At 45.1% G+C, this 60,948-nt stretch overlaps 1 protein-coding gene, 1 long non-coding RNA gene and 1 pseudogene across 3 annotated transcripts, besides 1 other annotated feature; 1 reads left to right on the top strand and 2 right to left on the bottom strand.

The window, feature by feature from the left end:
* Positions 1 to 4,418: 4,418 nt before the first annotated feature.
* On the top strand, positions 4,419 to 24,348 carry LINC00342 (long intergenic non-protein coding RNA 342). The gene is made up of 3 exons (NR_103734.1): positions 4,419 to 7,199; positions 17,255 to 17,350; positions 24,098 to 24,348. It is a non-coding gene; the product is annotated as a long intergenic non-protein coding RNA 342 (long non-coding RNA).
* On the bottom strand, positions 31,209 to 39,188 carry GPAT2P1 (glycerol-3-phosphate acyltransferase 2 pseudogene 1; annotated as a pseudogene).
* On the bottom strand, positions 31,209 to 41,735 carry LOC128966744 (glycerol-3-phosphate acyltransferase 2, mitochondrial; the record flags this gene model as incomplete). 2 transcript variants are annotated; one of them, NM_001422178.1, is given in 16 exon segments in its annotated part: positions 31,209 to 31,284; positions 31,287 to 31,495; positions 31,586 to 31,656; positions 32,306 to 32,424; positions 32,751 to 32,833; positions 33,004 to 33,126; positions 33,518 to 33,730; positions 33,828 to 33,927; positions 34,240 to 34,373; positions 34,812 to 34,911; positions 37,227 to 37,355; positions 37,565 to 37,669; positions 38,082 to 38,155; positions 38,854 to 38,967; positions 39,118 to 39,240; positions 41,636 to 41,735. In NM_001422178.1, coding segments are annotated over 15 exon segments (1,713 nt in total), but the record flags the coding sequence as incomplete, so codon positions are not given.
* Positions 52,514 to 53,070: an enhancer, noted in NCBI's record as "H3K27ac-H3K4me1 hESC enhancer chr2:96444078-96444634 (GRCh37/hg19 assembly coordinates)". NCBI's record gives its function as "activates a minimal SCP1, AML or CMV promoter by ChIP-STARR-seq in primed H9 embryonic stem cells {active_cell/tissue: H9 hESC(primed)}" and the evidence as "EXISTENCE:reporter gene assay evidence [ECO:0000049][PMID:30033119]".

The raw sequence follows: 60,948 nt of genomic DNA, 5'->3' as shown, positions 1-60,948 counted from the left end.
GACCCACTTAAAGAGGCAGTCTGGCCACATTTTGGTAGAGCAGCTGTGCTGCGTGGGGGATCCCTTCTGCCCTCAGTTGGTTTGGGTTCTCAAAAGCCCAACAGGCTGGAATAGCTAAGTTACCCAAGCAACAAAGATGGTGGCCTGCCCTGTCCCCTAGGAAGTCAGTCTCAGGTAGGTAAAACACTGTTGCTGGTGGCTGGCTGGAGTTGTTTCCTTGATTATATGAGTAATGCGAGTACCTGGTTGTTTCAGTTGAAGGTACTGTATTGACTTGCTCCTTTCATTCCTCTCCATGAGAGCCGTGCACCCTACCTGCTTCTAGTCAGTCATCTTGGCCACACACCCCCATAATCACATTTTTTAAGTAAATCATTCTTTAAAACTCTAACAAAATATTTAAACATTTAAAAAGTGTGGAGCTTTAGAAATGCCTGATTACGTCTTAAGTTTGAGACACGTAGCAGTTATGTACATTGGCAATTCCAGATTTTGCAACTTATAAGGAAAGGACTTATATCTTATTCAGTCTTTGTGTGTCTAAACTATCTTCACCTGTAAAATGAGTATAATGAAGTACTTTATAGAGTTGTACATGTTATATGTAAAAATATAGCAGTGAGGGGGCAGTGGACTGGCCAAGATGGCCGAGTTGAAGCAGCTAGTGTGTTTGGCTCTCACAGAGAGGAACACAAGGGGAGAGTCAATACTGCACCTTCAACTGAAACATCCAGGTACTCACATTGGGACTAACCAAGGAAACAACTTGACCCAGGGAGAATGAAGAAAAGAAAGGCAAAATGACAGCCCACCTGGGAGTACCACAGAGCCAGTGGAACCTCCCTCACCCAGGGAAGCAGTGAGTGAATGTGTGACCCTGGAAACCCATGCTTTTTCCATGGATCTTTGCAATCCTTGGGTTGGGAGATCTTCTCATGAACCCACTTTACCAGGGCCTTCAGTCTGATGGAGCTATGTGGAATCTTGGCACAGCAGCCACTCAGGCACACATGGAGACCTGGGAGCCTTAGGTACCTGGGCTTTCCTGCAGAAGTAGCTGCAACTCTGGCAAAGTGGGAGGTTAGACCCTCATACATATTCCTAGGGAAGAGGCTGAATTCAGGGAGCTGAGCAGCAACAGCCTGCAGGCTCCACTTCCACAGAACCTCACAGGATAAGAGCCACTGGCTTGGAATTCTAGCCAGCCACCAGCAACACTGTTGAGACTCCCTGAGATGAAGCTCCTGAGAGAAGGAGCAGGCCACCATCTTTGCTGTTTGGGCAATTTAGCTGCTCCAGCCTTTGGGATTTGGAGAGTCTCAGCAGACCAGGGACAGAGGGATCCATTAGCACAGCACAGTGCTACTCTACCAAAATATGGCCGGACTACTGCTTTAAGAAGGTCCCCAATCCCATTCCTCCTCACTGGGCAGGACCTCCCAACCAGGGCCTGTAGCTACCCATTCTGGTATTCTCAGGCTGACAGAGATTTGAATTCTCCCTGAGATGGAGTGCCCCGAGGGAGGGGTGGGCTGCCATATTTGATGTTTTGGCAACTTAGCCATTCCAACCTTTGGGCTTTAAGGAGTCCCAGCTGACTTAGGGTGGATATAGCCCACCAGCACAGCACAGCTGCTGTACAAAAGCATAGCCAGACTGCTTCTTTAAGCAGGTCCCGGATTCATTCCTCCTCACTGTTTGGGACTTCCCAACTGGGGCCTCCAGCCACCCCCACTGGTGTTCTCCTGCTGACAGTGATTTCAGTTTTTTCTTGGCTGGAGCTCCCTGATGGAGGGGCAGGCCATCATGTTTGCTGTTTTTGCAACTTAACCACTTCAACCTTCAGTCTTTGGAGTGTCCAAGGAGACCAGGGGCTGATGTGGACCCTCAGCATAGCACAGATGCTCTATAAAAATGTGGTCAGACTGCTTTTTAAGCACTTTCCCAATGTCATTCCGCCTCACTGGGCAAAACCCCCTAACTGGGGTCTCCAGCTACCTCCTACAGGTGTGTTTGGGCCAGCAACAAGTTCATTCATACCTCCCTAGGGCAAAGCTTCCAAAGGGAGCAGTAGGCTGCCAACTTTTCTGTTTCACAGCCTTCACTGATGATAACTCCAGGTACTGGAAAATCTGAGGCTACTAGAGACTGAAGTGGGCCCTGGGCATACTGCAGCAGCCCTATGGAAAAGTGGCCAGACTGTTACCTGGGTTCCCATTCCTGTATCTTCTCACTAGGCAAGTCTTGCAGGCCTGGGCCTCTACCTAACCCCCCTGCCAGAGCTGTCGAGCCAGTAGCAACTCAGCCACTCCCTGGACAGAGCCTCCAGGGGCAACTGAAAGCCTCTCTGCCACTGCTTCTGCAGTGGAACTGTCCTTGCTACCCTCAGACTGATGAAGGAGCTAACACCCTTATCTACACCTTCAACAAGCTTTAATTGACCAAAGCCCATCTCCCACGGGTTTTACACACTCCCCACTGCTCATAACAGACAGGGAACCCCTGGATTGGCCCCCACAGCATGAATTCTCCATCCTGCTTGCTGATTGCAATAAACAGTTGCTGACCTGTATTCTCCGGGGGTAGAACCCTGAGGAGACAAACAAAAGACCCTTGGCTACAACCACTACTAATGTCCCTTCCTCTTCTTCCCCAAAGTTAGGGAAGAAATATAAACACTGAGATTGCCCCAGAGCTGCAGTGGGCAGCCTAGGAGTGCCAAGCCATGATCTACAGCCAGCACTCAAGGAGGAGAGAAGCACATTTTCAGATCATTGAGAGTGAACATGGCTGCAACTGTGAGGAAACATAGGGGAGCCACATGACCAAGCAAGACTCTACCAACTGACCAGTAAGCCCAAGTGCCACCTACTGGATCACATCCCAAAGCTTCAGCACCAAAAATACCTTACTAATATACTCCCCTCTGAAACCAGAAATGAGAAGTCAGCTTCAAATAAAGAACCTGCACAAAGCCTCAGCCTGGTGAAAACATCTGAAAATAAGTCTACGGACTGTACTCAATCTACACTGCAATTAAAGGAAAACCCATAGGTGGAAATGAGAAGAAACCAATGCAAGAACTCCAGTAACTCAAATGGCCTCTGTGTCATATGTCCTTCAAACAACCACACCAGTTCTCCAACAAGAGTTCTTAACCTGGATGAACTGTCTGGAATTACATAAATATAATTGAGAATATGGATAGGAAAAAAAATCATCAAGACTCAGGACAATGGCAGAACCCAATCCAAGGAAAATAAGAATAACAATAAAGTGTTATAGGAGCTGAAGGACAAAGTAGCTGGTATAATAAAAAAAGAAACTAACTGATCTGAAAGCGCCAAATAACACAATACAAGAATTTCACAATGCAATCACAAGTATTAACAGCAGAAAAAACCAATCTGAGGAATGAATCTCAGAACTTGAAGATTGGTTCTCTAAAATAAGATGGACAAAAATAAAAAAGAATGAACAAAACCTTCAAGGAGCATGGGATTATATAAAGAAGCCAATTCTACAAATCACTGGCATCTCTGAAAGGGAGGTGGAGAAATCAAATAACTTGGAAAACATTTCAGGATATCATCTATGAAAGCTTCCCTAACCTTGCTGGAAAGGCCAACAGTCAAATTCAGGAAATACAAAGAACTCCTACAAGATTCTACACAAGACCATCCTCAAGACACATAAACATCAGGTTTTCCAAGGTCAAAATGAGGGAAAGAATGTTAAAGGCAGCCAGAGAGAAAGGGGCAGGCCATCTACAAAGGGAACCCCATGAGGCTAACAGCAGATCTCTCAGCTGAAATCCTACAAGCCAGAAGGGATTGGGGGACTATATTTAACATTATTAAAGAAAATCTTCAACCAAGAATTTCATATCCAGCTAAACTAAGCTTCCTAAATGAAGGAGAAATGAGATCATTTACAGACAAGCAAATTCTGAGGTAATTCATTACCACCACATCTGCCTTACAAGAGATTTTAGAAAGGAGGACTAAATATAGAAAGGAAAGACCACTACACACTAATACAAAAACATACTTAAACACACAGACCAGTGACACTATAAAGCAACCACACAAACAAGCCAACATAATAACCAGCCAACAGCACAATGACAAGATCAAATCTACACAAATCAATACTAACCTTGAAAGTAAATGGACAAATGCCCCACTTAAAAGGCAGAGTGGCAAGCTAGATTAAAAAAAAAAAAAAGCGAGACCCAATGGTATGTCGTCTTCAAGAGACCCATCTCACACATAATGACACTCATCGTCTCAAACTAAAAGGATGGAGGAAAATCTACCAGACAAATAGAAAACAGAAAAAAAGCAGAGGTTGCAATCCTAATTTCAGACAAAACAGATTTCAAATGAACAATAATTTTTCAAAAAGACAAGGGGGCAGGGGCAAGATAGCCAACTAGAAGCAGCTGCAATTCGAGGCTCCCACTGAGAAGAACTAAAACAGTGTGCAAATCCTGCACCAGCAACTGACATATCCAGGTTCTATGATCAGGACTGACTAGGTAGTTGGCATGGCCCATAGAGAACAAGGAAAGATGGGCTGGTGGATTGGCCCACCTGGGAGCCACATGGGGCAAGGGGAGCCCTCACCCTCAGCCAGCCAAGGGAGGCAGTGAGTGAGCATGCTACCCAGCCTGGGAAACTGCTTTTTCCATGGATCTTTGCAATCCACAGATCAGAAGATCCCACTCATGAGACCACACCACCAGGGCCTTGGGTGCCAACTACAGAGCCATGCAGATTCTCAACAGCCACTCAGCTGGAGTCTGCCTAAAAAGTTGGGGAGGGTTGTCATCATCACTGTGGCTGCCTGCTGCCTAAACCCTCTGAGTTCCCTGGGGGAGGGGGAGCAGTCATCACTGTGGTTGCTGGCTGCCTAAGACAACTGAGCTTCCCAAGAGAGGGGCAGTCATCATCACTGCAGCTGCCTGCTGCCTGAGGAAACTGAGCTCCCCAAGAAGGGACAGCAGCCATCACTGTGGCTGCTAGCTGCCTAAGACACTGAACTCCTGGGGAGGAAGGGCGGCAGCCATTTCTACAGAGCCAGGCTGCTGTTTTTCCTTTGCTGATGCCAGGGAGACTGGACGGCTTGGTCCCAAGAGGTATTCCCCACAGCGCAGCATACTGGCTGTGGCAGATCATGGCCAGACTGCCTCTTTAGGCTGACCCTCACCCATCCCTCCTCACTGGGTGGGGCATCCCTGCAGGAACTCCAGCAACTCAAGCCAGGGAATTAGGGAGAGAACTCTGATCTCTCTAAGTCTGAGTCCCTAGCAGGAGGGGTGGCTGGCTGTTGTCTCCACAAACCAGAAGACTTATTCTTTCCCCCTGCTCACTCTGAGGAATCCAGGCATCCCAGACGAGTGGGATTTCCCCCAGCACAGCATACCCCCTTCACAAAGGGACAACTAAAGTGCTTCATTAAGCAAGTCCTGGATCCTGTGCCCCCCAACTGGGTGAGACACCCCAATGGGTCACCAGACACCTTATACAAGAGCATTTCTACTGGCATCAGGTGGGTGCCCCTCAAGGACAGAGATCCCAGAGGAAGGAGTGGGGTCTCATCTTTGCTGTTCTCCAGCACTCTCTGGTGACATCTTCAGGTGTGGGAGGGACCCAGATAAGTAGGGCTTGAAGTGAATCCCCAGCAAACTGCAGCAGCCCTACAGAAGAGGTGCCTGACTGTTCAAAGGAAAACAGAAAGCAACAACAACATCAACCAAAAAGTCCCCACGAAAACCTCATCTAAAGGTCAGCAGCCTCAAAGATCAAAATGAGACAAACTCATGAAGATGAGAAAGGAATGAAAAACCCCTCACAACTCAAAAGGCCAGAGTGGCTTGTTTACTCCAAATGATCACAACACCTCTACAGCAAGGGCACAGTGCTGGGAGGAGGTTGAGATGGATGAATTGACAGAAGTAGGCTTCAGAAGGTGGGTAGTAGCAAACTTCACTGAGCTAAAGGAGCACGTTCTAACCCAACACATTGGAACGAATCCCAGAACTTAAAGATTGGTTCTCTAAAATAAGACAGACAAAAATAAAAAAGAATAAAACGGAAGGAACAAAACCTCCAATAAGTATGGGGTTATGTATAGAGGCCAATTCTACAAATCACTGGCATCCCTGAAAGGGAGGTGGAGAAATCAATGCATTGGGTTAGAACATGCTCCTTTAGCTCTGTGAAATTTGTTATTACCCACCTTCTGAACCCTACTTCTGTCAGCAAAGAAGCTAAGAACCATGTTAAAAGGTTACAGAAGATGCTAACTAGAATAACCAGTTTAGAGAGGAACATAAATGACCGGAGCCAACTATAAAGCACATAAGGGGAACTTCGTGATGCAAACACAAGTATCAACAGCTGAATTGATCAAGCAGAAAAAAGAATATCAGAGCTTGAAGACTATCTTGCCAAAATAAGGCAGGCAGACAAGATTAGAGAAAAAAGAATGAAAAGGAATGAACAAAACCTCAAAGAACTGTGGAACTATGTAAAAGACCAAACCTATGACTGCTTGGACTACCTGAAAGAGACAAGGAGAATGGAGCCACGTTGGGAAAACACACTTCAAGATATCATCCAGGAGAACTTCCCCAACCTAGCAAGACAGGCCAACATTCAAATTCAGGAAATCCAGAGAACCCCAGTAAGATACTCCACAAGAAAATCAACCCTCAAGACACATAGTCATCAGATTCTCCAAGATCAAAATGAAGGAAAAAATGTTAAAGGCAGCCAGAGACAAGGGCAGGTCACCTACAAGGGGAAGCCCGTCAGACTAACCGTGGGCCTCTCAGCAGAAACCCTACAAGCCAGAAGACAGTTGGGTCCAATGGTCAACATTCTTAGAGAAAAGAATTTCTAACCTAGAATTTCATATCTGGCCAAACTAACCTTCATAAGTGAAGGAGAAATCCTTCTCAGACAAGCAAATGCTGAGGGAATTTATCACCACCAGGCCTGCCTTGCAAGACCTCCTGAAGGAAGCACTAAAGATGGAAAGGAATCAGAATGATGCTGGCCTCATAAAATGAGTTAGGGAGGATTTCCTCTTTTTCTATTGATTGGAATAGTTTCAGAAGGAATGGTACCAGTTCCTCCTTGTACCTCTGGTAGAATTCGGCTGTGAATCCATCTGGTCCTGGACTCTTTTTGGTTGGTAAACTATTGATTATTGCCACAATTTCAGCTCCTGTTATTGGTCTATTCAGAGATTCAACTTCTTCCTGGTTTAGTCTTGGGAGAGTGTATGTGTCGAGGAATTTATCCATTTCTTCTAGATTTTCTAGTTTAATTGTGTAGAGGTGTTTGTAGTATTCTCTGATGGTAGTTTGTATTTCTGTGGGATCGGTGGTGATATCCCCTTTATCATTTTTTACTGTGTCTATTTGATTCTTCTCTCTTTTTTTCTTTATTAGTCTTGCTAGTGGTCTATCAATTTTGTTGATCCTTTCAAAAAACCAGCTCCTGGATTCATTAATTTTTTGAAGGGTTTTTTGTGTCTCTATTTCCTTCAGTTCTGCTCTGATTTTAGTTATTTCTTGCCTTCTGCTAGCTTTTGAATGTGTTCGCTCTTGCTTTTCTAGTTCTTTTAATTGTGATGTTAGGGTGTCAATTTTGGATCTTTCCTGCTTTCTCTTGTGGGCATTTAGTGCTAAAAATTTCCCTCTACACACTGCTTTGAATGCATCCCAGAGATTCTGGTATGTTGTGTCTTTGTTCTCGTTGGTTTCAAAGAACATCTTTATTTCTGCCTTCATTTCGTTATGTATCCTGAATGACTATTCAGGAGCAGGTTGTTCAGTTTCCATGTAGCCAGCATCATTCTGATACCAAAGCTGGGCAGAGACACAACCAAAAAAGAGAATTTTAGACCAATATCCTTGATGAACATTGATGCAAAAATCCTCAATAAAATACTGGCAAAACGAATCCAGCAGCACATCAAAAAGCTTATCCACCATGATCAAGTGGGCTTCATCCTTGGGATGCAAGGCTGGTTCAATATACGCAAATCAATAAATGTAATCCAGCATATAAACAGAGCCAAAGACAAAAACCACATGATTATCTCAATAGATGCAGAAAAAGCCTTTGACAAAATTCAACAACCCTTCATGCTAAAAACTCTCAATAAATTAGGTATTGATGGGACGTATTTCAAAATAATAAGAGCTATCTATGACAAACCCACAGCCAATATCATACTGAATGGGAAAAAACTGGAAGCATTCCCTTTGAAAACTGGCACAAGACAGGGATGCCCTCTCTCACCACTCCTATTCAACAGTGTTGGAAGTTCTGGCCAGGGCAATTAGGCAGGAGAAGGAAATAAAGGGTATTCAATTAGGAAAAGAGGAAGTCAAATTGTCCCTGTTTGCAGATGACATGATTGTATATCTAGAAAACCCCATTGTCTCAGCCCAAAATCTCCTTAAGCTGATAAGCAACTTCAGCAAAGTCTCAGGATACAAAATCAATGTACAAAAATCACAAGCATTCTTATACACCAACAGACAAACAGAGAGCCAAATCATGAGTGAACTCCCATTCACAATTGCTTCAAATAGAATAAAATACCTAGGAATCCAACTTACCAGGGATGTGAAGGACCTCTTCAAGGAGAACTACAAACCACTGCTCAAGGAAATAAAAGAGGATACAAACAAATGGAAGAATATTCCATGCTCATGGGTAGGAAGAATCAATATCGTGAAAATGGCCATACTGCCCAAGGTAATTTACAGATTCAATGCCATCCCCATCAAGCTACCAATGACTTTCTTCACAGAATTGGAAAAAACTACTTTAAAGTTCATATGGAACCAAAAAAGAGCCCACATCGCCAAGGCAATCCTAAGCCAAAAGAACAAAGCTGGAGGCATCACACTACCTGACTTCAAACTATACTACAAGGCTACAGTAACCAAAACAGCATGGTACCGGTACCAAAACAGAGATATAGATCAATGGAACAGAACAGAGCCCCAGAAATAACGCTGCATATCTACAACTATCTGATCTTTGACAAACCTGAGAAAAAAAAGCAATGGGGAAAGGATTCCCTATTTAATAAATGGTGCTGGGAAAACTGGCTAGCCATATGTAGAAAGCTGAAACTGGATCCCTTCCTTACACCTTATACAAAAATCAATTCAAGATGGATTAAAGACTTAAACGTTAGACCTAAAACCATAAAAACCCTAGAAGAAAACCTAGGCATTACCATTCAGGACATAGGCATGGGCAATGACTTCATGTCCAAAACACCAAAAGCAATGGCAACAAAAGACAAAATTGACAAATGGGATCTAAGTAAACTAAAGAGCTTCTGCACAGCAAAAGAAACTACCATCAGAGTGAACAGGCAACTTACAAAATGGGAGAAAATTTTCGCAACCTACTCATCTGACAAAAGGCTAATATCCAGAATCTACAATGAACTCAAACAAATTTACAAGAAAAAAACAAACAACCCCATCAAAAAGTGGGCGAAGGACATGAACAGACACTTCTCAAAAGAAGACATTTATGCAGCCAAAAAACACATGAAAAAATGCTCATCATCACTGGCCATCAGAGAAATGCAAATCAAAACCACAATGAGATACCATCTCAAACCAGTTAGAATGGCAATCATTAAAAAGTCAGGAAACAACAGGTGCTGGAGAGGATGTGGAGAAATAGGAACACTTTTACACTGTTGGTGGGACTGTAAACTAGTTCAACCCTTGTGGAAGTCAGTGTGGTGATTCCTCAGGGATCTAGAACTAGAAATACCATTTGACCCAGCCATCCCATTACTGGGTATATACCCAAAGGACTATAAATCATGCTGCTATAAAGACACATGCACACGTATGTTTATTGCGGCATTATTCACAATAGCAAAGACTTGGAACCAACCCAAATGTCCAACAATGATAGACTGGATTAAGAAAATGTGGCACATATACACCATGGAATACTATGCAGCCATAAAAAATGATGAGTTCATGTCCTTTGTAGGGACATGGATGAAATTGGAAATCATCATTCTCAGTAAACTATCGTAAGAACAAAAAACCAAACACCACATATTCTCACTCATAGGTGGGAACTGAACAATGAGATCACATGGACACAGGAAGGGGAATATCACACTCTGGGGACTGTGGTGGGGTGGGGGTAGGGGGGAGGTATAGCATTGGGAGATATACCTAATGGTAGATGACGAGTTAGTGGGTGCAGCACACCAGCATGGCACATGTATACATATGTAACTAACCTGCACAATGTGCACATGTACCCTAAAACTTAAAGTATAATAAAAAAAAAAGATGGAAAGGAAAAACTGGTACCAGCCACTGCAAAAATGTACTGAAGTACAAAGACCAATGACACTATGAAGAAACTGCAGCAACTAGTGAGCAAAATAACCAGCTAGCATCATGGTGACAGGATCAAATCCACGCATAACAATATTAACCTTAAGTGTCAATGGGCTAAATGTACCAATTAAAAGACACAGACCAGCAATTTGGATATAAAGAGTCAAGATTCAGGTGTGCTGTATTCAGGGTTCCTATCTCATGTGGAAAGACACACGTAGGCTCAAAGGGATGGAGGAAAATTTACCAAGCAAATGGAAAGCAGAAATAAGCAGGGGTTGCAATCCTAGTTTCTGACAAAACAGACTTTGAATCAACAAAGATAAAAAAAAGACAAAGAATAGCATCACACAATGATAAAGGAATCAATTCAACAAGAAGAGCTAACTATCCTAAATATGTATGCACCCAATACAGGAGAACCCAGATTCATAAAACAAGTCTTTAGAGACCTACAAAGAGACTCAGGCTCCCATACAACAATAGTCGGAGACATTAACACCCCATTGTAAATATTGGATCATCTAGACAGAAAATTAACAAGAAAGGACTGGAACACAGCTCTGGATCAAGTGAATCTCATAGATATCTACAGAACTCTCCAACACAAAACAACAGACTATATATTATTCTCAGTGGCATATGACACTCTAAAGTTGATCACAAAATTAGAATTAAAACACTCCTCAGCAAATGCAAAATAACTGAAATCATAACAATCTCTCAGACCACAGTGCAATCAAATTAGAACTCAAGATTAAGAAACTCACTCAAAACCACACAACTACATGGAAATTGAACAACCTGCTCCTGAGTGACTTCTGGGTAAATAATAAAATTAAGGCAGAAATCAAGAAGTTCTTTGAAACCAATGAGAACAAAGAGACAATGTACCAGAATCTCTGGGAGGCAACTAAAGCAGTGTTAAGAGGTAAATTTATAGCACTAAATGCCCGCATCATAAAGCTAGAAATATCTCAAATCAATACCCTAACATCACAACTAAAAGAACTAGAGAAGCAAGAGCAAACAAATCCAAAAGCTAGCAGAAGAGAAAAAAAAAATGACTAAGATCAAAGTGGAACTGAAGGAGACAGAGACATGAAAAACCCTTCAAAAAAAAAAAAACAAGAAATAAAACGTGTTCAAATAGCAAGAGATAAAATCAAATTGTCTCTGTTTGCAGAAAACGTGATTCTATATCTAGAAAACCACATTGTCACAGCCCAAAAACTCCTTAAGCTGATAAGCAAGTTCAGCAAAGTCTGAGGATACAAAATCAATGTGCAAAAATCACAAGCATTCTTATACACCAGCAATAGACAATATTCTTCAATTCCTATACACCAATAATAGACAAGAGAGCCAAATCATGAATGAACTCCCATTCACAATTGTTACAAAGAGAATAAAATACCTAGGAATACAGCTAATGATGGGTGTGAAGAACCTCTTCAAGGAGAACTACAAGCCACTGCTCAAAGAAATAAGAGAGGACACAAACAAATGGAAAAATATTCCATGCTCATGGGTGGGAAGAATCAGTCTCATGAAAATGGCCATACTGCCCAAAGTAATTTATAGATTCAGTGCTATTCACATCAAACTACCATTGACATTCTTCACAGAATTAAAAAAAAAACTACTTTAAATTTCATATGCAACCAAAAAAGAGACTCAATAGTCAAGACAATCCTAAGCAAAAAGAACAAAGCTGGAGGCATCATGCTATATGACTTCAAACTATACTGCAAGGCCACACTAATCAAAACAGCATGGTACTGATACCAAAACAGACACACAGACCAATGGAACAGAATAGAGATCTCAGAAATAAGACCACACATCTACAACCATCTGATCTTTGACAAACCTGACAAAAACAAGCAATAGGGGAAGGAATACCTATTTATTCATTTATTTATTTTGAGACAAAGTCTCACTCTGTCACCAGGCTGGAGTGCAGTGGCATGATCTCAGTTCATTGCAACCTCTGCCTCCCGGATTCAAGTGATTCTCCTGCCTCAGTCTCCCGAGTAGCTGGGACTACAGGTTCGAGCCACCACGCCCAGCTAGTTTTTGTATTTTTAGTAGAGACGGGATTTCACCATGTTGGCCAGGATGGTCTTGATCTCTTGACCTCAAGATCCACCCATATCAGCCTCCCAAAGTGCTGAGATTATAGATGTGAGCCACCGCACTTGGCCAGGATTCCCTATTTAAATGGTGCTGGGAAAACTGACTAGCCATATGCAGAAAACTGAAACTGGACCTCATCCTTACACCTTATGCAAAAATTAACTCAAGATGGATTAAAAACTTAAATGTAAAACCCCAAACCGTAAAAAACCCTAGAAGAAAATCTAGGAAGTTCCATTCAGGACATAGGCATAGGCAAAGATTTTATGATGAAATCATCAATAGCAATTGCAACAAAAGCAAAAATTGACAAATGGGATCTAATTAAACGTAAGCACTTCTGCACAGGGAAAGAAACTATCATCAGAGTGAACAAGCAACCTATAGAATGGGAGAATATTTTTGCCATCTACCAATCTGACAAAGGTCTAATATCCAGAATCTACAAGGAACTTAAACAAATTTACAAGAAAATAATAACCCCATCAAAATGTGGGCAAAGGCCATGAACAGACATTCTGAAAAGAAGACATTTATGCGTCCAACAAACATATGAAAAAAAAAAAGCTCAACATCAGTGTTTATTAGAGAAATGCAAATCAAAACCACAATGAGATACCATCTCATGCCAGTCAGAATGGCAATTATTAAAAAGTCAAGAAACAACAGATGCTAGAGAGGCTATGGAGAAACAGGAACACTTTTATACTGTTGGGAACGTAAACTAGTTCAACCATTGTGGAAGACAGTGTGGCAATTCCTGAAGGATCTAGAAGCAGAAATACCATTTGACCCAGCAATCCCATTACTAGGTTTATATCCAAAGAAATCTAAATCATTCTATTTTAAAGATACATGCACACTTATGTTTATTGCAGCACTATTCACAATAGCAAAGACATGGCATCAACCCAAATTTCTATCAATGATAGATTGGATAAAGAAAATGTGATACATATGCACCATGGAATACTATGCAGCCATAAAAAGGAATGAGATCCTGTCTTTTGCAGGGACATGGATGAAGCTGGAAGCCATAAACTTCAGCCAATTAACACAGGAACAGGAAACCAAACACCACATGTTCTCATAAGTGGGAACTGAACAATGAGAACACATGGACACGGAGGGGCAGAACACACACCGGAGCCTGTTGGGAAGGTAGGGGGAAGGAGAGCATCAAGATAAATAGCTAATGCATGTGGGGCTTAATACCTAGGTGATAGGTTGATAGGTGCAGCAAACCACCATGGCACATGTTTAACTATGTAACAAACCTGCACATCCTGTACATGTATCCTGGAACTTAAAATAAAATAGAAAAGACAAAGAAGGATATTACATAATGGCAAAGGCTTCAATTCAACAAGAAGACCTAACTATCCTAAATATATATTCATCCAACACAGGAGCACCCAGATTCATAAGTAAAGTTCTTAGAGACCTACAAAGTATGTTTCACAGTAATAGTGGGAGACTTTCACACTCCAATGACAGTATTAGATCATTGAGGCAAAAAAATGAACAAAGATATTCAGGACCTGAACTCAACATTGGATCAAATGGATCTGATAGACCTTTACAGAACTCTGCACTCAAAAACAACAGAATATGCATTCCTCACATCATCATATGCCACATACTCTAAAATCAACCACATAATTGGACATAAAGCAATCCTCAGCAAATGCAAAACAACTGAACTCATACCAAATACACACTGAGATCACAGTGCAGTAAAAATAGAAGACTAAGAAAATTGCTGAAAATCATGCAATTACATGGAAATCAATCAACATGCTCCTGAATGACTTTTTAATAAATAATGAAATTAAGGCAGAAAACAAGAAGTTCTTTGAAAATAATGAGAACAAAGTTGCAACATACTAGAGCCTCTGGACATAGCTAAGGCAATGTTAGGAGGGAAATTTATAGCACTAAATCCCACATCAAAAAGTTAGGAAGAACTCAAATTAATAACCTAACATCACAACGGAAAGAACTAGAGAAGCAAGACAAAACCCCAAAGCTAGAGGAAGACAAGAAATAACTGAAAATCCGAGCTGAATTCAAAGAAACCGAGACATGAAGAAAAAAAAATTCAAAAGATCTACGAATTCAGGGTAGGTTTCTTGAAAATATTAATAAGAAAGTCTGCTAGCAGACTAATACAGAGGATGATTGAAATAAACACAATTAGAAATGACAAAGGGAATGTAATTACCACTGACCCCACAGAAATAGAAACAACCATCAGAAACTACTGCAAACACTTCTGTGCATACAAACTAGAAAACTTCAAAGAGATGGATAAATTCCTGGACAAATACACCCTCCCACAACTGAGCCAGGAAGAAATTGATTTGCTGAACAGACCAATAACAAGCTCCGAAATTGAATCAGTAATAAATAACCTACCAATCAAAAAAAGCCCAGAACATGATGGATTCCCAGCCATATTCTACTAGAAGTACAAAGAAGAGCTGGTACCATTTTTACAGGAACTATTTGAAAATATTGAGGAGGAGGAACTCCTCCCCAACTCATTCTATGAGGCCAACATCATCTTGATACCAAAATCTGGCACACACACACACACACACACACACACACACACACACACACAAACTTCAGGCCAATACCCTTGATGAACATCAATGCAAAAATCCTCAACAAAATACGGGCAAACCAAATCCAGCAGCACATCAAAAAGTTAATCCATCATGATCAAGTATGCTTCATCCCCAGGATGCAAGGTTGCCTCAACATACACGTCAATTAATCTGATTCATCCCATAAACAAAACTAAAGATAAAAACCATGTGATTATCTCAATATATGCAGAAAAGGCTTTCAATAAAATTCAAGGCCTCTCCATATTAAAAACTCTAAAAAATCTGGGTATTGAGGAAACATAGCTCAAAGTGATGAGCTGTTTTTGTACCAGTATCATGCTGTTTTGGTTACTGTAGCCCTGTAGTATAGTTTGAAGTTGGGTAACATGATGCCTCCAGCTTTGTTCTTTTTGCTGAGGATTGCTTGGCTATTAGGGCTCTTTTTTTTTTTGGTTCCATATGAATTTTGAAATAGTTTGCTCTAGTTCTGTGAGGAATGCCATTGGTAATTTAATAGGGATAACTTGCATCTGTAAATTACTTTGGGCAGTATAGCCATTTTAATGATGTTAATTCTTCCTATCCATGAGCATGAAATGTTTTTCCATTTGTTTGTGTCTTCTCTGATTTCTTTGAGCAGTGTTTTGTAATTCTCCTAGAGATCTCTTAGAGATCTTTCACCTCCCTGGTTAGCTGTATTCCTAGGTATTTTATTTTTTCTGTGTGTAGCAATTATGAATGGGATTATGTTCTTCATTTGACTCTCTGCTTTACTGCTAGGAATTTTTGCACATTGATTTTGTATGCTAAGACTTTGCTAAAGTTTATCAGCAGAAGGAGCTTTGGGGCTAAGACTATGGGGTTTTCTAGATATAGAATCATGTCATCTGTAAACAGAGACAGTTTGACTTCCTGTCTATTCCTCTCTTCCCTCCTCTATTTGGATGCCCTTCCAGTTTTGCACATTCAGTGTAATGTTGGCTGTGGGTTTGCCATGGCTAGCTCTCATCATTTTGGCACTTCCGACTAGAAGTGCGAGAGGGGCCAGTGTTGTTGTTACCTGAAAGGTAAGTGCAGCCCACAAAAATGCAGTGAAGAAGAAGATATATGCATATGTTTAAGTTAATACAATTGAGATACATTTAGCAGACAGAATCAATAGAGTTGATGAGTGACTGACTGGATGTGTGGGGAGTTTATATCACTCCCAGGTTTTTGACTTGGGCAACCGGGCACTCAAGAAGGAAAAAGAGGATCCAGGGAGAGGAACTTTTCTGAGGACTGGGGTAGGGCTGAACAGCTGCATTCGAGACTGGTGGAGGGTGGGCTGGGCATGGGATGCACAAATGGAAATTCCACTGGGTCTGCAGCTCACACATAGGCATGACCAGCATAGAGATAGAGAGGCCCCAGTGCTGCTGAGTAACTGTGATTCCCCAGGTGATGGCATCAGCTGAGAAGGGAAGGAAGCCCATGTGAGGACACTGAAGAAGGAGTGAGCAGACAATAAGAAGCCCACAGAAGACAGAGAAGGAACAACTAGAGGGAGAAGCCAAGGCAGGCATGTGTGATAACATATAGGAACTGAGGGAGAGGACATTTCAAGATGGAGGGGATGCCATACAACAGGACTATGTGATGGTTTTTGGCTGTGTCCATAGGAAGTCACAACAGGCAAGGGAAAGAAACCAGAACCCAGTCATGGAGTTAAGAAGTGAGTCAGAGAGGAGATGGGTAGGGACAGTGAGGTAAGGCCTCTTTCTAAGGAAGTTTGGCTGAAGGATAGACTAGCTGGACACATGCTGGCTGTGTGGGGTAGAGGGAGGAATGATGGAGGGTAGGAGAGCCTTGAGCCTGCGAGAAGAGTCTCCTAGAATAGAGAAGCTGAGGTTAAAGTTGTGGAAGACAGTGGGGATAACTGAGTGACAGATAATCAGGAGAAGAAAAGGAGATCCAGAATCATGACAGAGAGATGACCTTTGCCAAGAGCACAGCCATCTTTCACTGTCACAGAGAGGTAGGACAAAACGATTGGTGTTCAAGAATTGGTTTGTAGCACAATATTTTAACTATGTCCTTTAAAAAGTTTCTCCACAGACACTACCCAAAGCAGTCCTTCACTACAGTGGCAGACAGACCTGAAAATTTTCATCTGAAGCAGCAGAGTGAACTGCAGAGTCAGGTAATTTCTAGAAGGCTTGCTTTGTTCCATTGATACTGAAGATTATTCATGAGGCCAGTCTTCTGAGATTTCTGTCATTTCTCTCATGCCAGGTCACCAACCAGTGTGGAGGCTAAAAGCGGGCCTCTTTGGGGATTCCAGGTGGAAGTGTTGGACATCTGTAGTATTCCTGGTCTCAAATCATCCTGATATTCTTCATTTTGTTATTCACATTGGACTAGGGCAAGGAAATGAGTTCTGGTCAGAGTCAATGTTTCCCAACAATGTTGATTTATTTGGTCCTAAATATTTAAACACATTTTATAAATAGCTTTTCCACACCACATATATAGGGAAAAACAGGGAATTAACTTGGCCCAGCAGCACTGTTTGTGGGGCTAACACCCTGTGTATCTCACACCAACCCTAAGCTTTGTTTCCCTCCTGTCACTTTGCTCCTATTTCTTTCATATGAAAGAATGTTCATTTTCTTTGAAAATGAGCTCATTTCCTCATTTTCTTTCCATCTTTCAGCAGGAACAAAGATCACCACAACTGGCTCCCCTTCAACTATGTTAGATGGCAACTTGCCTTCAGTATGGTGAAACACATCAGTTAAGACTGGGGTTGTGCATGGCAGGACTTTCTACAAGGACACCCAGTCTCCTTAATAAACATGAGATGCTCTCTTTCCAGAAGTTCTCTTGCCTGACACAGCATAGGAAGATGCTGAACGGCCACACAGTGACCCATTGGTCAGTGGTGATGTAAGGAGGTCGGAGGGGAGGAGTGAGGAGAAGTAGGGAAGACTAGGTGGTTGTAGGCCTCCTTCATCTGTTCATTGGCTGTGGCATTAGGCCAGCTACTCTTTGCACTTCTGTAAAGTGAGACGGTCGATCTTGTCTGCCTCTCTAGAGGATGGCTGCAGGTGTCAAATGGGGTAGTTAGGTGGGAGGGCATTTCACAAAGTTAAAAAATATGACTTTGGAGGCTTGTTATATTGATGAGGATTATAATCCCTGAGAATTCCTGGTATGAAAAAGGGAAAAGAAGATAATTTGTGAAAGAAATAAGTGTCCAGTTACTAGTCTTTGAAAAGGGTCAGTCTGTAGCTCTTCTTAATGAGAATAGGCAGCTTTCAGTTGCTCAGGGTCAGATTTCCTTAGTGGTGTATCTAATCACAGGAAAGATTGTGGTTCCCTCCAGTCTCTTTCTGGGGGAATTGAGCCCACTTCTCATTTCATTTAATTAGATGAAATAGAACTCAAAGTACAATTTACTGTTGTTTAACAATGCCACAAAGACATGGTTGGGAGCTATTTTTTGATTTGTGTAAAATGCTGTTTTTGTGTGCTCATAATGGTTCCAAAAATTGGGTGCTGGCTAAAGAGAGATACTGTTACAGAAGCCAGCAAGAAGACCTCTGTTCATTCACACCCCCGGGGGTATCAGGAATTGACTCCAGTGTGTGCAAATCCAGTTTGCCTATCTTCTCAAGTTAGGGTTGATCGGATAATTATGGAGAAGTACACATTGAAAACTAGAACTAAGCCAAGCAATTAAATACGTTTCCTGCCTATTACATGCCTTGGTACTGTGCACAAGAGCTCACTGGGCATCTGAGGGAAGATCACTAACACACACCTCAAATGACTGTGTCTGATTTCCTAGGAGGACTCAGAAAGGGAGTGATCACTGTGGATTGGACTGGATAGTGCCTCATGCTGGAGGTGGGCTTTGAATGGAGCCTTGAAGGTCGAGAAAAAGTGATATAAACACTGGCTCCTTCCTTTTAAAGGGACACCACACTGTTTGGGCTTAGTGGTTATAGATGCCTTTAGCACAGCCCAGGAGCAAGCATTTATTGTCTACCTATCACGTGCTTGGCTTTGGAAATGCAAATAAAAAAGGAGGTCACTATTTTATGAAAGGATGATTTTATTCTACCTGATGTAGCCAGCTGCAAGCTTCAGAAGGCAGCACATACAATAATGATGGGCTGGTGAGATGAGAGCTAATGGAGAGATGTACAAAGTGCCATGGGATCACCAAGCAGTGGTCAGGTGAAGGCATCTGATTTTCTTTAAGATCTTGCTCAAATGTCATCTCCTCTAGAAGAAAATGTAGGGCTTCATCAGTCAGACAACATGGGGAAATTGATCTCAGTTCAAGAAACATGTACATGTATTGATTATCTAATACATTCAAGCAGTTGTGCACTGGGGATAGAAAAATATCATCATCATCATCATCATCAACAACAACAATCTTGCTGTATGCCAGGCACATAATTTTACATGTATTATCTCATTTAATCTCAAACAACTCTATGCTATAGGTGTTTATTATTATCCCTATTTAGATGAAACATTTAACCTTCAGAGAATTTAAATAAGTTGCACTTGCAAGCTTAGCAGGTGAGGAATCAAATTTGGAATAGGACCTAGATCAGTGATCCCCTAGATCTACAATCTTAACCAGTACCCTGTTCTCTCTGCTTAGAGAGCACCTAGAGAAAATCTGTAAGCAAATAATCACAAAACAAGGGATGACACAATATATGTAAATGTAGGATTTTACATTAAGTGGAAGAAGGAAGGTCATTATTTACTTTTTCTGGGTGAGAGATGAAAACACTTCTGCAAGAGTATTTCCAATTTCACCAAAGTATGGAAAGATGTTTATCCTAATAACAATACTCAGTAAATGGTATTTGATTTAACTTCAGCCTAGTACATGATTTGATTCTAAAACAGAACATTTCCTTAGAATTTCGATATCTGGAATTCTGTAGCTCAATGGTTTTGGTGGAAAATTGACTATTAATATTTTATATACTTTTAATAGTTTTGGGGCTAAATGAATCAAATCTATTCATAACTCTAAGTTTTCAAATTCTGACATCTTTTAGAGTTGTTTAGTTAAAACTAGCTCTTTTCTTCCAGTTCGTTAGCTTACCAAATGAGCCAAAATAAAAAACAAAAATTTATTTTCAGTCCGATATAGAAAGTTATTTATAGTTACATGGTGCTATCTCTTCCTTTAAAAACATTTCTTCTTTCTTTTTTTCTCCCTTTCTCTTTTTGAGGGGATTATAAACACTGCCAGTATTTTTTGCCTAAAGGGTAAATCCTCTTAAACTCTTTTGGGATCTATATTAGGTGCCAGATGGTCATAAGAAAATTATGTGAGATACTGGTGAATAAACAAGCAAACCAGAAGCTAGGTTTTCAGAATAGATGCTAGCCAGTAGTTCACAGGCATTATCCAGCAACTGGTGGGGATCTACTTGGCCAGCCCGTGACCACTGAGATGTGAACTTCCCTGGACCTTGGCAGTCAAGAGGGAGAGAGGCAGAGAAAGCTCCATTATCATCACTAATTCCCTTTTGACCACACGTGACAGCATGACCTGCTTCAAAGAAATAAGATAAATGGTGGTTAGGTGCCCCCACAGGCCCACAGTAGCCCATTCAACAAAGAGCAAAAGTAAAACTATTCCTGATGGATTTAGCAACATCATAGTTCACTTGTGAGGCAACAGGCTTTTATTGCTTGCTTTGGGACTGGCTTCTTCTCACTTTCTGTGGGAAAGTGAGCCTACCTGACTTAGAAACAAAATTTTGGAACACAAACCCTTTGTAAGTTGGGAGATCCCTAAACTAAAATTTCAAGTGAGATGAAAAGCCCCTTGAGAAAGAAATTTCTGGCTGGGCATGGTGGCTGATACCTCTAATTCCAGCACGTTGGAAGGTTGAGGCAGGAAGATCACTTGAGGCCAGGAGTTTGAGACCAGCCTAAGCAACATAGGGAAACCCCTGTGATATAGTTTGGATCTGTGTCCCCACCCAAATCTCATGTTGAACTGTAATCCCCAGTGTGGTAGGTGGGGTCTGGAGGGAGGTGACTGGATTAGGAGGGTGGATTTCTCATGAATGGTTTAGTACTATCTCCTTGGTACTCCTCATGATAGCAGGTGAGCTCTCGCAAGATCTGGTTGTTTAAAAGTGTGTGGTATCTCCCCCCTCACTCTCTTGTTCCTGCTTTCACTATGTGACATGCCTGCTCCCCCTTCACAATCTGCCAATAAATTGTGGCAGGTTATGAGTGTGTGTAATTTATGAGTGCTGATAGGATGAAAGATAGAAAATGATTTTAGATAGAAAGAAAATAATTCTGGAAGCTTTGAGTCTTCCTCTTGTAATCTATGTTGGTTCTTTTTTAATATACCCTGTTTCAGCACTTACTGACTTGGAGTCTCTCTCACAATGACTAAATGTAATATGAGATTCTAGGATGTATACTAGAACAGAAAATGGAAACTAAATAAAAACTGAGGAATTCTGAAAAAGTATGGTCTTTAGATAATAATAAGATAACAATATTGATGCCTTAATTGTAATGAATGCACCACACTAATATAAAATTTTAGTAATAGAGAAAGCAGAGTTTGGGTACTTACCAGGAATATTATACTATTTTCACAATGTTTCTGTAAACCTTAAAGTGTTCAAAAATTAAAATTTTATTTAAGTCAGTTGCAATATATAAGATTAATTGAACCAAAATTGTGGAAAATATAACTTCTGTTATAATGTTCCTTGGAAGCTTCTAAAGACAAGGCCTTTCTTTTCTATTTTTAGTAAAAATTACACGTATTTTCAAGTCAAACTGTTAATATGTGACAATATTTGCAGTACTGAAAGCTTAATAACTTATAGATTCATGGTAATGAAAAGCAAAGCATAGTGTTTTTGGTTTTGGAATACTGTATGAAATATGTAATCTTTTTTTTTTTAAAGATGGATTCTCACTCATTTGCCCAGGCTGGAGTGCAGTGGGATGGTCTCAGCTCACTGCAACTTCTGCCTTCTGAGTTCAAGCAATTCTTCTGCCTCAGCCTCCCCAGTAGCTGGGACTACAGGCATGTGCCACCATACCTGGCTAATTTTTTTTTTTTTTTTTTGTATTTTGAGTAGAGATGGGGTTTCACCATTTTGGCCAGGCTGGTCTCGAATTCCTGACCTCAGGTGATCTGCCCACTTTGGCCTCCAAAAGTGCTGGGATTACAGGCATGAGCCACCATGCCTGGCCAAAACATGTAATCTCTTATTCAAGGTTTATAATAACAGTTATGTGATACTCAGTAAGGGACGGTGATCTATATAAAATAAAAGGCCAGGCACAGTGGCTTATGCCTGTAATCTCAGCATTTTGGGAGGCCAAGACACGAGGACTGCTTGAGTTCAAAACCAGCTTTGTCAGCATAGTGAGACCTCATCTCTACAAAAAAATCAAAAACATTAGCTGGGGGTGGTGTCACACACTGGTAGTCCCAGATATTTGGGAGGATGAGGTAGGAGGATCCTACCTGAGCCTGGAAGACAAAGGCCACTGCACTTCAGCCTCGGTGACAAAGTAGGATCCTATCTCAAAATAGATAGATAGATAAATAGATAGATCAATGTTATTTATCTCAATATTTGAAAGAAAAGTTGAAAAACCTCTGAGCTCAACTAAGAATCAGTTTCTAGAATAAAGAGAAGTATAAATCATTATACCTCTTTACTTTAAAAATATTACAGACATTATAAGTATTTTAATAACAAAAAAATCAAATACTTTATATATACTTTGTAATCTGTCCTTTACAAAATCATTTAACCTTTATGACAGGAGCTACTATGGTGCTCATTCCACAGATGAGGTGCTGAGGTTTAGTGAACTGAATAGCTTGTTCACAGACAGTTGGAGACAGAGACTCAGTTTGCCCATACAAAGATAATTTTAACCAATAGCATTTTACAATAGAATATCATAATACCTATGAATTCTAAAAACATTTTATTCAAATCTCTCTTTTAATATTAGCACCTCTTCAACCTCTTCTTGACTCTACCACCAAATTTATCTTCCTAATTTCTCTTACCCTGTAAATTTCTGTGTGTGTGTGTGTGTGTGTGTGTGTGTGTGTGTGTGAGAGAGAGAGAGAGAGATAGAGACAGGGAAAGAGTGAGTTTACCAAAAAAATAAGATAGGAAGGTTGTCGTAACATCTTCCATTTCTCAATTCTGAAGTCCCCATTTTCATCCCTGGGAGAGTTGTTCTAGGATAGGGTAGCTAAAGGAACAGAGAAAATCAGAGTAATGGAATTAGCTAAAAGGGAAAGTGGTGACCTGAAGACCAAACACTAAAGAAGGGGCCAGTGAATGGCAAAGAAAGTGCAGAGCAAAAAACATGCAGGTAGATGGGGTCCTAGTTAGTGAAGGCCCACAGGCTGGAGGGTAAACCCATGCAAGGGTCAAGTTTAATACAGTGAAAATATAAGATGGGAGACCTACCACAGAGAACCAACACTTGGCATGTTTCTGATGACAGTGTTTAGATTGCAGTGGTTCTAAAAATTAAGTGATTTTGGAATTGGCATTCCATGTCATTTTAAAAGATAAATGATAAAGTAAATGTTTTATTCAGATCTCTCTCTCCCTCCCCACCCACCTTTTTCCCTCCATTCTTCTGTTTTTAATGGGGACGTTTAAAATCCAATCTCACATTAATTTTTTCTTAAGTGTAAATAATGGGAAAACTTCACTTCGAGAGGGGGCTCCTCAGTAGACCTCCATAATTTCCTGGCTTTTACTGCCAGTTAGTCATCAGGAATAGCCATGGCTAAGAGAGTACCAACTGGGCAAGCCAGTGAATTATACCAGTGCATCTCAGATTTATTGATTTGTTTAACTTTTGTTTTTTGTTCTTTTTTTTTTTTCAGAGATAGAATCTCACTATGTTGACCAGGCTGGTCTTGAACTCTTGGCACCCAAGCGATCCTTTTGCCTGGAATCCCAAAGTGTCAGATTTACTGAAGAATATTTCATTGTAATTACTTTTTATACTTTATAGGTCAAGAGCTCTGTTTTAAAGACAAAATTTATTGAATATACTTTTTCAAACAAAGTTTCATGTTCTAATCATTGTCTGATTTCAGCATTAAATGAAACACAGTAAAGAAAGTTGGGCTGATGTTGTTGGTGGTTGTTTTTGTATTCTGATTACAGAACTGTATTTTGAGTGGGCTGAACATAGAGCAAATGCATCCTCAGCTGCTGGTCTAGAAACTTTTTTTCCATGAGTGAAACTGCACATTGGGGATGGTGGGTCGGGGCTGTGAGTCCAGAGAGTTAAGCAGTAACCCCAAAGATTTTAACTGGGATCCAGAACAGCTTTTATCATCGCTCTTCTTTATGTCTATATTTATCTTTAGTAATTGTACCATATGCTGCATTTTCCACTGGTTACATAGGTAAGCCTAGTCCTCCCCAGAACATTCTTACACCAATGATGGTGACAATATGCTGTATTTCTTTTGTATCGACTCCTTACTTACTGTAGCTACTCAAATTGTACTAAGACCACTGGTACTAATCTGCAAACTAATTTTGAAGTACCTGGAAGTACAGATTTGAAAACCTTTTATAGCAATCTGACATTGCCACAGTATTTTACATTTTACAAAAAATAAAAGTCTTTCACTCTGGGTAGTTTGAAAAGCACCACTGCAGAGAAAATAGTTGACACTTCACAAATGCTTATTTGATTTTCCTGAAGGTGATAAGTAAATTAGATATTCTATAATGCGTTATCTTTAACACAAAAATTAAAGTAACTATTTAAACAATTAAATAACAGAAATTCAGATTCATGGTAAAATCAAAGAATATAAACTAAAAATTCCCTATATTTTCTATATTTTCTCAGAAAATATCAATAAATATATTTTCTGAGAAAATATAAATAAAATTTCCCTACATTTTCTGAGCTTGAGTAACTCTTTAACAAAATGTTGACATAGATAAGCACTTCAGCATTCATGGATAAGCATACTTTCATAAAATCTGAAGAAAAATATATTTGATAATTCCAATGCCTGTCTCAGAGCTACTTTTTCTGCTGGTACCTCTGACTGGAATGCTTTCTCTCTCAACTCATACTTTTAAATTCTAGCCCCCTTTCAGGATCCAAATGCTCCATTTTGTAGAACATGTTTATTAAAATAGTTTATACTCTCTTATTGTATTATTATATGATGCGTTAATTCATGGCAACTTGTTAATATGTCATATTTCCTCTTAAGCTTCTTAAGACGAGACCATTTATTATCACTTTGTATATTTTTAATCTTTCCCAGAATAGGTGCTCTATAAATGCTTACTCAGTTAACATCATTAAATAAGGCAACACAATGTAATTTTCACTATTAATAACGACTGCATTAGCAGGGCAAGGACTCTGAGGTATTTGTCTGACAAGCATTCAAAATTGCTAGCCAATGTTAGAACTAGAAATTTTGGAAAAGGTAGTGAGGTCAAGTCATTGACTGACCTTGGCTTTACTCATACATACTCTAACCAGATGGATACACATCAGAGCCTCAGCGTCTCAGAGTTTGAATGGGCCATAGGCACCACCTAAACTAATAGTCAAACCAGAAAAAGTATACGAGGACACTTGGAAGATGTATTGAGTTGTTAACCTAAAAGTTAAGAGAACCGAGAATCTAAATGGTGGTTGGTTAAGAAAAATACCATCTCACAAAAGAATACTCCTAACCACTACTGCAAAAAACATACTTTTGGGGAAAATAGACCCATATGGTTTGTACACATTCTCAAATATCTAAAAGTGACTTGGGCTTGATAAGTAGTTCTACATGCTTCTGTTAGATTTCCAATTTATCTCTGTTTTGGTACCAGTACCATGCTGTTTTGGTTACTGTAGCCTTGTGGTATAGTTTGAAGTCAGGTAGCGTGATGCCTCCAGCTTTGTTCTTCTGGCTTAGGATTGACTTGGCAATGCGGGCTCTTTTTTGGTTCCATATGAACTTTAAAGTAGTTTTTCCCAATTTTGTGAAGAAAATCATTGGTAGCTTGATGGGGACGGCACTGAATCTATAAATTACCTTGGGCAGTATGGCCATTTTCACAATATTGATTCTTCCCATCCATGAGCATGGAATGTGCTTCCATTTGTTTGTGTCCTCTTTTATTCCGTTGAGCAGTGGTTTGTAGTTCTCCTCGAAGAGGTCCTTTATGTCCCTTGTGAGTTGGATTCCTAGGTATTTTATTCTCTTTGAAGCAATTGTGAATGGGAGTTCACTCATGATTTGGCTCTCTGTTTGTCTGTTATTGGTGTATAAGAATGCTTGTGATTTTTGCACACTGATTTTGTCTCCTGAGACTTTGCTGAAGTTGCTGATCAGCTTAAGGAGATTTTGGGCTGAGACAATGGGGTTTTCTAGATATACAATCATGTCAACTGCAAACAGGGACAATTTGACTTCCTCTTTTCCTAATTGAATACCCTTTATTTCTTTCTCCTGCCTGATTGCCCTGGCCAGAACTTCCAACACTACGTTGAATAGAAGTGGTGAGAGAGGGCATCCCTGTCTTATGCCAGTTTTCAAAGGGAATGCTTCTAGTTTTTCCCAATTAAGTATGATATTGGCTGTGGGTTTGTCATAAATAGCTCTTATTATTTTGAGATACGTCCCAGCAGAGATACAGACCAATGGAACAGAACAGAGCCCTCAGAAATAATACCACACATCTACAACCATCTGATCTTTGATAAACCTGACAAAAACAAGAAATGGGGAAAGGATTCCCTATTAAATAAATGGTGCTGGGAAAACTGGCTAGCCGTATGTAGAAAGCTGAAACTGGATCCCTTCCTGACACCTTATACAAAAATTAATTCAAGATGGATTAAAGACTTAAATGTTAGACTTAAAACCATAAAAACCCTAGAAGAAAATTTAGGCAATACCATTCAGTATATAGGCATGGGCAAGGACTTCATGTCTAAAACACCAAAAGCAATGGCAGCAAAAGCCAAAATTGACAAATGGGATCTAAGTAAACTAAAGAGCTTCTGCACAGCAAAAGAAACTACCATCAGAGTGAACAGGCAACCTACAAAATGGGAGAAAATTTTTGCAATCTACTCATCTGACAAAGGGCTAATATCCAGAATCTACAAAGAACTCAAACAAATTTACAAGAAAAAAACAAACAACCCCATCAAAAAGTGGGCAAAGGATATGAACAGACACTTCTCAAAAGAAGACATTTATGCAGCCAACAGACACATGAAAAAATGCTCATCATCACTGGCCATCAGAGAAATGCAAATCAAAACCACAATGAGATACCATCTCACACCAGTTACAATGACGATCATTAAAAAGTCAGGAAACAACAGGTGTTGGAGAGGATGTGGAGAAATAGGAACACTTTTACACTGTTGGTGGGACTGTAAACTAGTTCAACCATTGTGGAAGACAGTGTGGTGATTCCTCAAGGATCTAGAACTAGAAATACCATTTGACCCAGCCATCCCATTACTGGGTATATACCCAAAGGATTAGAAATCATGCTGCTATAAAGACACATGCACACATATGTTTATTGTGGCACTATTCACCATAGCAAAGACTTGGAACCAACCCAAATGTCCATCAATGATAGACTGGATTAAGAAAATGTGGCACATATACAGCATGGAATACTATGCAGCCATAAAAAATGATGAGTTCATGTCCTTTTTAGGGACATGGATGAAGTTGGAAACCATCATTCTCAGCAAACTATCACAAGGAAAAAAAACCAAACACCACATGTTCTCACTCATAGGTGGGAATTGAACAATGAGAACACTTGGACACAGGGTGGGGAACATCACACACTGGGTCCTTTTGTGGGGTGGAGGTATGGGGGAGGGATAGCATTAGGAGATATACCTAATGTAAATGACGAGTTAATGGGTGCAGCACACCAACATGGCACATGTATACACATGTAACAAACGTGCACGTTGTGCACATGTACCCCAGAACTTAAAGTGTAATAAAAAATATATATATTAAAAAAATAACAAAAAAGTGCTAATTGTAAAAAACAACAAAAAAAAGATTTCGAATTTAGTTTGAACCTTCAATGTATACCTTAAGCAAGTGACTTGAAGGAAATTTGAATGCTGTGTGCCTTCTCCCAGCTCTGCCTCACTGAGGATGGGAACCCAGTGGCACCTGAGACTCCTGGATGTAGTGCCTGGGTGACATTCCTGTGGAGAAAAGCACTTTAGGGCCAGTCTCTAGATGTCTTCTCATGAGTCTTCTGCTTTCACATGAAGCTTTTTAGAAGACAGAAGGAAAAAAATGTGAGAAGAAATACCTTACCCTTCCAGAAGATAGACCTGTTGTGCAGAGGTGCATACAACTGAGGACAGGGTTCAACGTTTTAAATTTCCACGTAGTTTCTGTGACTTCATTTAAGAGACCGTTTTTTGAATTCCATGGTTCCAATTTGTGTCTATTTTCCTGTTCACATAAATTTATAGGAATATACATGCCAGCTGTGAGAGATGACTTTATTTCACTGTTGCTCTTATATCCCCCTACAGTTGTCACAAGGACACCGATATCACACAGTGACATGAACCTAGACATATAGTACACTTGGCAGAAGAATTTGCCAGGTCTAGCCCAGCAGTCCATTCAATGATCTAAAATTGTGATACAGAGAAAAACAGAAACACATATGAAACACTATAGTCAAGATACCCTGAAGTAAAAAACAGAGTAATTTTGACTGATGCATGACACATGCAGAGCCATATTGCACATGTATGTGCATATGTAAGGATCATATTGTATGATCATATTGTATGATCCTTCTCTATAATCTGTGTTTATAGGGCATATCTATGTACAACCTCTATTACACAGAATTAGGCTCAGCCAGAAGGGGGCCAAGATGGCCAACTAGAAGCAGCTATGGTGCATGGCTCTCACAGAGAAGAATGAAAGGGATGAGTAAACACAGCACCTTCAACTGAAATATCCAAGTACTCACACTGGAACTGATCAGGAAAACAGCTCCACCCATGGAGAATGGAAAAAAGCAGGGCAGGGTGACAGCCCACCCAGAAGTGACAAAGAGCCAAGGGGAACCCCTTCGCCTGTGCAGGGAAGTGATGAGTGAATGTGTGAAAATAAACTCCAAACCAGAATTTCATATCCAGCCAAACTAAGCTTCATAAGCAAAGGAGAAATAAGCTCCTTTTCAGACAAGCAAATGCTGAGAAAATTTGTTACCACCAGACCAACTTTACAAGAGCTCATGAAGCTCAGAAGTGTCCCACAACTACATGGAAATTGAACAGCCTGCTCCTGAATGACTCCTGGCTAAATAATGAAATTAAGGCAGAAATCAGGAAGTTCTTTGAAACCAATGAGAACAAAGAGACAATGTACCAGAATCTCTGGGACACAGTTGAGGCAATGTTAAGAGGGAAATTATACCTCTAAATGACCTTATTCAAAAGCTAGAAAAATCTCAAGTTAACAACCTAACATCACAACTAAAAGAACTGGAGAACCAAGAGCAAACAAACCTCAAATCTAGAAGACAAGAATCAACCAAAATAAGAGTTGAACTGAAGAAGATACACACACACACACACACACACACACACACACACACACACACAAATTCAAAAGATCAATGAATCGAGGAGCTTGTTTCTTGAAAAAAAGTAATAAAATAGATTGACCACTAGCTAGACTAATAAGGAAGAAAAGAGAGAAGATTCAAATAAACACAATCAGAAATAATAAGGGTGATATTACCACTGACCCCACAGAAATACAACCATCTGAGAATATTATAAACAACTCTATGCACATAAACTAGAAAATCTAGAAGAAATGGATAAATTCCTGGACACATACACCCTCCCAAGATTGAATCATTGAATCCCTGAATAGACCAATAATGAGTTCTGAAATTGAGGCAGTAATAAATAGCCTACCTACCAAAAAAAAAAAAAAAAAGCCCAGTACCACATGGATTCACAGCTCAATTCTACCAAATGTACAAAGAAGAGCTGGTACCATTCCTGCTGAAAGTATTCCAAAACAATTGAAAAGGAGGGACTCCTTCCTAACATTGTATGAGGCCAACATCATCCTGATACCAAAACCAGGCACAGATACAACAAAAAAAGAAAACTTCAGGCCAATATGCTTGATGAACATTGATGCAAAAATCCTCAATAAAATATTGGCAAACCGAATCCAGCAGCACATCAAAAAGCTTATCCACCGTGATCAAGCAGGCTTCGTCCCTGGGATGCAAGGTTGGTTCAACATATACAAATCAATAAATGTGATTCATCACATAAACAGAACTAAAGACAAAAGCCACCTGATTATGTCAATAGATCCAGAAAAGGCTTTGATAAAATTTAACAACCTTCATGTTAAAAACTCTCAATCAACTATGTATTGAAGGAATCAGAGCCATATATGACAAACCCACAGCCAATATCATACTGAATGGGCAAAAGCTGGAAGCATTCCCCTTGAAAACTGACACAAGACAATGATGCCCTCTGTCACCACTCCTATTCAACATAGTATTGGAAGTTCTGGCCAGGGCAATTAGGCAAGAGAAAGAAATAAAGTGTATTCGAGTAGGAAGAGAGGAAGTCAAACTATCCCTGTTTGACCCCATCATCTCTGCCCAAAAGCTATTTATTTATTTATTTATTTATTTATTTATTTTGGGATGGAGTCTTGCTGTGTCACTCAGGCTGGAGTGCAGTGGCACAATCTTGGCTCACTGCAACCTCCGCCTCCCGGGTTCAAGCGATTCTCCCGCCTCAGCCTCCTGAATAGCTGCTACTACAGGTGTGTGCCACGACGTCTGGCTAATTTTTTCTATTTTTAGTAGAGACAGGGTTTCACTATGTTAGCCAGGATGGTCTTGGTCTCCTGACCTCATGATCCACCCGCCTCGTGAACCTACCCCCCGTGCACCTACCCCCCGTGCACCTCAAGACTCACCGCCCACAGCCTCGCTCAGGAAGATGGGCAGCAGCTCAGCACTCAGCCATGCCAGGTGAGGTGTGTGAGGCCTGGGCCAGGCCGTGGCACCACCAGCAAGTCGCCCTGGCGGATGCGCAGCAGGGCCACGTGTGCCCGCAGCAGGCTCAGTGAGTGCTGCAGCAGGCTCCACAGCTGCCCAGAGAAGCCTACATCAAAGTCACGCAACAGTATCTCCTCCGTCAGCCAGGAGAACTCCCCTAGGAGCTGCTACAGGAACACACCCTGGGTGGGCAAAGCAGGGCTGAGCAGCAGGGCCACACATCCACCCCCCCACCCCAACCGCCCAGGTCCCCACCACATTGCACCCCCTACCTTCTGATGCTTGAAGAGCAGCAGCGTCGCCATGATGGCCGTGCTCATCACCGCAGAGCTCCCCACACTGGCTGGAGTGGGGCGGAGGGTGGAGATGCTGGTCAGGTTGAGGCCCAGCAGCCTGGTCCCTCCATGATCTGGCAAGTCTTCCTAGCCACACATCCCAACTCCACCCCAGGGATGAGGAACGTATGCCCGGAGCAGTGGTGTTTATCATCACACACAGGCTGAGAGCAGGCCAGGAGCTGGGGGCCTTTCCCTAGATCTCATCGTAGGGCCCACACATCAACCCACAGCCTCTACTAGAGGGGCACTGAAGAAGATACAGATGGATCTCCCTATAAGGGCCCTCTGCAGAGGCACTATGCTAAGCCCCTTACACGTATCATTCCATTCAGTTAACACCATCCCCACCCAAAGCTAAGGAGACTCCGCTCAGAAGGCAGGGCTGGGTGTGGCCTTGGGGAAGCAGCTGCAGCCTCCTGGCCTCAGGCCACCATCTCTGTGCATGCACTTAGCTGCTCCCTCATGATGGCCCTGGCTGCCTGCTCCTCCTGTAGGAGGAGGGTTCCATTCTTCTTCAGATGTCCCCGAGGTACCACAGAGGGCCTCAGGTGCAGACACTCACTTGGAATGGAGAACCCTGGTGACTGGCTGACCCCGACAGAGGGGACGGTTCAGTGACCCACCCTCAAAGGCCCAGATCTGGTTCACCCTCACCACTCAGGACATGACAGCTCAGTCTCCTGACCAGGAGCTGGTCCTCTTCCTTGAGGGCCAGGAGAGGCCCAGTTATGGGGGTCCACTCCTGCTCCTTCTCAGTGTCTGGGACAGCAGTACTGAGATAGAGACACAGATTACAGGATGAAGGGTCCAAACACAAAAACAGCTGTGGGAATGCCTAGAGCTTTCTAAAAGGTGAGGGTGTTTCCCCCTCCCAGCCCCAGGACAGAGGATGGCTTCTATAATCCCCAGTCCCATCCAGGCCTCTGTGCCATACCCCACACTCAGACTGTTGGCAAGGCGAGTACCTGGAACTATTCTAGATGACCCCAGGATATTTGGTGAGGGAGGGCTGCTAGTGTGTGTATATGGGGGATACATAAGCTGGTGCTGAAGGGCTGCTTGCCTTGCCCCCTGAGACCCCACACTCCCGTGCCCCTACCATTGGCCCAGCATGATGGGCTGCAGTAGCTGCTCCAGGGTCTGTCTGCCGCCCCAGCAGCTTCTGGCACTGACGATGTATTCCTGCCCAGGAGAAGGCTCTTAGGTGGCCTGCTCGGGCCCACCAGGAAACTTGCACACAGCCCACTGGAAGTAGGCAAAGCTATCCCTGCAGTGGCTTTGAGGGCCAGGCTGCCAGGATGCCTAGGACAGACACCCCAGGTACTCCCAGCCTTCCCCAGCTGGCTCCATACCTGCAGGGAAAAGGGCTGAGCTAGGCGCACCCAGGAGCAGATCCGGTGGCTGCAGCCCCAGCGGCTCCACAAGCTACGTAGGACAGCCAGAGCTCCTGTCCACAGCCCCAGGGGGGCCGAGGCCTGCAAGGAGGGAAAGGATAACTATACTCGCCGAGGACACTGCTCTCGGGCGGACATCAGGGCTGCCCACCCATCCTGGTCTCCAGAGGTATCCTCTGGTCCCACCCTGCTCAGTTTTATCTCAGGCCCAAACTGGTGCGTGACCTTGTCCCAAGCTCCTCTTTCCTTATCCATGACACAGGAAAAATCCCTCCCTATCAAGGTCTTCAGAGGATGAAATGAGATGATGGTAATGGCCTTGACAGGTGCTGCCAGATGATTGTAAGGACGATTCCTTTGTGCCCCCCACAGCCCTAAGTGGGGCTCAGCCACAGGACACAATATTGTGCCTCCTATCGGGAGCTGGTGTCCACCTAGGGGCCCAAGGGGCTGGAAGGTCTCACATTCTCACATGGTCTATGTCACACGGTGCATCCGGAACCAGGTCATAGGTGACGGCCACTGGTACCAGCAGAGCATCTGGGACGATGCCCACCTGGACTGCCTGCACCACAAACCCCACCCAAGCCTGGCCCAGGGCTGACAGCCGTGGCCCCAGAGCCCCAGGAGGTTCCTCCAGGAAGATGAGCAGGGGCTGCCCACTAACCAGCAGCTGCTCTATGACCTGGAATAGGAGGGGTCAGAGGGGGTGTTAAGGCCAGAGCAGAAACAGACCCCTGTCCCCTTAGCCTGGCCCATATGTAACCACTGGGGGCACTCACCGCCTGGACCACAGCCCTGGCAAGGAGCCCCTCAGAGCTGTCCAGGGAGAGGCTGGCCTCTGGGGGCAGGAAAAGCCCCCCAAGCTTCCTCAGCAGAGCTCTGTGGGACATAGGGCAGAGCCTGATAAGGAAAGGGGCTCTGAAGATGTGAATGAGTAAGGGGCTAGTGAGAGTCTCAGCTCCCCCATGGCCAGCCTGTGTCCTACTTGAATACCCTGAGGCAAAGCCATGGCCCTAGGCCCTGTGGCTGACACCTCCATCTAAGCCCCACAGGCTAGACTGCTGTATGGCTCGGAGCAGAGAGGCCACGAAGAGGGCCTTTAGTAGGGAGCTGCTGCCAACACACCCCGATACACACCCCGCCCCAGCCTGCGACTTCTCCCATGTATGTCTAGAGGCAAAAGGTTTTTACCTGAGGGCAGGGGAGCAGGCGCGGGAGTCCCAGGCCACACGAAGCACACCCAGGCCCTGGGAGAGCAGCATAAAGGGCAGCAGGATCCCATCCAGGAGGGTTTTGTGAGTAGAGAGGAGGACAAGCGGCAAGCCCTGCTCCGGGGAGAGCCAGAGGGAAGTGCCAACCTGCCCCACCCTGAGGACACAGGCAGCCAAAGACCCAGGGCAGCCCCAGAGGGAGGGACAGTTCAGCTGCAGAGTTCTTCCTCTGAGCACATTTCCCAAAAGCAAAGGAGCCTTTAGACAACTCTTAAGGTAACTGCACCGACGCACTGACGTCATGGTTGTTAAGACCATGATGGAAAGACGTTAGAGGAAGCCCCATGGGAGCAGGGCCGTGAGACATAAGGGAAGGTCGGCAAAGAGCAGGGGATTTTTCCCACCAGCTGATGGGGACTGGACTGCTGTATGGCTGGGAACAGAGAGGCCAGGAAGCAGGACCAGATGGGGACTGCTCCTGACTTAAGGGCTTGGCCCAGCCTCTGCTCTTCTGCTCCCACCATCCCCAACCCAATGGAGGGCGGGCCTTACTGCCTGGGCGGCCTTCTGGACCATCTTCATCTGACCCTTGTGGAGCTGCACATTCAGGAACAGGCAGTTCAGGAACCTCAGCAGCGCCCAGCTGAACAGCCTGGGGAGGGACACCAGGCCTGAGGTGCGGCAAGGAGTGACGCTCGGCCCGTGGCACTTGGAGGGCTGCCCAGTGCTCCTTAGGGCAGGCCCCGCCACTATCCTCATTTTACAGAAGAAGGAAAGTGAGACTCAGGGAAGCTACAGAACTGCTTCCTGGTAGTGAACGCTAAGAAGTAGCAGTGCTGGGACTGGAAGTTCTGACACCAGAGTTCATGCCCACCAGACGCTGCTACTCTCCCACGACCTCATGGTGGAGCTGCCTCACATCAGAATCAGAGCATCTGCCTCAATTTACCCTAAAGGAGACTAGAGGACCAAGCCTCTCTCCAGGCAGAACCCAGCCTGGTCTTCACAATCTACCAGAAAAGGTGAAATAAAAAGGAAGGATTAGTAATAGAAGAAGGAAAGGGGATAACTGCAGGGGCAAAATCCCTGGTGGGCAGGTGGGTGGGGTTGTCCCTGCAGCACAACAGGAGGACCAGCTCTATTTATTTTTTAGGACAGGGTCTTGCTCTGTTGCCCAGGCTGAAGTGCAGTGGCACAAACTTGGCTCACTACAACCTCTGCCTCCTGGGCTCAAGCGATCCTCCCACCTCAGCCTCTCAAGCATCTAGGACCACAGGCACGCAACAGTGCACCCGGCTAATTTTTGGAGAGACAAGTTTGCCCTGGCTGGTCTATGTCGCCCAGGCTGGTCTTCAGCTCTTGGGTGATCCACCCCGCTCAGCCTCCCAAAGTGCTGATATTACAGGTGTGAGCCACTGCACCGGCATAGGACCAGCTTTAATTTAGGACAGACACATAGCTGTAGTAGCAGGGAAATGTGCTGGATAAGCAGCAAGTCCCCATGTGATGGCTTTTATCTTTCTGTGAAGCATGAGATGGGGAATCAGTTGACAGTGGATAAGTCTAAGAAGGAGCAGGCTGGGTGGGAGCCCTGGAGAGTGCCATGTGTCCCTGTGACATTTGCACTTAGCAAGGAAACCAGTCCACTGGTGTGTGTTTCTCTGGCAACGCTGGGCTGCTCAGGTGCAAAGAGAAGGTAGACAGCGGGGGGTCATGCCCATGACTCCCTCGAAAGAGCATTATTAGCACCCCGAGCCTGCAATCTGAGCTAGGCTTGGAGGGAAGGAAACACAGAAAGGGAGGCTGATGGCTGATGTCAAGGTAGGCAGATCAAGAGACTAGAACAGCAGAGGGCTGGTCAAGGTCACCAACAACCTCTACTTTCTGTCCTTGCTCAGTTGGCCACTCAGCACATTCAAGACAGCTGAGCTTGACACATGCTGCCCCCAAGCCCACCTGTACTCAGGGACTCATTCATCTCCTTGGCTTTAAACACCATCTGTATGCTAAAGCCTCGCAGTGTCTCTGGCCCCAACCTCTCTTCTGAGCTCCAGGCTCCTATATGCAGCTGCCTCCTCAGTGTCTCCACAAGCATGTCAGGTACCAAAACTCTCTCTCTCCAAACTACCTTTTTGGGCCAACTCACTTCTCCCAAAGCCTGTTCTCTGTCCATACCACCAGAAAGTAGGCTAGAAACGGGGCTGTCCTGTAACTTCTCCTACTTCTCTCACTGCCCCTGTTCCCACTGTCCAATCCCTCAGTGAGTCCTGTTAATATCACCTCGACCTCTCAATCCACTTTTCAACCTCTACTGTCCACCATGATCTCTCACCTGGATTAACAAAACAGCCTTCCAGATGCCCTTCTGGTCTCCACTCTTGACCCCAATTCATGATGTCACTTCCCACTTAAAACCTTGCAACTGGTTTTCACTGCACTTGGAGATCCAGTCCAAACTTGCACGGCCTTACATGATTTGATCCCTTCTGCCTCTCGATTTCACCTCCCACAGCTCTCGACCCCTCACTTGCTGGCTTCCAACCACGTCAGCTTCTGGAGCAAACCTAGTCCTTTCCTGCCCAGGGCCAAAGCTCAGGCTATTCCCTCTAGCAAGACTGTTCGCCTCATTCTTGTTCGCCTTTTCTTCCTCTTGGCTCTGGCTTACAGGCTCTTTGTCCCCTTCCTGGTATTCTGTCTCAGCCCTGTTCCTTCCTCCTTGCAGCCGCGCATATCTCGTTTACCCTCCGTTTCCCTGGAACAGTGTGCTGCATCTAACAGAGGCTCCAACCTGTGCTGGCAAAATGTGGGGATGGGAGGCGGTGGTGAAGGCAGGCTGCAGCCCACTCTGGTAAACACTATCCAGCAACCCAGGAGGAGAGTCCAGCACTTCCCCAAGCCCGGCCAACACCCGCTCTCCAGAAGGACAGAGTCCCCAGCCCAAGGGTGAGTGCCCTTCAGCCCAGTTACCTGACCAGGAAGGGACGGGGTGGGGCCTGGATGTGACCCAGGATGCGCTGTACCTCCTTCTTCACAAGGTCAGGCACCTGGCCTTCCCCAGTGCCTCCTGGGACCCTCCCTGAGAGGAGGTTCTGCACCCTGTGAGGGGGTTAGAAGGAGTGCTATGAGGCTGCAGCAGGGCACAGCCTCCAGTCTTCACTCTCCTCCTTAAGGAAGGGTCCCAGGCAAAGCTCATGCTCTAGAAGCCTTGCCCCAGCCACCCCTCTCAAACACCCCTACCTAGTGTCATTGTCATCCCATTCAGGATCCCAGAAATGCCAGCCAGACCTCACTCCCTGCCTCCTCACCCGGTGCTTTCCATGATCTTCTGTGGGACATCCTGGCAGGGGGGGATGTGCTGCTCCAGGGACCACAGGAAATAGCAGAGCCTCCGAACCAGCCAGCCCCGAAACCTGGGCACAGCTCCCAGAGCAGGAGGGAAGATCCTTCAGAGAGGGCCCACCTCCACTAGGACTCACAGAAGGCTATTCAATCAGAAAGGGACCACACCCCAGACCCATGTACTAGGAACACCTGAGCAGGAAGAGCTGCCTGTCCATCTGTGCCCCATTCCCACCCCTCACCCTGTTGAGTCGGGTACAGGTTCACAGCCTGAAACACGGTGGGCAATCCATACATGCTCACAGAAGGAACTGCAAGAGAGCTCCAAGTCTGCCCCTCCCTGCAGGCTTGTGTATGGAACAGAGGACGGGGCCCTTCTTTCTCTATCAGAGGAAGAAAATGGCACCAAAAAGCAGGGCCCCAGCAGCCCTGCACCCAAGGGTCCCTGTCCCCAAGCCTGCTCCAGTCCATAGCTCTGACTACCTTGTGTTCTCCTCCTTCACCAGGATCACATTGCAGAAGCCTAGGTCCGTTATGCTTCTGTGGAAGAGGGACTCCTGCAAGACAGGGGGAGAGACAGCATGTCCTGGGGGGCCTTTGCAAACTGGTAAAGAAACGCCCCTGTACTGCCCCTCTGGCTCTGCCTGGTGGCCTGCTAAGTCTTCCAGGAGAAAAGATTACAGCACAGTATTTCACAAAAGGTGTTTGACCCCAGATTCTAGGCTGGCTCAGGAAAAAGGGGCCCATGCTCAAAACTGAAGTGCTGTATCCTGTACAGAATCACCCTCTTTCAGAGTGGTATATGAAAGTCTCCAGAAGTTATCTTCTCAACAGCAGAGAAAACGCAGCCTGGGTCTCCATGAGAAATCTGGGCTCCCTCACCACCATCACATGACACAAACCAAAAAAGAGGTCTTCAAGCATGTGCTGAGTGCTGGGGAAGTCTGAGTGGGTGATGTCCACAAAACTGAACAACAAAACTGACACAGGCATGATAAGAACCCAGCCCTCTGGGCACACCCTACCACCACTTAGGCCCCTCTGTACTTCTCCCACCCAACTCTCCCAGGCCTGGGAACAAGCCACCGCCCAACCATACAACCAATACCAGTGCATCCATTCCCCTGAAAGACAGAAGCAGAGGCATGGGGCAGGGAAGAGCCAAGCTTTCAGGGACATAAAGGAAGCAGCTTCCCAGAGCTTCGGCTCCCAGAACCAAGCTTCCTGCTTGGGGCCTGGCCCTACCATCACTCACCCAGCTCTTGGGGGTGCAGGTCTGGCAACAGCGACCCACAAAGGGGCGATACTTGCCCAGGAATGGAGTGACAGCCTCCAGCTTCATCCCAAAGCCTGACGACCACAGGCTAGCCTGGAAAGGGCGATGAGGAGAGATGAGAGGACTCAAAGTCCTTGGCAGGAGAGAGGGAAAGATGGAGCAATGGAGGCTCTAGGAGTGAGGGGCACAGCAGAAGGGGTGGCAGGGCAGAGAGGATTTGAGGAATGGGAGGAGACACATTACCTCTCGGCCACTGGGGCTGCTCCTTGGCTGAGTTTGGCATCTGCCTTCCAACATGGTGGCCATGAGAGCCTAGAAGAACCACGAACCAGTCACCTCTGGCACTCTCCTTCTCCCCACAGAAACCTGAGCCGGGGAAAGGTGCAAGGATGGAGCCATAAGAATCTGAGCCATAATCCAGGGCCTCCTGCGGTAACTGCAACCCCCCATCACAGGACAGACAGACATCACTTAGGCCATTAGTGGTGAGGAGAACCTAGGCTGGAAACTAGGGGCTGGCTCAGGTCAAGGCCCTGCCCCACACCCAACTGATCCCACAAAGGAGCCAGCTGTCCTCAAAAGGTCTCACAGTATCCAGGTCAGGGCCCTCCTCGGGCCAACATGAGGGGGATCGGTTGTCTTAGCATCCACACCCACCCGGCCATCTCCTAGCACAGATGGGGGCTGTACCGGAGATGCTGATCCTTTCTGTGCAGAGGGAAAGAATGAGGGCTGGATTGGAAGGAAGGAGGCACAAGACTGCCAAGGAGGAAGAAGACTATCGCCATGAGGCCACCAGGTCCTACTCAGCTGCCCTCCCCTCCTCACCAGGAGACAGCCCTGTAACCACCCAAACATTACGGGAATGTGGGCTGGCTAATAGAAGAGGGACAACTCAGGGTCAGAACACAGAGGCCTACTCACCAGGAATGAGCATCTAGTTGGGGACAAAGACAGACTTTTCCACAATCACTCCCCTCTCACATTAACGTTCTCCACAGAAGACGCCACTTGTATCTCCTCAGCCCCTCCTTCCCACCACAATATTTCCCTGAACTAATAAATACCTATGTTCCTTCAAACAGCACTGAACGACTCCTGGCTCAAAAATTTGGGCCTAAAAGCCCCTCTTCCCTATTTGTCAGCACGACCCTGATGAGTGGGCTGGTCTAATCATGTTTCCCCATCCCTACCACACTTCGATCAGGCCCATCTAGGAGCCTCTCCCTTCCCAGCCACCCACCCAATTCTGCCCAGGGTTCTAAGTCCACGATGCTTCTGGAACACCCTCTAAGCCCTCCCTCTCCTCCTTGGGTTCCCCAGCCCAAGCCTGCCCGGCAAAGAGCCATTCGAAGCCCTCCTCCAGGGCTATGGTTTCATCTCCCTACGTGGTCAGAGTGTCCTGAGGGCAGGGACTCATCTCTGTATGTCCAGCAGTCTGCCCGGTGTGCAAGAGGGAACCAGGAAGAGCCAGCTGACCCACAATAACTTCCTCCCAAGAATTCTCCAGGCGCGTTCCTCCTTTCCCCAGTCAGCTCGGTTTCCAGCCAGGAAGCCAAGCAGTAATGGGATCAGGATCCCTGCAGTGCCCAGGGTCTCGGGGGCCACGGGAGGCTCATCCCAAAGGCACTCTGTTATCTTGAAAATGTTGCATAGCCCTGTTCACAGACACATGGTACAGGAAGGCTACAAACCCACGCCCGCTTTGCAAGGAGGGTGTCTGTCCCCTAGCTGCAGACCACCCCCAACCCCCAAATCTAACCCCATTAGGTCTGTGCTAGCTCTACGGAAGCAGAGTCAAAGCCATGGCAAGGGGTTATTCCCATCTGCCAGTTAACAACACAGCTCAGGACTCCTACAGCAGAGGATGCAAACTGGCACCCCGAGGGCAAATTCAACTCATAGACACATATATATACACACACATATATACATATATAATACATATATACATATATACACACACATATATACATATATAATACATATATACATATATACACACACATATATACATATAATACATATATACATATATATACACACACACACACTTCTTTGACTACACAACGTGCTAAAACCTTATGATGTAAAACCAACGTTGAACAGCAGAGGGCTTGTTACATATACATTTTTTGAAAATCAAGGTTTCCAGTCGCGGCTGTAATGGAAAAAGCTGAGCTCTGGCATCTCTGAGCACACACCCCACAGGGCTCAGCTGGCCGCCACTGTCCCTTTAGCCCGACAGCAGGAGCCCTCCCGTTTGCCTCCACCTTGATTATCACTGACGCCTGAGCCTGTGCACATCTGAGCGTTCAGCCCTTGATCAAGGGTAAAACTCTAAACCTGCCCCCACGTTTGGAATGCTTGTGCCCTACAGAGAGCCGCAAGAGAACTTCACCTTCCCGGCTCTGCTCAAACATGGCCTCGGCGCCCCACAGCCCCCGCCCAGGGCCCCTCAGGCCTCAGCTTCCTCGTCAGACCCGTGACAGGCGCTCCCCGAGCTACCCCAAGATGTGCGAAGGGCACCTGCCCGACATCAGGTCCTGGATGCCCTCTCTGGATGTAGGGGAACGGGATGCCGAGGAAGAGGCAAAGCGGGGCTCTCCACAACACCACGCCCCACAAGGACTCATTCCCGCCACAAGACCCGCATGGCCGGCACTCCCTCCCTTTCGACTTCCGCCCAGTCCCCAACAGGCCGCTCAGACCAGGCTCTTGAAGCAGGAAAGCCCCTGGATGATCCCGGTCCCCTTCTGACCTGGCCTCGCCGGGGAGCGACCACCGCGCCTCTCACCTCACACCAGCTTCCAACTCCCGCCAAAGCAGCAGCTCCGCAAAGCCGCCACAAGGCGTGGACTGCTCAAGGGAAGGAGCGGATTGCCCACCTCCGCGCGTCCGGCTAAAAGGCAGCCCCGAGAGCCAATTGGGATGCGCGCTGGTCCAGAAGCCCCGCCCTGCGTCCCGTACTCTGCGACACTCAACGTGGCCACGGGACCCGTGCTCTGGGGATGGCCTGCTCCGTTTTCCAGTCGGCCCTGGCCCGCGGTGGGAGGGGAGTACTGCAGGCGGCCGCGAGGCCCCGGGTGCTTGAGCTTCGAGCAGGGACTCAGGCCAGATTCTGATTAAAGAAGTTATCCCAGGGCTTACGCTCCTCCAAGCTGGGGTTCGGCTCTAGCAAAATTCTGAGCTGGGGACGATTAGAAAGGAGAGAAGATCATCAAGAGACAGTTGCAGTCATGAAAAACAAGTCAGGCCTCCCAGTGTCATTTCCTTTGTTAATGTGAAGCCTAGACCACCGTCAGGGACCTCCAGCAGCCGCGCGGTGCTAAGGTTTCAGCTGGGCCTGTGGCCGGTGTGTTCATTCGTGTGGTTATTTGATTAAGACCTGACTCCTGTCTCGGCCCTAAGCTCCGCGTAAACAAAGACCTTATGGGTTCATTCATGTTGTAACTGTGTTCCCAGCACCCAGCAGGAGACCAGCCAGTGGGAGGCAAGCAGTATAGAACAGATGAACGTGCGAATGACTGGGCTCTCTGTTCCTGCCCCCATGGAATGAGCCCGCCTGACATGCCAGAGGATTCCACAGTTCCAGAGCATGTGACACACGTGTGCCGGAGCAAAGCCACACATGAGCCTGGCGGGGCCCAAGACAGCACAGAACGTGTTCACATCCTCCCTCGTCTCTGACTCACCAGCCCTGATGTGACTCCCACACCCTGCCCCTCCGGGATGTAGCCTTTCTCTCCCTTTGTGCCATTTCGTGTCTATCCAGGCTGTGTGTGCATCCACTCACCTTCATTGGGATTTGCAACGTCCTCCCGGTACCTGCAGAATCCATTTTGTACCCCATCTTACCGTTCTTTTGTATCAGGGTGCCTGTCCACATCGAGATCCTGAGACTCTGACGCTGAAAAACGAAAAATATAGACTTTCACTTCGAAGTTGTAAGTTGCCTCCTAAGAGTGCAGACTTGAATTTACCGAAGGCTGACGCCTCTTAGTTCTGGGAACACCATCTGTACAGGCAGCCGAGTTTTGCCGTTGTGAACACGTCCCCACCTCTTAAGGAGTTCTCATGCTGAGAAGTAGCCCCAAAGCAGAGACTTTAGACTAGAAGGTTGCATGGATTGACTGTAGAGACGAGGCGCAGCATCTCAGAGTTCAGCTGTCAGATGTGCTGCTTCTTTGGAAGAAACGTATTTTGTTATGGTGGTGGTGGTTGTTTGCTGCAATTTGGACATTTGAAAAGAAGCATCCCTCTCAGACCCAGATTGGGTCTGGGACCGAGGACTCAGTGTGCTCTTTCTCCCTCAAGCAGTTTGCAGGAGAGGCAGAGCTGCAGTGCAGCAAGACCTGTAGGCCAGCTGCCATACACACTGATTGTGACTGACCCGACCCTGAGAGAAACATAAACTGATTTGAGCTGGGCCCTGCCCAACCTGGACTGGACTTGGTGAGCCCCATCCTGGACTCATGCCAGAATGCATTACCCAGAATATCCTGATGCACCTAACTGACTGCCTGCGCCCAGAGGGACAAAGGCCCTCCCTGTGGCTGGGGGCAGGTGTTCCCTGAAGGCACTGACAGGCCTTTCTCCTGTATATCACCTGGAGAAAAGGACTTGAGCTGGCATTAGAATGGGCAGAGGGGCTCTTGCCAGTCTGTCTGGGGACCACCAGCGGGGCAGAGAAAAGGAGATGTGATGTTTAATTTTAGGTGTCAGCTTGACTGGGATACCCAGATACCCAGAGAGCTGGCAAGGCATTATTTCTGGGTATATCTGTGAGGGTGTTTCTGGAAGAGACTGGCATTTGAATCACTGGACAGAGTAAGGAATATTCACCTTCACCCAATGGGGGCAGACACCATCCAATCGGTTGAGGGCCTTGATAGAAAAAAGGCAGAGGAAAAGAGAATTTGCATGCAGGCTCTCTCTTTCTTCCCTTCTCTCTCTCTCTCTCTCTTCCCTTCTCTCTCTCTCTCTCTCTCTCTCTCTCTCTCTCTCCTGCAGCTGGGACAGCCATCTTCTCCTACCCTTGGACATTAGATCCAGGCTTTGGGTTCTATAACTTGGACCAGCAGCACCCCCACCCACAGGTTCTCAGGCCTTCAAACTTGGACTGAGCTACACCACCAGCTTCCCTGGTTCTCTAGCTTGCAGAAGGCATATGGTGGGGCTTTTCAACTTCCATAATCACGGGAGCCAATTCCCATAATAAAGCTCATCTGTCCATCCCCCTACCTATATTCTTGGTTCTGTTTCTCCATTCTATGCTGTGGTTTGCTGCAATGTTGAACAAGACTTTATGGAAGATTCCGGAGTAATAGGGATCTACAACATAGACACCACCAATGGTTACCTCTGAAGGTGGCTGTGCTCAGAACACCTGGGCCTGGGAGGGAAAGGGATGTCTCAGAGGGAGGCATGTCTCCTCCGTTAGTTAGGGTTATGAGGAAATTCACTTTTCCATTGCCTTTTGTTCTATCCAGGCCCTCGACTGATTGGATGGTGTCTGCCCCCGTGGGGTGAAGGTGAATATTCCTTACTCAGTCTGGAGATTTCAAATGCCAATCTCTGAGGAACCCTGATTAAAGGAGGAGACATGCCTCTTTCTGAGACACCCTTTCCCTCCCAGGCCCAGGTGCTCTGAGCACAGCCACCTCCAGAGGTAACCATTGGTGGTACTCTATGTTGTAGATCCCTTCCGTTATACCAGAACCTTCCATAATGTCTTGCTAAGCACTGCAGCAAATGGCAGCCTAGAATGGAGAAGTCAAATATGGGTGCTAGTGGCAGGAGAATGGGAACATTGATGCTGGGAAGCTGCCAACAGACACTGACCACACATGCCACTTTCCTCTGGCCAAGGCTGGCACCACTTCTATAGATGAAAACTTGAGCCAAGAGGCTGGGATAGAGTGAGTGGGGAACCCGAGATCCTTTCTAATACTGGGGATCTGGGATTCTGTGAAGACCAGGGACAGCGTGAGAGATTCAAGGGCTGACAACCTGAGGGAGGAGGGTGCTGCATGCTACAGTGTTCTGTCCTCCACATCGGTATCTTCAACACCAACTTGGGGGATGACACAGAAGGCAGGCTTGGCCTTCTAGCAGATGTCATAAACCAATAAGGAATAAAGGGTACTTACTGACAGAATCTGGATTCAAAGACAATTTGAGAACAGGGGAATTATGATCAAAATAAGCCCCAACCTGAAAGAGTGTGGTGGAACCTGAGGGGAAAGTTCCGTAGAGTGGGCAGAGAGTTGGATTTGTTGGTAGGGGCTCTGTCCAGTGGTACTCTTTGTTTCCACTTATTCCAACTCAAGTATGCATAAGCCAAAAGCTCATGGGTTGGCTCACATAACGAGAAAGTATGAATGTGTTAACTCTAGGCATGGCTGGACCTAAGTGCTAAAGCAACATTGTCAGGCCTCCGGTTCTCTCTCATGTGTCCATACTGCTTGTCTCTGCTTGGTTTTGTTCTTCCTGAAGGCTCTTTTCTATAAAAACCTGACTGCCAACCGCCCAAGACTTATATCCACCCTCCTCATCAACCTTAGTAGGAAGAAACTTCTGTCCCTCAACATACACATGAAACCCCAGGGAAGACTCCGGTACTGCAAGGATCGTCCTCATACCCTCTTGACCAATCCCTGTGGCTAGGGGGTGTGGCATGTCCTGATGTAGTGACTGGACCCACACCATTGCCCCCTTTCCTGTCTTTGGTGAGGGGGCACCATGATTGACCAGCCTAGGAGAAACGGAGTGCACGGGGTTGGTTTTCTCAGGGAATGGTGCTGGCTGACATGAACAACATGTCCACCATGGTGTCTAATGCTGACTGGATCCATTTGACCATTTGTCTGGTCTCTGCCACATCCCAGGGCCAAGAAGCTGCTGCACTGTGAGGTCTGGATAAATGTTTTTCAGGTAATGAGTGAACTTCCTTCTCTGTGGACCTTAGCAGGAGATGACTTCTCCTCTTCTCTTGAATGGGGATGATAATCTGTCTACTTACTTGACAATGTTGAGGTGTAGCTCAGTCAAGTCATGAGGTAGACAGGCTGAATGAAGCACAACAATCCTCCCAATCCCCGGGACAAGGGGGAAGCAGCCAGTGCCGCCTCATGATGCTGGCCGGGAGGGTTGGCCCATGCTAGGGAAAGCCAGAAGTTCTGTTGCTCTGTGTCCCCTTGCCCCTTGCCCCAACTTCCCACCATACCTGCTTCCTCCAGGACACCTGGTTTCGTCCACCCAGAAAACATAGGTTCTGTGACAGGATGTTTCCTCCCTCTTGCCAGGCGTGGCTGGGAATGGAAGCAGTGATGCTGAAGAATATTCCAGGCCCACTCTGTCTTCCTCCCTGGAGATCTGCTCCCTAGCATTGATTGAGCAACTCCATCAATTGCCGACTAATTGGTAGGTGGGAGTAGAATGGGGGTGTAGATACTCCCCAGGTAAAGTCATCTCCTGCTCCTGGGAGGGGTGGCCTGATATATGGAGATGTCAGTTCTCCCTCAATTCATCCATCACTTCACTGTAGTCCCAGTAAAGATTCCAGTTTTAGAAACTCACTCTGAATCATGCGAGGAGGGATAAAGGTCCACAGATGCCTAAGCCAAAGGAGGGTAGGCAGGAAGCTCTTCCAGATACTCAGGTACACTCTAAAGGTGCTGTTGTTGTCTTAAGCAGTATGGTGACAGTGAACCAACAGACAACTCAGCATGGAGAGGGGAGATCCCTGGTTAGAGGGAAATTTCATCTATGATAAAAGGTGCATCACAAGTCAGTGGGAAAGAGTTGCTGTTCTTGTTGGAAAAACTCTTACTATATGGAGAAAAACAATGTGATCCCTTATAAGATGGATGCTCAGATGATGGATTAAAGAATCATACATTGATTCTTTTTTCATTCTTATACTTTAAGTTCTAGGGTACGTGTGCACAACGTGCAGGCTTGTTACATACGTATACATGTGCCATGTTGGTTTGGTGCACCCATCAACTCATCATTTATATTAGATATTTCTCCTAATGCTATCCCTCCCCCAGCCCTCCACCCACCGACAGGCCCTGGTGTGTGATGTTCCCTGCCCTGGGTCCATGTGTTCTCATTGTTCAATTCCCACCTATGGGTGAGAACATGGGGTGTTTGGTTTTCTGTGTTTGTGATAGTTTGCTGAGAATCATGGTTTCCAGCTTCATCCACGTCCCTGAAAAGGACATGAACTCATTCTTTATAATGGCTGCATAGTATTCCATGGTGTATATGTGCCACATTTTCTTAATCTAGTCTATCACTGATGGACGTTCGGGTTGGTTCCAAGTCTTTGCTATTGTGAACAGTGCCGCAGTAAACATACGTGTGCACGTGTCTTTATAGTAGCATGATTTATTATAATCCTTTAGTTATATACCCAGTAACGGGATGGCTGTGTCAAATGGTATTTCTAGTTCTAGATCCTGAGAAATTGCCACACTGTCTTCCACAATGGGTGAACTAATTTACACTCCTACCAACAGTGTAAAAGTGTTCCTATTTCTCCACATCCTCTCCAGCATCTGTTGTTTCCTGACTTTTGAATGATCGCCATTCTAACTGGCGTGATATGGTATCTCATTGAGGATTTGATTTGCATTTCTCTGATGACCAGTGATGATGAGCATTTTTTCATGTGTCTGTTGGCTGCATAAATGTCTTCTTTTGAGAAGTGTCTGTTCATATCCTTCACCCACTTTTTGGTGGGGTTGTTCGTTTCTTTCTTGTAAATTTGTTTAAGTTCTTTGTAGATTCTGGATATCAGCCCTTTGTCAGATGGGTAGATTGTAAAAATTTTTTCTCATTTTGTAGGTTGCCTGTTCACTCTGATGATAGTTTATTTTGCTGTGCAGAAGCTCTTTAGTTTAATTAGATCCCATTTGTCAATTTTGGCTTTTGTTGCCATTGCTTTTGGTGTTTTAGTCATGAAGTCCTTGCCCATGCCTATGTCCTGAATGATATTGCCTAGGTATTCTTCTAGGGTTTTAATGGTTTTAGGTCTTACATTTAAGTCTTCACTCCATCTTGAGTTAATTTTTGTATAAGGTGTAAGGAAGGGATCCAGTTTCAGCTTTCTACATATGGCTAGCCAGTTTTCCCAGCACCATTTATTAAATAGGGAATCCTTTCCTCATTTCTTGTATTTGTCAAGTTTGTCAAAGATCAGATGGTTTTAGATGTGTGGTTATTTCTGAGGCCTCCATTCTGTTCCATTGGTCTATGTGTCTGTTTTGGTACCACTACCATGCTGTTTTGGTTACTGTAGCCTTGTAGTATAGTTTGAAGTCAGGTAGTGTGATGCCTCCAGCTTTGTTCTTTTTGCTTAGGATTGTCTTGGCTGTGTGGGCTCTTTTTTGGTTCCATATGAACTTTAAAGTAGTTTTTTCCAATCCTGTGAAGAAAGTCATTGGTAGCTTGATGGGGAGGGCATTGAATCTATAAATTACCTTGGGCATTATGGCCATTTTCACGATATTGATTCTTCCTATCCATGAGCATGGAATGTTCTTCCATGTGTTTGTGTCCTCTTTTATTTCGTTGAGCAGAGGTTTGTAGTTCTCCTTGAAGAGGTCCTTCACATCCCTTGTAAGTTGGATTCCCAGGTATTTTATTCCGTTTGTAGCAATTGTGAATGGGAGTTCACTCATGATTTGGCACTCTGTTTGTCTGTTATTGGTGTATAGGAATGCTTGTGATTTTTGCACATTGATTTTGTATCCTGAGATTTTGCTGAAGTTGCTTATCAGCTTAAGGAGATTTTGGGCTGAGACGATGGGGTTTTCTAGATATGCAATCATGTCATCTGCAAACAGGGACAATTTGACTTCCTCTTTTCCTTATTGAATACTCTTTATTTCTTTCTGTTGCCTGATTGCCTTGGCCAGAACTTCCAACACTATGTTGAATAGGAGTGGTGAGAGAGGGCATCCTTCTCTTGTGCCGGTTTTCAAAGGGAATGCTTCCAGTTTTTGCCCATTTAGTATGGTATTGGCTGTGGGTTTGTCATAAATAGCTCTTATTATTTTGAGATACATTCCATCAATACCTAGTTTATTGAGAGTTTTTAGCATGCAGGGCTGTTGAATTTTGTCAAAAGCCCTCTTCTGCATCTATTGAGATAATCATGTGGTTTTTGTTGTTGGTTCTGTTTATGTGATGGATTACGTTTATTGATTTGTGTATGTTGAACCAGCCTGGCATCCCAGGGATGAAGCCAACTTGATCGTGCTGGATAAACTTTTTGATTCAGTTTGCCTGGATTCCGTTTGCCAGTATTTTATTGAGGATTTTTGCATCGATGTTCATCAGGGATATTGGTCTAAAATTCAATTTTTTTTGTCGTGTCTCTGCCAGGCTTCGGTATCAGGATGATGCTGGCCTCATAAAATGAGTTAGGGAGGATTCTCTCTTTTTCTATTGCTTGGAATAGTTTCAGAAGGAATGGTACCAGCTCCTCTTTGTACCTCTGGTAGAATTCAGCTGTGAATTCATCTGCTCCTGGACTTTTTTTGGTTTGTAGGCTATTAATTATTGCCTCAATTTCACAACCTGTTATTGGTCTATTCAGAGATTCAACTTCTTCCTGGTTTAGTCTTGGGAAGGTGTATGTGTCCAGGAATTTATCCATTTCTTCTAGATTTTCTAGTTTATTTGCATAGAGGTGTTTATAATATTCTCTGATGGTAGTTTGTATTTCTGTGGGATTGGTGGTGATATCCCCTCTATCATTTTTTATTGTGTCTATTTGATTCTTCTCTCTTTTCTTCTTTATTAGTCTTGCTAGTGGTCTATTTTGTCGATCTTCTCAAAAAACCAGCTCCTAGTTTCATTGATTTCTGGAAGGGGTTTTTGTGTCTCTATCTCCTTCAGTTCTGCTCTGATCTTAGTTATTTGTTGTCTTCTGCTAGCTTTTGAATGTGTTTGCTCTTGCTTCTCTAGTTATTTTAATTGTGATGCTAGGGTGTCAATTTTAGATCTTTCCTGCTTTCTTTTGTGGGCATTTAGTGCTATAAATTTCCCTCTACACAGTCCTTTAAATGTGTCCCAGAGATTCTGGTAATCGTGTCTTTGTTCTTATTGGTTTCAAAGAACATCTTTATTTCTGCCTTCATTTTATTATTTGCCCAGTAGTCATTCAGGAGCAGGTTGTTCAGTTTCCATGTAGTTGTATGGCTTTGAGTGAGTTTCTTAATCCTGAGTTCTAATTTGATTGCACTGTGGTCTGAGAGACAGTTTGTTGTGCTTTCTGTTCTTTTACATTTGCTGAGGTGTGTTTTACTTCCAATTATGTGGTCAATTTTAGAATAAGTGTGATGTGGTGCTGAGAAGAATGTATATTCTGTTGATTTGGGGTGGAGAGTTCTGTAGATGGCTATTAGTTCCACTTGGTGCAGAGCTGAGTTCAAGTCCTGGATATCCTTGTTAACCTTCTGTCTCATTGATCTGCCTAATGTTGATAGTGGGGTGTTAAAGTCTCCAGTTATTATTGTGTGGGAGTCTAAGTCTCTTTGTAAGTCTCTAAGGACTTGCTTTATGAATCTGGGTGCTCCTGTATTGGGTGCCTGTGTATTTCGGATAGTTAGCTCTTCTTGTTGAATTGATCCCTTTACACATTATGTAATGGCCTTCTTTGTCTCTTTTGATTTTTGTTGGTTTAAAGTCTGTTTTATCAGAGATTAGGATTGCAACCCCTGCTTTTTTTCCCTTTCCATTTGCTTGGTAGATCTTCCTCCATCCCTTTATTTTGAGCCTATGTGTGTCTCTGCACGTGCGATGGGTCTCCTGAATACAGCACAATGATGGGTCTTGACTCTTTATCCAATTTGCCAGTCTGTGTCTTTTAATTGGAGCATTTAGCCCATTTACATTTAAGGTTAATATTGTTATGTGTGAATTTGATCCTGACATTATGATGTAAGCTGGCTATTTTGCCCATTAATTGATGCAGTTTCTTCATAGCATCAATGGTCTTTATAATTTGGCATGTTTTTGCAGTGGCTGGTACTGGTTGTTCCCTTCCATGTTTAATGCTTCCTTCAGGAGCTCTTGTAAGGCAGGCTTGGTGGTGACAAAATCTCTCAGCATTTGCTTGTCTGTAAAGGATTTTATTTCTCCTTCACTTAAGAAGCTTAGTTTGGCTGGATATGAAATTCTGGCTTGAAAATTCTTTTAAGAATGTTGAATATTGGCCCCTATTCTCTTCTGGCTTGTAGAGTTTCTGCTGAGAGATCCGCTGTTAGTCTGATGGGCTTCCCTTTGTGGGTAACCCGACCTTTCTCTCTGGCTGCCCTTAATATTTTTTCCTTCATTTCAACCTTGGTGAATCTGACAATTATGAGTCTTGGGGTTGTTCTTCCCAAGGAGTGTCTTTGTGGTGTTCTTTGTGTTTCCTGAATTTGAATGTTGGCCTGCCTTGCTAGGTTGGGGAAGTTCTCCTGGATAATATCCTGAAGAGTGTTTTCCAACTTGGTTCCATTCTCCCTGTCACTTTCAGGTACACCAATCAAATGTAGATTTGGTCTTTTCACATAGTCCCATATTTCTTGGAGGCTTTGTTCATTTCTTTTTAGTCTTTTTTCTCTAAACTCTTCTCACTTCATTTCATTCAACTCATCTTCAATCACTGATACCCTTTCTTCCACTTGATCGAATCGGCTACTGAAGCTTGTGCATGCGTCATGAAGTTCTCGTGCCCTGCTTTTCAGCTCCATCAAGTCATTTAAGATCTTCTCTACACTGTTTATTCTAGTTAGCCATTTGTCTAATCTTTTTTCAAGGTTTTTAGCTTCCTTGCAATGGGTTAGAATATTCTTTAGCTCAGAGAAGTTTGTTACTACTGACTTTCTGAAGCCTACTTCTGTCAACTCATTAAAGTCATTCTCTGTCCAGTTTTGTTCCGTTGCTGGTGAGCAGCTGCGATCCTTTGGAGAAGAGGCGCTCTGATTTTTGGAATTTTCAGCTTTCCTGCTCTGGTTTCTCTCCATGTTTGTTGTTTTATCTACCTTTGGTCTTTGATGTTGGTGACCTACAGATGGGGTTTTGGTGTGGATGTCCTTTTTGTTGATGTTGATGCTATTATTTTCTGCTTGTTAGTTTTCCTTCTAACAGTCAGGACCCTCAGCTGCAGGTCTTTTGGAGTTTGCTGGAGGTCCACTCCAGACCTGTTTGCCTGGGTATCACAAGGGGAGGCTGTAGAACAGCAAATATTGCTGCCTGATCCTTCCTCTGGAAGCATCATCCCAGAGCGGCACCTGCCTGTGTGAGGTGTCTGTTGGCTCCTACTGGGAGGTGTCTCCCAGTCAGGCTACACAGCGGTCAGGGACCCACTTGAGGAGGTAGTCTGTCTGTTCTCAGAGCTCGAACGCCATGCTGGGAGAACCACTGCTCTCTTCCGAGCTGTCAGACAGGGACGTTTTAAGTCTGCAGAAGTTGTCTGATGCCTTTTGTTCAGCTATGCCCTGCCCACAGAGGTTGAGTCTATAAAGGTAGTAGGCCTTGCTGAGCTGCAGTGGGCTCCACCCAGTTCAAGCTTCCTGGCAGCTTTGTTTACCTACTCAAGCCTCAGCAATGGCAGACGCCCCTCCACCACCTCCCACAAGGCTGCCACCTCGCAGGTCGATCTCAGACTGCCGCGCTAGCAGAGAGCAAAGGACCATGGGCATGGGACTCACTGAGCCAGGCACGGGAGGGAATTTTCTGGTCTGCTGGTTGCTAAGACCATGGGAAAAGTGCAGTATTTGGGCAGAAGTGTACCGTTTTTCCAGGTACAGTCTGTCACGGCTTCCCTTGGCTAGGAAAGGGAAATCCCCTGACCTCTTGCACTTCCCAGGTGAGGCAATGCCCCGCCCTGCTTCGGCTCACCCTCCATGGGCTGCATCCACTGTCCAACCAGTCCCAGTGAGATGAACCAGGAACCTCAGTTGGAAATGCAGAAATCACCCATCTTCTGTGTCAATCTCACTGGAAGCTGCAGAACGGAGCTGTTCCTACTTGGCCATCTTGGAAGTGACTAATTGATTCTTTAATCCGTAATCTGAGCATCCACCTTATATGGGATTGCTTTTCACGATGACCACCATGAATAGCCAGATTATAACATGTTAGAAAACAAAACACACAGGGGAACTTACCAAAAGGAGTAGAAGATTTCTTAGACAAAATTTCAAAGCAGAAACCATAAGGCAGAAAAAGTGGAGGGGATTTCATGATGTTACAATCAAATAGATCTGTTGCAAGTGACACATGGCAAAATGAGAGAAGTTATGTGCAGTCTAAAACTGACAAGAGATTAGTGGCCTCAATATACGAGGAGCTCCTGAAAATTAACAAGAAAAATAAATAGACAAAGGACACGAGCAGGCAGTTTTTGGGAGAGGAAACCCCAAAAGCCAGGAAGCATATGAGGAAGTGGCTAAGATCATTAGTACAGAAATACACATTCTAACAATAAGATATATGAGGAAATAGTTCTCCAAAAAAGATACACAGATGGTCAATGAGCACAAGAAAAGGTGCTGAGAATCACCCAGAATAAGGGAAATGCAGATGAAAACTACAGTGAGATAGCACTTCATACCCACTAGAATAGCTACTGTCAAGAAAACCCGAAAATACCGAGTGTTGGTGAGGAGTGAGACATTAGACCCTTGTGCACTACCGGTGGGTATGTAAAATGGTGCCGCCACTGTGGACAACAACATGGCCATTCCTAAAAAAAAATTCAAATAGAATTACCGTATGACCAAGAATTTCCACTTCTGGACGTATTCCCAAAAGGATTGAAAGCAGGATGTTAAAGAGATATTGTATATCCAAGTTCATAGCAGCAGCATTCATAGGAACCAAAAAGTGGAAGCAAGTGTCCATTGATAGACGAATGCATGAACAAAATGTGGTCTATACATGCAATAAAATATGATTCAGCCTTAGAAAGGGAGAGAATCCTGTGATAGGCTACATCGTGGATGAACCTTGAGGGCATTATGCTAAGTGGAATAGCCAGTCACAAAAAGACAGTATTCCACTTACATGTGATACCTAGAATAATCAAATTCATAGAAACAGAAAATAGAATGATTGCCAAGGGCTGGGGCAAAAACGGAATGGGAAGTTAGTATCTAATTGGACACAGTGTTTCAGTTTCACAAAAGTAGAGTTCTTGAGATGGATGGTGGTAATGGTTGCACAACAATGTGAAAGTATTTGATACCACTAAAGTGTACAATTAACAGTGGTTAAGATGGGAAATTTTATGTTCTGTGTGCTTTACTACAATTTGAACCAGATACAACCTTATACATACATGGTAGGCAAAATTCTCAGCTGAACTCCAATAGGCAAGCACTTCTGTAATCCTCTCCTGGTAAATGTGCTTCTAATTAATAGATTCTAACAAAGGTGATGATGTGCCATATGGAAAAGGGGAAAAGAATTTGCCAATGTAATTAAAGTCCCTGATCAGTTGACTTTATGTTAATGAAAAAGGACATCATCCAGGGTGCATCTAATCAGGTGAGCCCTTTAAAAAAGGATGTAAAGGTATGAGACTATCTCTCCTGCTGACATTGAAGAAGCAAGTCTCCTTGAGTTCTACAACCACTCGGAGATGAATACTGCCAGCCACCTGAGGCAGCCTGGAATCAGATCTTTCTCCAGTGGAGCCTCTGATGAGAATGCAGCCTGGCCAACACCGGGTTACAGTCTGAGCAGAGCACCCAGCTAAGCCGAGCCCAGAATCCTGGCCCACAGAAAATGGGAGATGAAAAATAAATGGTGTTTTAAGCCACACAATTTGTGTTAACTTGTTCTGCAGCTGTAGAAAACTAATGCAATCTTTTAGGCAAAACTAATCTAGGAAGAGACAAGTATTGGAGCTGGGCACAGTGGCAGATGCCTGTCATCCCAGCTACTCAGGAGGCTGAGGTGAGAGGATCCCATGAGCCCAGGAGTTTGGGGCTGCAGTGAGCTATGATCGCACCTGTAAGTAGCCAGGGCAACAAGTGGGACCCTGCCTCAAAAAGAAAAAAAAAAGAAGTCTTCATGTTGGGTGGGGAAGTGGGGAAGTTGATGAGGGCACTGCTTGTGGAGTGTAGACCAGAGCCACCATTGTGGAGGGATTTTGATCAATAGTATGCATCCCTTACACCCCTGCTATTCCATTTCCAGGTAGAGATGTAAAAGAAATTGACACAGATTCATCAAACATGCACACCAAGATGTTCACTGCAGAGTTCTTTGTGGTAGTGTGGGGATGGGGGCTGCGGGAGGCACCCTAGGGTTTCTATCCTGGGGAGAATGGAGAGACAAAATGGGAATGGTCCACACCATGGAGAATTATGCAGCCACAAGGAGAGATGAAAGGCACACATAGCCACATGGATGGGCCTGAACACAGGGCTGAGTTTAAAAAGGAAGAAGCAACATGGGAACCCAAACATTACCATTTGCAGACATTAAAAAACACATAAAGACTGTATCTCTTTTGAAAGAGCATTTTTAAAGCAGCACAGGAGGTGGGGGAATCTATGGGGAGCATGTTGCCCATGCAGGGGAAGGGAATGGGAGTGAGTGTGGAGACAAAAGAATAAATAAAACAAAAGTGGTTTTATTGGACCAACAATAATTCACTGAGTAGTTTAGCGCAACTTGAGGGTAAAATTAACGGCACCTGGATCTGGGGCAGCTGCAGAGGCAGCGACGTCCAGGCCTTTGTGCAGGGGGGCTAAGGTCACCCGTGCAGGTGGGGAAACAGTAAATGCCAATGAAGCAGGTGTGTGTGGTATAGAGCAAGCAAGAAAGGAGAGATTACTTTGGCCTAAGAGGGATATCTGCATTTATATTACTAATGAGTTTCCACTGTAAGCCACAGAAAGCCCGGCTCAAAGCGATTTTTTTTTTTCTTTGCAAACAGAATTTATTGACTCAAGTGACTAAAATGTCCAGGCTGACTCCCTTGGGTGGGAAAGATGGTTGCCAGCAGGGCCAGGCGTATTCTCTCCAGCTAGGAAACCAGAATTGTGGACCTCCCTTTCTCAGAGGTTTCCACAAAAGCCCCAAGGCTGGTCCCCTTTGGTCAGAAAGAGTGACACGCCTGAACAAATCCCCAGGGCCAGGCCCGGGTCACATCGCCACCTGCAGACAGCAAGGGCTTCCAGCATAGGCATGGCATGAGCACAAGCTCGTGGAGGGACGTCTTTGGGAACGAAGCTGGAAAAGCAGGAGGTGAGGTTCCATGGCTGCCAGCTCAGGCGTGACCTTCGCTGCCACTTACTCAACTTGGAGGCTGTTGGTGGATGGAGGAGAGCCCTGGAGCATTTCCTCCCAGAAAGGAAATGCCTCCAGAAGTGCCTCCCTCTAGGTTCTTCTCACTGCCAACAAGTCCCTTTCCCAGAGAGGAAGGAGGCTCAAGGGCTCAGAGCGTTCTCAACACAAATGACTGTGGGGAGAGCCCTTGTGGGGGCCTGGTTCATTGCAAGAGGGAGCTCATGTGGATGCAAATCTATATAATCGGTTGCCAAAAAAGTACTGAGCCGGCCTGTTTTCATCCTGTACCAGGCGGCCTGCAGAGGACAGAATGTCCACGCTGTCTCTACAGAAATCCTTTCCGGCCAAGCCCAGGGCCTGGGGGTTCTCCAGCACTTAACCACCAGCTTTCCTGCCCTGCCCGCACAGGAGCAGCCAGTGGGTGGCTGCCATTATTGTCTCCAGGGGCACTGGGGGCGATGCTGGGCTGGGTAGGGCTGTGTGGGGCTGAGGGCAGTGTGGGTTCTGAGGGTCAGGAAATGACCTTCCTTTATGCACTACCACAACACCTCCCACAAACCACTCCTCCTGCTGCCTGGGGTTTTGAACACAGTCCTGGCCTCTTTATGGCAGTGGCAGGCAGTGTGGTTTTGGAATGGCCAGCCTGCCACAGGAGGCAGAGCTCCCACTGTGCCAGGAGGCAGAGCTCCCACTGTGCCGGCAAACAATAAGCACTGTTGTTTTTCCCCAGAGTGGGGCTGCCCGGTACTGGTCTGTGCCTGTCTCTCTGGAGCAGGAAATCGAGCAGAGGGAAATGTGTGGATTGGTTAGAGTGCTGTCAGCTGCAAGGAACAGAAAACCCAACTCAAAGGGGCTTAAACAATCAAGATGTGTCTCCTGTGCCAAGCAGTGCAGAGGTAGGACAGCTCAGGGCTGGTTAGATCAGGGCCGCAGGAAGCCAACAGGGACCCAGGTTTATTCCACATTCCATGCTGCCCTCCTCTTCAGTGGGCCAGTCTGTTTTCAGGCCAGCTTCCCTCATAATCACAAGTCAGCTGCCACAGTTCCAGGCATCACCTCCAGATATGACAACACTCAGCAAAAGAGACTCTCTTCTCCTGGATCCATCTTCTAAAGAGTAAGGGAACTTTTCCCAGAATTTCACCCAGCAGCTCTTCCATCATGTCTCACTGGCCAGAATTGCATCACAGACCTATCCTTAGCCAGTATTTGACAGAGGAAACAGGAAAGCCATGACTGGCTTGAAGGGCATGGACTACCCCAATAGCACAGGGTTTGGATGCTCCTGCAGATGCTCCAACAGCCTTCACCACACCAGGAGACAGAGGTTCTTCCCAGTTGGAGATCAGCTTTATTCACCATTGAGGATGTGATGTTTGGAGCTGTAGGGGCCATCTTGCAGCAATGGGGGGAAATTCAAGAACATCTCAGACTTGCTAACGCCATGCTTTGCCTTTACTGGGCCGTGAGACAATCCTGGGACCACATAGGTTTGTTACGTGAGTAAAATGAACTCCTGTTCAATGAGGCCTCCATTAGTTGAGTTTTCTTTACTTGCAGCCCAACTGACACAGAGTTCAGTTGTTTTGAGCAGTGGAGGGACAGGAAAGGCTCCAATGGCGGCCATTCTCCTTTGGGTTCCCATCCTCTGTGATGAGAAATCCTCGTAAAAATCACCCACCAGGACACTGAGATGGCCAAGTTTCTGCTGACCTTCCATGTGTCCTTGCAAACTTCAGAGGAAACTGGACCCTGGGCAAAATGATGAAATTAGAGAGTCCCTGAGCCCTTCTTCTCGCCAGAAAACTCCACCCATGACCCAAATTCCCAGAGGACATAGGAAATTATCAGTTATAATTGCAAATAATAAAGACTTAGAAACCTGACAAGAGGGTCTTAAGCAAACACGGTTTGGGGTTTTTCTATTCCTTGAGTAATGAGAAGCCCAAAGGTCAGGATCCATGATGGTCCCACTGCTGGGGCTGTGGTGAGGCTATAGGGGACCAGGGTCCTTCCAGCTCCCTATGTTGACATCCTCACCAGGTGCCTTCATCCTCAGGGTCACAAATACCTGCTGCTACACCTTCAGGCAGAACTTTGTGCCCCAGGGAGGAATATAGGGAAGGGGAAAGGTACAGTGAAGAGCCACCAGGCCCAACAGGAAAGCAGTAGCTGTCCTGGAAGCCCCACTCTGAAGATGCCTGTCATGGGCTGTACTGTGTTGTGTAACCACCTTTGGCTTTGAGGGAGAGGAAGGGGAGAATGGCTGTGGACTAGGTAGCTAGCTGCGTCGGCCACCAGGTGTGGAGTCCGGAAACCTGGGACTCAACCCAACACTGCTTCCTGCTGCCTTCAGTAACCCCAGGCAGCCCAGGTCATTGCTGCAGCCTCAGCAGCCTCTCCTGCCTGGCAGAAAGTGGGGGAAGAGAACTGCCTCCATGAGGGTTCCTGAAGGCTGGGTGTTCACTTGGCCTTCTCCCCATCTGGGGCAATGGGTCCTAGGGCAAGCATGGGAATGGGAAGTGTGGCTTATTCAAGGCTCTTCTGATGTCAAGTGATAGAAATTGATTCAACTCATCTATAGAGGAAAAGGGCGGGTGATAATTAATTTATTTCAGACCCAATGGGCAAGAGGAGCAGTCAGACCTCAGGAAGGACCTGACCTCAAGCTAGCAAGCCCTTGGAGACAGAGGCAGCTGCTCCTCCTTGCTCCCCGGCCCCAGGGTTGCCTGCCTCTGCTGTTCTCCCCTCACCCACTATACCTTCTTTCCGTCTGGATGGAAAGGGGTTTCTCAGCCCCATAGCTTCTGCATTCCCATGAACAATGGGCTGCCAGCCTCTCTGAATTCGTATTTCACATTCCTAGGAGAGACTGTCTGATGATCCAGCTCACCCTGGTGTCTGTCTCTTGGCCAGTCAATCCAGCCATAGAGTTAGAGCAGTTCCCAGAAAAGAGGGGCTGGATGAGGCTGACCAGCACACTGCAAAATTGACTTCAGGGGAGGAAGAGAAGCAGAGGCAGGAGGGTCCTCTTGGAGATCTGGGGGAAAGAGAGACAGGGCATTCCTTTAGGACCTGTGCCTCAAAGACCAGTGGGAAGAGACAGCTGGGTGAGGACAGGCTTCAGGTACTCTCATGTGTCCAGATCAAATATGGCTTTAACCCCTCTCTAAGTCATCGCAAATCTTTATTTTGCAAAGAGCAGAAAATCCCATTCAAATGGCTTGGCCGAAAAAGAGAATGTGTGGACCCACCTAACTGAAAAGTCAGAGCCAGGAGGGACTCAGCCATGGTTCGATCCAGAGGTTCAACATTTACTTGCAATATTTTCTCTGCAAGTTTCATTTTGTTTGTTTCCAGTTCTCTACAAGTCATTCATCTCTATTTCTTTGCGAGACAGTTTCACTTGAGGCTGGCTTTCCCCCTGTGGCACAAGTGGCTGCTTTATGTCAGCATTTCAGTGAAGTCCTTAGATGGGCTCTGAGTGGCCCAGCTTTTGTCACATGCCTCCTCCTGAACAAATCAACTTCTGTTGGGAGGGAAGGTAGTTTGCCGATTGGCTTGGTCAAGTCACAGTCTCCCTTCTTCTCACCCCCTTCAAGAAGGAAATCGGCTTCTTTGGGCTCACACCATCCCCCAGCAGATCTCTGGACTATAATCAAGAACAGGGAGAAAATGAAGCAAGTGTTCCCACACCAGTCATTTCCAAGAGCTGGCCAGTTAGCACAGAACAAGAAAACACACGCACGGGGCACTGGCGTGTGGGCAGCTGAAGAAGGGCCCTGAAGATGTACAAGTCCTAATTTCTGGAGCCCATGAATATGTTAGGTTACATGGCAAGGAGAAGTTAAGGGCCCAAATGGGATTACGGTCACTAGTCAGCTGACCTCGATGTCAGGAGATTATCCTGAATTATTCAGGTGGGATGTGCAAGGGGGAGGTAGGCGAGTCCGTGTGAGGGTGCGCAGTGTGAGAAAGCCTCACAACAATTGCTGGCTTTGGAAATGGAAGGGGGCTGTGAGCCAGGGCATGTGGGCAGCTCAGAGAAGCACAGAAAGAGATTCTTCTCCACAGTCTCCAGAAAGGAACGCAGCCCCGATGACGCCTTGGCTGTAGCCCAGTGACACCCAGGTCAGAGTCTGACCTCCAGAACTGCAAAATAATAGATGTGTGTTGTTCTGAGCCACTGAGCTGGTGGTAATTTGTTACAGCAGCAGTGAGAAACAAAAACACGGCATTCCAAGGGCAGGACTCCGCATGACAGGAGTGACAGAGTGGTGCCCAGTGCAACGGTGTGTGACAGAAATACAACATGCACTGCAATGGGGATCTTAAGTTTTCTAGTGGCCACATTAAGAAAGAAAAAGAGGCCGGGTGTGGTGGCTCATGCCTGTAATACCAGCAGTTTGAGAGGCCGAGGTGGGTGGATGGCTTGAGGTTGGGAGTTCGAGACCAGCGTGGCCAACACAGTGAAACCCTGTCTCCACTAAAAATACAAAAATTAGCCAGGAGTTATGGTGGGTGCCTGTAATCCCAGCTGCTCAGGAGGCGAGGCAGGAGAACACTTGAATCTGGGAGGCAGAGTTTGCAGTGAGCCAAGATCGCACCACTGCACGCCAGCCTAGGCAACAGAGCGAGACTCCATGTAAAAAAAAAAAAAAAAAAAAAAGAAAGAAAAAAAACAGGTAAAATTAATTTCAATAATATATTTCAACCCAATATATTCAAAATACTATCATTGCAATGTGTCATCAATATACAAAATAT

Source organism: Homo sapiens, chromosome 2 (genome assembly GCF_000001405.40).
Source record: "Homo sapiens chromosome 2, GRCh38.p14 Primary Assembly".
NCBI lineage: Eukaryota > Metazoa > Chordata > Mammalia > Primates > Hominidae > Homo > Homo sapiens.
Note: the sequence above shows the minus strand (reverse complement) of the source record. Positions and strands in the feature narration are given on the sequence as shown.